Source organism: Lampris incognitus, chromosome 3 (assembly GCF_029633865.1).
Source record: "Lampris incognitus isolate fLamInc1 chromosome 3, fLamInc1.hap2, whole genome shotgun sequence".
NCBI classification, from domain to species: domain Eukaryota; kingdom Metazoa; phylum Chordata; class Actinopteri; order Lampriformes; family Lampridae; genus Lampris; species Lampris incognitus.
In genome coordinates, this window is record NC_079213.1 from 83,695,666 (window position 1) to 83,767,754 (window position 72,089).

The window sequence follows — 72,089 nt, forward strand, 5'->3', positions numbered from 1 at the left end:
ACTGTCCGGCAGTCATCAACAGCTCCCAGCTTGACACGGACAAAGACGGCAAGGGAGATGAGTGTGACGATGATGATGATGATGACGGTATCCCAGATCTGCTGCCCCCTGGTCCCGATAACTGCCGTCTGATCCCCAATCCTTTGCAGGAGGACTCTGATGGTAGGGACTACCATTACACTACTCCATATTATAACATTTGGATGTACAATTTGGATACTTGCTTGTATCCAATTGACCTTTCACAAAGTACCGCCCCAGAACGGTGCTTGTCCAATCTTACCTTAGCAACGGTCCGTCAAGCTTTCAAACACACAACAAAATGCTGAAACGGCGTGCCTATGGGATCTGCAAATCGGATACTACTAGATATCTGAAAAGTTTGGAGGGGGTGTAATTTTCTTTCCCTTCCCGAAACCCAGAAGGCAAGAAGCGCAATGTCGGCAATAGATTTCGCAGTATAGCAGACCCATGGCCAGCTTAATCCATCCAAAATCAACAAAAATACCTGTCTGCTCCAAGCTAAGCTTGCTACTAGCTATTATTGATAGCTAATACAGCTAACATATTATTACTGTTACCCACACAATGCACTGATTTCTTCCTTCATGTTTTGGTGTTTTCCGGCTACTTCCTGGATAGTTCTGAAATGCTTGACAGGCATAGCAACAGTAACTAAGGGGGGCGGGACTTTGCAAAAGATCAATTTGGAACCAAGATGCGTGTAAATGGTATACACATGGTCATATACCATTACATATAAATGTAATGGTATATGGCCTACGGTCAGATTTTTTCAGTATGGAGCGTCAGACATGCACTTACACTTTCATCTATTTGTGCTGTCCAAGCTGAATTGACTGGTTAAAATTGTAGCTTCCTCCATTAATCTTGGATCTCTCTTGACTCATGTACACCATGGTACTATCATCTAATTGCATTATTATAAATTCAGATAATGAGTTAGAAATCTCTCTCGGTTTGCCTTCTCGCAGGTGATGGTGTGGGGAATGTATGTGAGAAGGACTTTGACAACGACACCGTTATAGACACCATTGATGTGTGTCCAGAAAACGCCGAGGTCACCCTCACCGATTTCAGGGAATACCAGACTGTTGTTTTAGACCCTGAGGGAGATGCACAGATCGACCCCAACTGGGTGGTGTTGAACCAGGTATGTATGAAGTGACTCATCATTAACTTTGTGATATATCTGTTTTTCAGTTCTTGTTTCAAACTTGTTTGTTCAAAGATCGTTCTGAGTAAATGTGACTTCCTTCATTTGGACTAATGTCCAAGTGAGAGTGAGTGTTTTGACTTTTCCCTGACAACAAACGTATTCTTCCTCAGGGCAGAGAGATCGTCCAAACCATGAACAGTGACCCTGGGCTTGCTGTTGGTAAGAATATAGCATTTGGCCTTAGTGCTGGCCGACATGGAAAATATTATGATAATCATGGGGATTTTACAGCATATTAATATATATCGCAATATCTACTTGGATATTAAAAAAATACTATGTTTACTAACCCAACTCAGGCTCATCACATTGGACTGTTTGGTAATGTAAAGTATAATATCAAACCAATACTAGTTTTCAAAAAATATTCAAAATGTTTCAGACCTTGTTTTTTCAGTTTTCAGCAACAGATTCTTATCATTAATTAAGGCAACAAAATTGTGTATCACAATATGAAAATATCCATTGATATTATATTATTGCCTGCTTGGTCAACACCTTTTTTATGTTCTTTTTTTTTTTTTTAAAGCAGCTCACAAGGCACACACACATTTAGCATGGTTGTCCCTAATGGGAATCAAACCTTGTCCTTTGGGGTACAGAACACCATGAAGACTGAGCAGATAGCAGATTACATCTTTAAATTCATCCACTCAAACATCCTACAATCAGTTCTGTTTCTGGGATGGTGATGATGACACTGCAACACATTTCACAGTGATTTTCATAATGACACTGTGGGTACAAACTCATGTCATGCATAAGGTCTGGTATCCTGACTTTAGCCTCTGATTTTGGTATACTAAACCTGCCTTGTAAATACATTTTGACAAGTTAAGGTGCCATCAATATATTAATGCTCAAAGTTTCTTCTAAATTCCAGCTGGGGGAAAGAGTAGTGAGACATTTTCTTTTTAATTACCGCGTTAACAGTATGCAATATTTTCTACCTCGAGGTTACACTGCTTTCAGCGGCGTGGATTTTGAAGGGACGTTTCATGTGAACACGGTAACAGACGACGACTATGCAGGTTTTATCTTTGGGTACCAGGACAGCTCCAGTTTCTATGTGGTGATGTGGAAACAGGTTGAACAGATCTACTGGCAGGCCAACCCCTTTCGAGCAGTGGCAGAACCAGGCATTCAGCTGAAGGTACGTCTGAAATCCAGCTGATGATTTCCCTCAAGCCAGCAGTTTCTACGCCTGCCAGCACCATATTTGCTGCCAAGTAACTGTGCAGGCTTTCAAGCCAACCCTCACCATCAGATTTTAGCCAGTAGCTCTCTCTTCTCAGGTTAAAGGTGTGCTAAAAACTCTACATATAGGATTGGCATCCTTACAAAAAACAATTTCAAAAGATACACAAACCTGCATAAAGCATCTGACTGACTTACCACCAACACAGGACCAAACATGCTGAAATACGTTATGTCATGTCTGAACGCAGACGACTTGTGCTTGTCTTGCTACCTTGTGCATTTGACTAGGCCGTCAAGTCCAACACAGGACCAGGGGAGAACCTGCGTAACTCTCTGTGGCACACCGGCGACACCAGCGACCAGGTGAAGCTTCTGTGGAAGGACGCTCGAAATGTCGGCTGGAAGGACAAGACCTCGTACCGCTGGTTCCTTCAGCACCGGCCTGCAGATGGATACATCAGGTGCTAATATAGGGATAAACCTGCCGTAAAGTCACTCTCTTTGTATGGCAGAGAACATCACATTGAGCTGACATTGGGCTGCTTGATATTTCCCTCCTCATCCAGCAGACTATATATACACACTACATGGAAGATGTCCTGAGACTTTTTTTTTTAAACTGTTGTGGAGCTCCAATACCAAGCAGCACTTATTTTAAGAGAGTAGAGGAACAGTGAGGTTAAATACAGTTCATCATTTGGAGGACTTAACTTCAAGTGTCTGTCAGTTAGCAGGCACACTATTGAAGTGTCTGAGCAAGGCAATTTAGCTTGACCAACTTTAGGGTTGTGGTAGGGGCTGCCCTTCAAGCTAATAGCGAATACTGCCAAAGGGGGCACTATTAGTATAGTTAAGCTTTCTACTAACTCTGTTATGTGTGCCTCAAAATACACCGTAGGACTGTTTTAGAATAAAAGAGCACATATTAGAACCAACAGCTGTGATCTCAGTACGTTCTTAGGCCTTGCTGTTATCTGATAAGGGATTTCTATGGTCTAGCTATATTATGTCTCATGTTGGCCCAGGTCAGATGTCACACAGTGCCGAGTTGGAGTCCGGCTCAGGACTTTGGCTGCGTGTCATCCTGTTCTTTCTCCGCCCTTAACAGCTTGTCTTCCTCTATCCTGCCATCATCAAGAAACAAGCTGTGCCCAGAAGAACAGTTAAAACCAATGTATTTTGTCATAGCATGTAAGCTATTTGTTATCTGGTGGCGTGCAGGGTCCGTTTCTATGAGGGTCCCCAGATGGTGGCGGACACGGGCACCATCATTGACACGACAATGAGAGGCGGCCGACTGGGCGTCTTCTGCTTCTCACAAGAGAACATCATTTGGGCCAACTTACGCTACCGCTGCAATGGTGAGCTCAAATGGCCGGGGGCAGATGTGGTTCAGTGATTATTGGTGCTGGGCCTCCAGAACACACAGTCCCCAGGATTAACAACTGAGATAAAATTAAAGAGTGACGAAACCCCAGACATTTTAGTGAGCTAGCTGACATCCACAAGTTTAAAAATCATGTAAAGGTTAAAAACATGGCAGGCTGGTCTTGGTACGCAGATGCAGCTAATGGCTTTGTTGGATGTAGGTGTACCAACAAATCTATCAGCATTGACAGAGCCAGCACTAACAATTGTCAATAGTATGGTCAATAGTGGTTCTTGTATCCCTACATCATCCCTACATCCAACAGAGCCATTATTGTTATTATTGTTGTTATTATTTGCAGCTGTATTTATCCTGCTATGCTAACATCACAGAGTACCAACACCAGCCTGCCAGCAGTAGAAGACCAGTATAAACAGATACAATATAAATGACTAAGACCCAGAGCCAGCAATGTTTTTGTTTGATGGTAAGGGTGACTATTTCATATCAAATGGGTCTCTGGGATTTAGTGGTCCAACATCAAATCAATTACTAGGTGACAAAAAAAACAAAAAAAACAATCAGATGTCACGATTACCCTATTTCTTTTACAAGTAACCCGTCCAACTATAGATAGCCTGATGAAAAACATACGTCTGTTAAAAAAGAGGTGTGATTTAAGACCTTTAAATATTTTGCTGCTCCTTCTGTATCTTCCTATCTAAATGTGACCATTTTACATGGATTGAGATTTCCCAAACAAAAGATGTTTTCTGCTTCAAACTCACTTGTTGGAGGGCTTAGAGCTGAAAAGATGACTTAACCCCTTAAACTCTTCCTCTCTTCAGACACTCTTCCTGAGGATTTTGATACATACAGAGCCCAGCGGGTCCAGCTGGTGGCCTGATGGAGCAACTGCAGAGATCGAGCCCCGACTTCTGGGGCAGAAGTCCAACACACAACTAGATCTCTGAAAGTTCAACTATACACAGCCTCTTCTTGAAAGAAGCCCCCCCCCCCCATCATCGATAACATTACTTCAAATTGTCAAACGTAGGTGTCTCCATGAAATCTGACAAGAAACTTTACAAATGACATTCTGCAGGTGAGCGGTTGCGCCCCCACTTGGGCTGTAAATGTTCATCTTGTTTGATTTCATCACCTGTTTGGGGGGTTGTTGCCACAAAGCCAATTAGATTGACAGCTGTGTATTTACTGTAATTTTAAATTTATGCTTTCTGAGTTAAGAAATAAAGACCTTGTTGTCACCTATGAATAAATATGGTATTTGGTTTATAGTTGTGCTTCTTGATAGACTTTTTAGTAATCATGTCCTGACCCCTGGGCTATTCTAGTTTTGCACAGCTATTCATTTATAGTTGCGGCATATTTGTAATAATAAAACCTTTACAATTAAAACATCCAATGCAGGTGAAAATAGTCAACTTGTTGACTATTTACCCACCTATTAGTATTGACTAGATATTAACTTGCAGAAAACTGATACTATTTGGTCATCAGATTTGTTTCTGTTACATTTAACGTCTGTTGGTGTCAATCGAATCTCTGATCCCAAAATTATCACATAACGAAATGAATCCCCAGTCACAGGCATGCACATATCCAAAATAATCTTTTAAAAACGCATATGGAAATACAGCTTACAAAATAGAAACAATAAACAAAGACAATGTACAACAGGATTATTACATCATGCATGTCCACATTCAACACACCATATGTAAAATGACATTGGACATTTTTAATCAGTATATTCTGTGATCAAGACTATGTACAGAAAGAAATCGGTCTTCCACATTCGGTTTCAATGACATTTCCTTTGATCTGAAAAACAAACTGTTCACATAAGTAAGATTCCCACAGCAACAAATTCACACTACAGGTCTTTTACTAGGACTTACAGGACAACAGTGATATGCTATTCTCACTATAAGCTTAAAATTTAACTTAGTGTTTTTCCCAGGGCCTCTTACATAGTTCAGATGGATTGTTTAGAATAACTGACAATCTGTTATTAAAGGGACATTATATTAAGATGTGAAGCCCTTGCAGAGCAAGCAGCATTAAGTAAAGACTCGGCAGTGTTTTTCAATTTTCTTCAGGGTCAAGTCATTTTTTTCCACTCTTGAAAGAACATTTAATTTTTAACATTTTATGGGTTGTGTTTTCAAAGTACCAATTTTGATGACACTTGTCTACACGTTGTAAACACAGACGTGTGAAGACCCACTAGTCTAACTGTATCCCTTTTGACATGCACCCATAAGAACTGTGCCCCCCCCCTTTTCTCCCCAATTGCACTTGACCAATTATCCCACTCTTCCGAGTCGTCCTGGTCGCTGCTCCACCCCCTCTGCAGATCCGGGAAGGGCTGCAGACTACCATATGCCTCCTCCAATACATGTGGAGTCGCCAGCCGCTTCTTTTCACCGGATAGTGAGGAGTTTTGCCAGGGGGATGTAGCGCGTGGGAGGATCACGCTATTCCCCCCCCAAACAGGTGCCTTGACCGACCAGAGGAGGCCCTAGTGCAACGACCAGGACACATACCCACATCCGGCTTCCCACCCGCAGACATAGCCAATTGTGTCTATAGGGACGCCCAACCAAACTAGAGGTAACACGGGGATTTGAACCGCTGATCCCTGTGTTGGTAGGCAATGGAATAGACCGCTACGCCACCCGGACGCCCTCTCATAAGAACTGTGTTGAATGACATGAGTCACCCCTGCAGTCTGAGGACCTACAGAATATATCTATATTGTGAGGTGACCTGTCCCTTTTGTTTTTCCTGGACAGATGTCAGGCTTCCATTTGAGTGTGATAACCCTAAGGATCGGGTCTCATCTAATCAGTGCTGGTCCTGGTACTATACAATACTCTGGTAATGGCAGTCCATTATATATAGTGAAGGTTAAGTTGAACGCTCACTGCTTCCTTCAAAACCAGCACATGTTGACTTTGTAGTCCTAACTTTTTACAGAGCTCGTGTTGTTTCACTGCTACACATCACAACCACAGGAGTCTGAGCTCAATTTCAATTCTTTTTCCATCATGGGAAAATAACAAAATAAAAACATTTTGGGTGCTATTCTTTTCCAATATCAAGAGGGAGCAAGTTGCACTGGAATAAGCCCTTTCTAGTTCTGCATCCTCCAAATTTTTTCAGATAAAAGACAAAAAAAAAAAGTTTGTTAAGGAAAATGGAGAATACGTTTTTTTTTCTTTTCCCTTTGACATGGAAATATCTCCAGGGTATACATCTGGTGTTAAACAGTCAGCATTACCATCAGGCAGAGCAGTGTTCCAAAAATGGGAATTCACAAATAAAGTGCGAAGCAACTAGCAGACTAAACATTGCACAATTTTTTAAATAAATACAATGTAAACAAAAATTACAAGTGAACCAATCTAATAAGTGACATAAACAGGTAAAAAAAAGAAAGAAAAGAAATGATAAGTGATTACTTCGAATACACTCCACTTGAGCATAGCGAGATAAAAGTCCTATACATGTCCAGGGATCAGAAACTGCCTCCGCATGCAGTCGACTGTAAGCTGTAGAAGATACGGTCACATGCCAACCTCCAAATCAAAGCTAAAGAGAATCATCTATGTTCTCTCAAAAGTGTGTGTGTGCGTGTGTGTGTGTGGGGGGTTCCCAAAGTTCAAAAGGTCAGGATGTTTGGCGCAAACAGGCCTACACTAGAATATCGCCACGCAAAATACATTCTTTTATCAAACATGAAATAGCATTATGGATATGGAGGTAACAGCGTCACGTAACATGAAACTCAGTTAAATGTTGCACAGGAGGAAACCCGCACATGCATCCCTTTGGACTTGGTGACGGCTAGCAGTATCTTACACAAACCCGACCAGTGTAGCTGTAAGAAGGCCTTCGTTCAAAGGTTTGGGTTGCCAGTTAAGTCATGCACTTTGTTTCAGCTACAGCATTATGTACAAGGTAAACCTGCAAGGTTATTCTTCAACCAAACAAAAGACGTGAACAGGAAAGAAAACCAGAATGTTGGTTGGTGCAGAAAGGTGCACCAAAGAATGGCATCGCCTGTTTGGCTCAAACCAAACACTATTTTAGAATAAAAACGTTTGAATATATTATATATTTATATATTAGAATCTTTAACTTTCAGAAACTTTATGGTCTCATTTGCATAGGAATCACAAATCTATTGAAGGCAAACAAAACATTTGATGGACATGTACAGTAGACAAACACGTAAACTTGCAGAACTTCTGAGGTTCATAATAAGTCAAATGTGATTCCTTTGATTGGGATGGAGGGAATTTCTCACTAGAGGGTTTCGGTAAGTAAAATGAGCAGTACTGTCTTTTCTGTACATTAACACAAAATATTACCAAAAGTGATCCCAGAGATCTGGGAAAGCTTCCCAGGGAAACACTGACAAAAAGGCAAAGGCAGATTATTATGTACCAAAACTCAGTGACCAGGAGTCCTGTAAGTTTGTATGTGGCTAGTCGGGATTTCTCTGAAGCAACATTTTGGCAAAACTTTTGCACACTAATTTATATTAAGGGACTGATTTGTGTATGTGGTGCTGGATGGGTTCAACGACGTTCATTTCTTTCAGATAAGAGGTTTGTAAACGCTAATCGCTTTTAAAAAGGTGATGTAAACAGTTTAAGAATCTACTACATCCCTGACAGTGAAACAGCCAATTCTGACGGTTTACACTGTAGAACTGAAAGGGCAGCAACTTATAGCATATAGTCAGAAAAAGTTTGTAGTTCATGAATAAGTGATAAGCAGGGCTGGGTACTGATAGGCATTTCTCACCAGATATTAAAACAGTACTATTCCCTGATACCCTCCATTGTTTAATGAAAGCCAATTTCATGTTTAATAACTTTTTTTTTCATTTTGAAATATTTTTTACATCTGCTTCCTAAAATAGATCAAATTTAATGGTGGCAGAATTTCCTCAATACAAATATCCAGAGTATAGGAGATGAACCTTCTGAGTCCTTTTTGATATTTTTTCAGTCCCTTTGAAAAAAAGAAATCCCACAATATCAATACCAAACTAAGTACAGTACCCAAACTTGGTTTTCTTGTTTTCTTTTTCATACCCAGCGCCTGAGGCTAAGGTCAAGGAATTCTTTCCAAATGCGTCCATGTTAGAGCTTCCCTGTCAAGGAGCGGAAAGCCTCCCCATATTTGCGCTCTCCTTTTCAAATACGTGAACTTAACATTTGCAGTTATTTCTCCCCCCTTAAAAAACGTCAAAAAATTGTCTAGAAACTGTACCGGTACAAAATACAGTACATTGATTTGTCAAACCTTACTCTACATAACCACAAACAATTACTGACCAAGAGTTAAGTTCCTTTCAAATACAAGAAAATGTTATGAGAAGTCAGGAATATACACTGTCACATTAGGACACTAAAGCAGAACAGTAGAATACTCTTGTAAGGCAAAATCAGGTGATTTCACAGTGACATCTTCATTTTAGTGTTCTCTGGTTTAAAAACGCCCATCTTCCCTGAAAAGAAGATCAGTATGGATTATAAAGGCATTTACCTGCCAGAAAGAGAATCTGGATATTTTGCTCACTTAATTATCCAAGCTGGGTTTGTCCAATAAGCCAACTAAATAAATGTACCTAACCAAATTTTTCGACAAAGTGAATTGAAGTGACGAAAAAAAAAAAATCAAACTTAGTATCTTCTGGACTGCTGCTATAAGCTGATATCCATCCGTTTTATCAGACCATTTTTGCTGTCATCTGAATGGCACATCGAACACCTAAGAGCAACTATGGGGAGGTTTTGCACTCCTTCATTAACCAAGTAGTGTAATAAATATATAAATATGCCAGTAGTTAATAAATAGACACAAATTACATCAGTGTAATTTACACACTATGACTACAGCAGAGCATTTTGGCATCCAACTTAAATTATGAAATGGAATATAAAATCTTTAACCAAATAAATAAATAAATAAAACATATGTATAAATTAATGCAACAAAAACATACAGTGCGTGATGAAAATATAAACATTTGGTTGTTAAAAATAAAGCTTTGAGTGAGAGCTGTTACAGCACGATAGGAAAACCAATTCCTTTGACTGCCGGTTAGAAGGAACTCAGCTGTGCGATTTATTTTTTTCTTGAATCACAGCCTTCATAATGGGGACAATTTAGCCCACTGGAGTAGCAGCATCCTGCTACTGGCAAATATAAAAAAGGAAACTTTAAATGTGGATATGGAAATGAGGGAAAGAAAGTCAAATGCATGTTGTTGGAATATATGTGGCATGAAACATTACACTGAACACAGCAGGCGAGCAAAAGCGCTGAGCAACCAATCCCATTCACACCAACAGCGAGGCCAGGTCTCTTTTTTTCTCCTGTCATCTTCTGGTGGTGCATCATCTCAGTGGACTTGAGGGAGTCGAGGGCGAGATCAGAGGTCAGCCATGCAACTGGGGAGAGGTTTCAACCCACCCCTCCTCTCCCTCCATTCATAAGTGTCTTTTCTTTTCTATTTTTACTTACAGGTTTTCTCAGCCATGGCTGGGATTTACACATTACAGCCTGTCCATTCTGAAGGTGTCTTCTGTGGCAGGGTCAGCGAGCACTATGTCAGGGTCATTGAGCATGTGAAGTCCGTCCAGGGTGAGGGGGTCGATCTTTAACTCGTCCAGTGGGAACTGAGAGTCTGCATCGAAGCTGACGTCACCGACACCCGCGAGCGAGTTGGTTAGCTCTTTAGAGAGGCTGGGTGGAGATTCACCTGTGACTGAACAAGTGAGTGAGAGCATGAGAAGAGTTTAGATGTTGACTTTGGGGGATAAATGTTCAATCAAGTTCTTTATACAGCTCAAAACAACAATGTTAAATCTAGAGCTCCAGTTCCTACTGAACTATCTCAATATTCCTGCCACATTTTACCATTTTTATTACATCTGCTTTGTAATACTTGTGTGCCACCTAAATTAAACCCTGGTGAGCTAAATACAACACTTGTTTAAAAAAAGACAAATTCTGACCTGCGACCAAAGAATACTACATGGAAATTAAATTCAAGTCTACTCAGCGATCCCTATTTTAAGGAACAAATTAAAAAAGAAATTAATCTTTATTCAGAATTCAATGGATAGGTTTCACCTCCCATTCTATGGGATACTCTGAAGGCTGTCTTAAGAGGGAAAATCTTAGCAATATATTCATATAAGAAAAAAATAAGGAATAAAACATTCGAGGAATTACAAAACAAGCTGAAGGAACTAGAAAAAAACAAAAACAAAGTGAGTTTGGCACAGGATACATCAGAGGAAATTAGAAAAACTAGGAATGAAATTAATAGTTTGGCTACACAAGAAATCAGAAAAAAATCTAATGTTTTTGAAACAGACATTATGAAAGTGGATCTAAATCTCCCGTTATACTCTCCATGCTGAACTGGGCTTTAAAAAAGGCACAAATGCCACCCAACTGGGAGAAGGTAATAATCTCAGCTATACCGAAAGAAGGACAAAACGGAATGTGGGTCATTTAGACCAATATCAGTTCTTAATATAGATTATCGATTGTTTATCTCCATCATGGCCAAATGATTACAAGAGTTCCTACCCACACTGATACATAATGATCAGACAGGTTCTATACAACGCCAAACACAAGACATATACGAAGAACACTACACATTATGGATCACATAGGAAAAAAAATTAAATTAAAGCAATAGTGATAAGTGTAGTCAAAGGCGTTTGACTCGGTTCACTGGAATTTTCTTTACAGAGTTCGACACTGATTTGGTCTACATGACAATTATTAAAACTATACAGGCACTATATGACAACCCCACTGCTAGGATTAGAATTAATGGATATTTATTAAATAATTTTACCCTAGAGGGGCTCGAAACAGGGTTGATTTGGTCTACATGACAATTATTAAAACTATACAGGCACTATATGACAACCCCACTGCTAGGATTAGAATTAATGGATATTTATTAAATAATTTTACCCTAGAGGGGCTCGAAACAGGGTTGCACATGGTCACCACTACTCTTCGCATTATATTTGGAACCATTAGCTCAATACATCAGACAAAATGAAAATATCTGGGGAATTACCATTGAAGGGACAGAGCATAAATTGGCCTGTTATGCGGATGACATTTTGATCCATCTAGGACAACCAACATACTCCTGACCTAAATTGATACAATCCTTTGAACAATATGGTCAATTATCAGGATACAAGATCAACATAGATAAAACCCAATTACTTTCATATAACTATAGCCCACCAGAAGAAATTACCAGTGCGTAAAGACGCACAATAATCATTCAACAACACTAGCTTTCTCCTAAATAGGAACTGTATGTCGTGTACACAAATTAACCAAAATGTGAGAACGAACTGTATTGTACACGAATTAACCAAAACATAAGGTATTTTAATAGGTGATGGAACATTTGTCTCCTCAGTCTCATTCTCCTACTGGCAACTCCTAACCACTTAGGACACCTCTCGAGGTCTCCTAAATATCTGGGGGAGTAGGAGTGTTTCTTAGCCTTCAGAAAGTTGATAAATAGCTTTTATTCAAACCTGGACTTTCTGAGAGTTCATTCATCTTTCTAGACGTTTTGAGTGGTCGGAATGCCCTATAGTGGACAGAATGTACTTAATAACCACATTCTGATACTGTAGACATTGACATAAGCCTGTAATAGGCTAAATTAGAGCTTCAAAAAATTCGAATATATTCGAATATTAAAAATTTGAATATGATTATATAGGAAGATTGACAGCTCTAACACACACACACACACACACACACACACACACACACACACACACACACACACACACACACACACACACACACACACACACACACACCTTTATATATATATGTATCTCCCTGTGATGGCCTGGCAGCCTGTCCAGGGTGTCTCCCTGCCTGCCGCCCAATGACTGCTGGGATGGGCTCCAGCATCCCCATGACCCTGAGAGCAGGATAAGCAGTTCGGATAATACACACACACACACACACACACACACACACACACACACACACACACACACACACACACACACACACACACACACACACACACACACACACACATATATATATAGTATATCTGTAGGCACAGGGCAAGCTTTTGGGATCAGAAGCGTTCTGGTTACCATTTCCGTTTTAATGCGAGTAGTATTGACCAATCACATTTGAGTAGGTGGCGATTTCTACAGTAACATGCTTTGGTTGCATGTTGGTAATAGTTCGTGTGGCGAGTGAAAGAGGTGGAACACATTGGCCGAAATGTTGTCTGGACCTAAAACACCTACATAAGTTACTGATGTTTGTGCATTGTAGGGGGGAATGTTCAGCTTGTGTCGACTACTTGGGAAACAATCTGGTCATAGATGTCTCTCAACCCCAACCTCATGTCTCAAGTTGCTAATCCAACTGTAAACAGTAACAGGTACACAGAAGAGGAAGTCCTCATAGGAAACAGAAGCAAGCAGCAAGCAGTTACACCGGAAACCCCGGAAATATTGATCGTTGTCCCAGAGGACATCGTCCTCAGACAATATAGCCTCTGGGTTCGAAGACTACACACACACAAATGCATAACACTTCAGCCCTCTATCAAACTGTATTAATTTCCATAAGACATCTTTACATTTTCATTCAATGTTATATAAGATGGTAAATGCTTGGGATGTTACATTGTTTCTGCACTGTGCACTCAGATTCAGAAGTTGTTGGAGTAACACAAGTCAACGGTCTCATTCCTACTCTATACTAGGGATGATTCCGACATGAATTGGGATTACCTGTTCTACACTGATTTGTCATTTGATGGTTAGGCCACATTCATGCCTGTGTTCCAATTGTTCTACTAACAATGAATGCATTTATAGCTCATCATTGATGTTAAGTAAAGAGTACCTGTTTAGCATGTTTATTGCTGTACTTTACGAGTTTGGTATATAAATCTACTGAGTAAAAGAAGTACATCTCCAAGATGTGGAATTAAAGCAAAAGTACAAATATGTATTAATAATTGGGACGAGGATGATACATTCCATTTGGTACATGTAGCTATAAATTACTCATGCAGTATAGATCCATTAACATACCACACCCCTAATCTTTTACAGAGTCCGTTTTAGCATGTGTTAGCACGCATTTACATTATTACATATTAACACTAAATGGGCTTGCCCCATCATACCTGTCTGATCTCCTGAAACTGCACATTCCATCTCGAGCTCTTCACTCTCAATATACAGGGCTCCTGTGTGTACTCAAATTTAAGAAGATGTCTGCTGGCGGCAGGGCCTTTTCCTATCAGGCCCTGTTCTCGTGGAATAACCTGCCTGCTGCCATTAGACAATCAGAGTCTGTTGAGTCCTTTAAATCCAAACGTAAAAGTCATCTTTTTGCCTTAGCCTACAATTATTTGCTTTTAAATTGAGTGTTTAACAACCTGTACTGCATGATGGGTCAGTTTCTGTCTCAATGAATTTACCAAGCACTGTTCTGCCGATGAGATTATAGCGTATGCAAACTCTTCTCTTCTCTCTCTTTCTCTGTTCTTTCTCTCTCTCTGAATGGTCTTCTCCTTTTTCTTCTTGTGTGTGAATGGTGTGATGTGAGTCTCCCTTGTGTGCACGTGCAATCTGTCCTCCTCCCAGGTCTCCAAGGTGGTGGTGGTCACCACCTGGACACTGCTTAGTATACCCCGTCATCACATTTTCTTTTTATAGCTTATAAATCCATATAATTTTTTTATCCTGTTTCAATGCTATAACTTTCTCCCACTCAGATGTGTGACTAATGTGTGTGTTTTTTTTTATTGTCTACATAGTGATGCCAGTCGCGTGGCTCAGGTCCTGGGCTGTTCCGGTTGTGTCTAGACACTGCTTGGCATCCTTCTCATCATATTCTTCATATATTTTATAATTCCATTATAATTCTGTTATCCTCTTTCAGTGTTGTATTTTGTAAATTGTGTAAACACAATATTCATTGCACATTGTCTGTCTTGGGAGAGAGATCCCTCTGTTGCTCTCCTGGAGGTCTTCCTATTTTTTCTCCTGGTTAAACGTTTTTTTGGGGGGGGTTTTAGGAGTTGTTCCTTATCTGATGTGAGGGTCTAAGGACAGGATTGTTGTGTTGCTGTAAAGCCCACTGAGGCAAATTTGTAATTTGTGATATTGGACTATACAAATAAAACTGACTTGACTAAGAGACAATACTACAAGGGATTAGAAAGACATTTTTCTGTGTTAGGGAGACGTAAACCAAAAGCAAGTCTTAAAACCAGACTGTCCGGATGAATATAGCGCCCCTGCATCTCCATGGCCAGGTTGGTATATGCACATGTACACATGCCAACTTTACTCTCCTTTAAGGACACGCCCGTTTCTGATCAGTGTTATTGATTTTCACCAGTTCCCCTCACTCCAGAGGGCCCCTTTGCTAGCACCTCCCAAGTTGCTTGCTTTGGGGTTATCTACAAGGCAAGACCACACCACCTTTGAGACCTGTGCAGGAAACCATTTTCTGTCAATGTAATAACTTAATGTAACCATTTTTCTTTACTTAGTGAAATTTAAAACCGATTTAACATATCTCATTTGTATCGGCTCTTTAAATGTGGATAATGCTCATCTATGTACAATGTCACCCATGTCATCCTGCAGCCCTCCTCCCAGTGACCTCTGCAGTCTACAGCCTTTGTTCGTCCCTCAGCCCCCCCCTCCACACACACACACACACAGCCTCTGCTGGGTATCCCCTCAGTTCACTTGAAGAAAAAGCCTGCTGTTCCACCACTCCTCAGTTATGAGCAGGATGTGAGCCGATGGAACTGCTCTCACCAGCAGAGAATCTGGATGAAAACAGATGGGAGCCTGGGGACTTGTGGCTGGGCCACGAGACATCCAACGAATATGATCTCCTTGTGGCATTACCCACCTCAGCCCGAACTTATTGGTGCTGTCTATGAGCTTCCATCACCAAAATACTTTCAGCTTTATCCAGTCTCCATTTGGAAACGAGAGCACACTATTATGGAAAGATTACTGAACAACCACTCCCTGCCATGTCTGTACAGCTGTCCAAATCTCCACATTGTCTGATCAGGAGTTGGATGACCCCATGTCATTATTGGTACAAGCGGCCAATACTACATACTGGTCTCTTGGCTCTGCTGTAAAGTCTGTAAAAAAGTAACGGTTTGCAGGCAAACCCCCATGGATGGACATGCTGCCAAGTCGGTTCCGCAACATTTTGCCAGCTTTTCTGACGCACAAGAAGGCCATATGTAAGACCTTGATGGATGAGTTGCGGCAAACAGCAAAGTCTCCCAATAATATCACCAATAAGTTAAATTAAGTTCTCCACCTTGAGTATGAGCATGCACACCCGGCTTAGCTGTCCACTGCTAAGAATGTGCTGGATGACTCGATGAAGCAGCAATAATTGCCAACGCTGTCTTCGGGAGGGGGGCGGAGTCGGCTTGTGTTCGTCACATGAATGCGTCTCTGGGTGTGTCGGAAAAAGCAGTGGTTCAGCCTGGAGTCGCCTTGTCACAAAAGTGGCGAAGCGTCTCCTTCGAGACTGCCGGCCGGAGAGATGCGATTGGCGAACGCACGTATTACGAGGCTGGAGTTTGAACTAAAACTAGGGATCGATTGGCCACTAAATTGGGAGAAAAAAGGGAAAAAATCAGAAATAAACTAGAAAAAAGAATGTGCTGGATGGAGACAGTAGACTTCGTGGTCAACGTAACATCACAGGGGCAGTGAGAGCAATAATACTCCTGCTCCATTTGGTGGGTATGGTGAGGTGGATGGCTGGCATGGGCAAACAGTCACAGCCTACTACCTGGTTGACTGCCTCATTCAGGAGTACCATAGGCAGGAGAGCACACTCGATCTGCTCCTCCAAGGCACTTTTGGGCAGGCCTTAAGGGCTAACCATACCTGCAAGGTGGCCTGGAAGGTGGTGCTTGCATCAAGCCCTATGTCATGCCCTTATGAATGAAAACTGAATGATCTTGTCCTGAGTAATGCTGCAGTTTGAATTTGACAAATCCCTGGAGCCCATGTACGATGGGCTGTCCCGTCATTACATTTCTGCAGGACATAACCGTGTGGCAGCTGACGCCGGTCACACCCTCTATTGTCACCTTGCTGATAAAATCTGAAAGGGGCGAGTTCGGCCGTGATGCTTCCTGGTACTTAAACACACAAGTTGTGCTGTAGCATATCAGCCCTTGTTGTGTCAGCCTTCACTGGGTAAAGACCTGTGAGTCTACCTGTTCACCAAGCAAGGGCATCAATTGGTTAGTCTTTTTCTACTATCTAGCCACACAGCCTGCCTCACTCACCATGTGCTACAAAAGACATCCCCGTCGTCAAAGGCTTTCAAAAAAAAAAAGAAAAATTGCATGCGTCGCAGATGATGCAACCCTGAGAACCTCCATTTCACTCAGAAAAGACTACTTGCTCCTCCTTTACTCTTGGGCTATGGAATTGCCAATTAGCTGTAAACAAAACAGAATTTATCCAACCACTTGCTAATGGCAGACATTCAGGTGCTAGCCCTGACCGAAACCTCGATCTGTCCAGAAAACACTGCCACACCAGCCGCCCTCTGTTGACTCACACACACCCCATTCTGTTGGGTGCGGAGGCGGTACGGGAGTCCTCATTTCTAAAGACTGGAAATTCAGTTAGCTTTCTCTGCTAAGCAACAACTCCTCCTTTGAATACCATGCAATCAGGGTTACTGCTCCTATTAAGTTGTTTGCGGTTGTCATGTACCGCCCAACAGGGCGTCAACTGGGGAAGTTTGTAGTCAAAGTAGACATGTTACTTTCCGGCACTCGTGATGATGACACACCACTGGTTGTCATGGGAGACATGGAAATCCATACTGACAAAACCCAGGCAGCTGACTTCTTGTCACTTCTGTCCTCATTTGACCTCAAACAGGTCTCCACCCCTCCCACAAACAAAGCAGGCAATACTCGATCTGATTTTGACTCGGAACTGCTCCACAGCAAATGTGACTGCCCCCCCCACCCACCTGTCTGACCATTTCTTTATTCATCACCTTACTGGAACATCCTCATGTTCCTCCACAATTGGCCTTCTTCCGCCGCAATATCCAGTCCCTCACACCGGTTCAACTTTCCAATGAGTTCTTGGTTACCATGCCTCCTCATAATGACTTCTCTTCACTTCCTCTCAATGAGGCTACAGACAAACACTGTTCCTCACTAGCCTCCTCTCCTAACCAACTCTGCCCTCTAACATCCAAACCTGCTCGCAACACCCCCTCTAGTCCATAGCTCATTGAAGTCATCAGAAAGTAAAGGGTGGAACTCACAGCGGCAGAGAGAAAATGGCGTAAATCCAGACAGCCCCCTACCTCAGTGACTATCATAGTCTGCTAGCATCATTCACCTCCTGTTTAAGAACTGCTAAGACGAGGGTCTGCGGTAGTGTAACGGTCTAAGTATCGGCTTTGTGTCGATGCAGTTGCCCACTGGGGACCGGGGTTCGCGCCTTGGTCTTGTCAGATCCGACTATGGCCGGATTCGATGAGGCAGCAATAACTGGCAACGCTGTCTTCGGGAGCGGGGGCCGAGTCGGCTTGTGTTCATCACATGAATGTGTCTCTGTGTGTGTTGGAAAAGCAGTGGTTCGGCCTGGATTCGCCTTGTCGCGGAAGTGGCGAGGTGTCCCCTTCGAGACTGCCAGTGGAAGAGATGCAGTTGGCAAACGCATACAGTATGAGGGTGGCTGTTTGAACTAGAATAGGGATCGACTGGCTACTAAATTGGGAGAAAAAGGGAAAAATCAGAAATACATTTTAAAAAAAAACTGCTAAGACCACTTACTATCAGAACAAGATCTGTGGCACCACAGACACTCTGAAAATGTTCTCTGCTTTTAAATCACGCCTCAATCCGCCTCCTTGTCCACTCTCCACTCTGCTCACTAAAGACATGTTTGCCTTTTTTTCCACTTGAAAGGTCTCTACCATCAATAACCAGTCCTCTGAGCCTGACCATCTCAGTGTGCAGCTGCCAGCTAATAAGGCTGCGCTCTCCTCATTCTCCCCTCTGACCAAGGAGGAAGTCTCCAAACTTCTGCTGGACTCTCGACCCAGTACCTATCCACTGGACCTGATACCACCCAACCTTCTACAAACCATTTCCCCCACACTAAACGCCGCAGACCACACACATCATCAATTCCTCACTTACAACTGGTGTGTTCCCCACTGCATTTAAGCAAGCTCGGGTCATCCCGCTGCTAAAAAAACCTACACTCAACCCAGCCCCAAGTTGAAAACTACAGACTGGTTTTACTCTTGCCCTTTCCCATCAAAAATACTTGAGCGCACAATCTTTAACCAAGTCTCTGAATTCCTTCTGAGAATAACGTGTACAACCCCAATCAGTCTGGCTTTAAGTGGCGGCACTCTACTGAGGTAGCACTTTGCACACTGTCAGTAATGGAATCACTGCGTTCAACTAAAGCAGCTGGTCAGTCCTCAGCTCTATTGCTGCTAGGTCTGTCAGCTGCCTCTGACATGGTTAACTGAGCTTGGTATCTCAGGAACTGCCCTCTATTGGTTTATGCCCTACCTCTCAGGGAGATACATTTCAGAGTATCATGGAGGAGAGAAGTGTCCAAACAGCAAGGCTTATCCACAGGGGTTCCTCAAGGGTCAGTGCTCGGTTCCTTTCTCCTCTCAATATACACCACCTCACTTGGTGCAATCATCTGCTCCCATGGTTTCTCATACGATTGCTATGCTGATGATTTACAGCTCTTCCGGTTGTTCTCGCTGGAAGACTGCACAGTCTCGATTCAGATCTCATCATGCCTTGCCGATATATCGGCATGAATGAAAGAATGCCACCTTCAACTTAACCTCTCTTAAGACTGAGCTCCTTGTCATCCCAGCCAGTCCCTCTTTACAACAACAGATCAGTATCTAGCTCGAATCAACCCAACTCATGCCCACAAAGTCTGCCCAAAACTTGGGTGTCATGATTGACGACCAACTAAACTTTTAGGTTCATGTGGCCTCAATTGCTCGGTCGTGTCAATTTTCCCCAATACAACATTAGGAAGATCAGACCCTACCCGTCTATGCAGCACAACTCCTGGTACAGGCTCTCGTAATATCACGCATTAACTACTACAACTTTTTACTGGCAGGCCACCCTGCATGTATGTTCAAACCTCTGCAGATGATCTAGAATGCAGCAGCACGTCTGGTCTTTAACCAGCCCAAAAGAGCACACGTCACCCCGCTGTTCATATTCCTCCACTGGCTCCCTGTTGCTGCCTGTATCAAATTCAAAACCTGCTTTTGAATTTGATTCAAAAATTTTAAACTCACTTAAAAAACAGCAACTAAAACAGCTCCCACATACAAGAATGCCCTCATTCAGGTCTACGCTCCCTCCCGCTTACTATGTTCTGCCAATTAAAGGCGCCTGGTACTACCACAACAGGGTCCTATGTCGCTAGCCAGACTCTTCTCTGCTGCAGTTCCGCAGTGGTGGAATGAGTTACTAAACCCTGATTAATTGGCAGAGTCCCTCTCAATCTATAAGAAAAGACTAAAGACCCAGGTCTTTCGTGAAAACCTTTGCACTTGGACTGGGGGAAAAAAAAGAAACTGCTTCTATGCACTGCCTCTGTGCACTGCCTGTTAGCACCTACATCCTATCAGACTCAAACTTGGCTTCATGATACTTACTCGTGTTGTTCTCTCCTGCTTAGATCCTTGCTTGTGTTGTATCAGCTCTCAGATGTATGTCACTTTGGATAAAAGCATCAGCTAAATGAAACTGTAATTGTTATTGTAATATGGAGCCCAGCTGCTGCCCTGTAATGCTGGACTGGGACAAGCACAAGTCTGAGAAGGTTCCTGTTGCAGGGAAGGGAGAGCATTACTCATCAGAGCTGTCTGTTCTCAGTGAGAGATTCATTGATGACCCACCTTAGGAAGCAAGGGAGGAACACCTTGCTCGAGTAAGCTCGACTGTTATACTTAAACATCTTCACTCAAACAAAAAAATGCAACTATGTAATCACTGATTGTAACCCAAATGAATTATCCTATGCTCCCCGATATCTTTGGTGTGACGTCTCTTGGCTCACAAACAATGATCCAAGCTGTAGGTAATTCAGCTCACTTCTTCATCCCTTAATTATTCCTTATTTGTATGGATACTGTATATATTTCATAGAGATCGCAGTGAAAAGTATTTGCCGTTTTCTCTCTTTTCCTTTACTTTAGATGTTGTAAGGACATCGTCACTGCCCTTTACTGCCTCTCCATGAGCTGCTCGCAGTTTCCATCAAGGCAGGTGGTCTACTCTTTGTCCAGGCCCATTCTTGGTGGACACAGACTGCAAGGGATGCTACTGATGGCCTTCTGGCAAAGCACCATGGGTAGAAAGCATACTCTGTATCCACCTGGGTGGGTGGATGCCTTGTACAGGCTGCCTGAAGGGATCCCAATAGCCTCTTACACCCTATCACAAAACAGCAGATCTCATGCTACATGAAGCACCAGGCTAAGATGACAAACACACAAATCCATCCCTGAACACCAGTCTAGAGAAACTCCTGGAGACCCAACTGCTGTGGCATCATCTCACAGAAGGCAATGAAAATGTAAGCGTTCCAGTGGTAACCCTCCCACCTGCTCCAGTGAACCCACCCACCAGTAAGCCCTAGGAGACCCTCTAAATAAGGCTGAGATTGAACAAATGGTGAAGGAGTTGGGGAGAAGTAGCAGCAACCTCTGAAAAAGAGGACAAGGAACTGTCTTACTTGTGGCCAGCCAAAATCACGTTACCTTGGTGATGGTTCCTCCATTCATTTCTTCCATCAGACTGGAGAGGTGAAGTACTTCTACTGCTCTACGAAGGTATGTATACCAGACTTGTGCAGCAGAAGGCCTCACCAATCCTCAAATGCCGTTTGCTGACACACCTTTTTTTTTAATCGAGAGCTAGAGGCCACAAAGCAGTGTTCTGCAGTCAAGACAGATAATGGAGGAGCAGGGAAAGAGAAAGGACATGGAACAGCATCCCACTGGTCGCCTGTGCAGGTTCTGCGACAAGCCACTCAAACAAGGCCCAGAGAGTCCACATATACATACTGGTTCCCTGGCATGGCAGGGAAATATGTCTATTGTCCTGCGAGAGTGTTTTTCCTATATCAGGCAGAGAGGATGACTCACAAGATGCCTTGGGTAGAGTTCTGTCAGTCATCCTTTTATGAAACTGAAAATAAGAGATGGGCAGCAGAAAAGGGAAAATGATTGTCCTCATGTGTTGGCCACAATTTCCTGGTTTTGAATGTATACATTGTAATTACTGTATCATAAAAATATAACCCTGTGTTCAATTTGTTATGGACGTATGTTACATGATGAAACCTCTGGTTTTTCTTGCCTTGTTTGTCTGTTTTTTGTTTTTTTTTTAATTCGGAACGCGATATTGGTCCATGTATGATTGTAAAATGTAAAAATTACTGATTAACTTGGTTATGTATGCATCTGTATTTAACAACTGATTATTAAGACGATGGAAAGCACTACTTTTTATATCTTTTGAAACTGTAAATACTTTGAATCTCATCTGTAAGACATTTTGTAAATAACATTTCTTAAGCATGTTCTTATATCATTGTTCTTACATTTTAATAGTTTATTACTTATTTATTCATACTGCATTTTGGCAAGACAGTTTCTTTTCTTTTGGATGTTTATTAATATCAAAAACATAATTTTACTGAAAATGTCTTGAAAAGCCTTGACTGTTAAACACAAACAAAAAAAGTTGTATAACACATTGCACCATTTATTAGTAAAATAAGTATCGTTTAGAAAACAAGTTTCATATTAGAAAACACAAGTAAAGTGCTTATTGATCCATAATCCTACTACAAATGAGTGAGTGGGTCAAAACGTAATCTTAATTTTCACCTCAACCAGGATTCGAACCAATGGTTTAGTGGGGAATAATATTTATAAAATCTTGGGACACACCCCCAAGGGTGTAGGTTTTTTCTCTCTAGATTGGGTAGTCACAGCTGGCTCACCCACGGCTGGCCCCCGTGGGTGAGCCACTTGGGCACCCCTGCAAATTGTGTTTGAATAAAACACCCAGCCCCTAGCTGAATGCTCAGTGAAAGTCCCTTTGGATAATTGTGTCAACTATGAAGCAGGAACAAAATTATAACTCACATTTATTATTTCCTATTTTCCTGCAGGGACAGTAAAAATATTCTGGTCTTAACTGATGTTAATCACTTTGGGTGACTGTCAGAGCAATCTGTTACAGGAGTTTTTGTGATTTATGTTTCTATTGTGTTTATGGAATTGCTTAAACCAGAACAACAAGGGTGTTTGAATCAAAAGTTGACAAAACGGAATGAGTGTCTGGTACCTGTGAGGATGATGTTTGGGATGTTGCCATGGTTACTGTAGCCTAGCTGCTGAGAGTCTTGCAGGCTGCTTCCTGTAAGGCCCATCATGGCTGCTTGTGTGTAGTTGAGGGTAGAACACTGGCTGTACAGGCTGGTGGAACTGATGGGACTCTCAATCATGTTGAACTGCTCCAGCTGGACAACAAAGGCATCTGGTAAGGGGCTATTTGAAGAAAAGTATTTGTCTTGTTAGTGTTGATGATTGTGTGGCTTGTTTCACCTGGTGAGAGAGTGCGTTGGTTTGTCTTGATGCCAACTGCTGATCGTAGAAGGAGTCACCAAATATACTGCCCACCACAGGAATATGCTGGAGGAAATGTATTATAGCCATAAATGTTTCAAAATTAACAAACTGACACATTTATTTATAAAAAGGCAAAACATTAGCTAGAAGGTGGGTTATCTGAGCCATCAAACAGACACCTTTGTGATGCCATGACAGAAAGCACAAGCTAAAGGCAAAGTCAAAGAGCGGTCAGACAAGGCACTGAGCAATGCAAATGGTTTACATGAGGACAGATAAATAACTTGCTAAAAATATGCTTTGCAATGAGGAAAGTATCACTGAATATGAAGCTCTGAAAGTGTAATAGCACAGCCTTTAAAAATGTGGAGTCCCCGTTTCACCAACCACTTCCAGTGTTAGAGTAGGCTTTTTTTTAACCATTTGTTGCTCAACGAGGTGAACCAGTGTTTGTTTGCTCACAATCAAGTCCAGGTTCTTCCCTATAGTTCAGGCCAATGCCAGACAGAGCACTGTCTTTTAACGGGTACAGAGGATGATAGTGGATACAAACTCAAAAGATGCTTTAGATGTTGCTGCTCAAAGCTGTGGACCCACTATGGCCTCACCACTGACAAGTAGCGAAACGTGAACATGATTAAACTATAGTCCGTAACATTTAGAAACAAAACTGTTGGTGATTAAATATTATACACGGACTAATTTCAGTTAAATGAGCTGGCAGGTCAGACATGTTCCAGGCATGCTGATATTTCTAATGAAGCACAGCTAGTCATACCTAATTGGTTACTACAGCTAATTCCATTGTAGTTCATATGACACAATGAAGAACAAGTCCCATGCTATTATTGCTACATTTACATAAATTACTGCAATATTTACTCTTGCCATCAGAGAAAGATGAAACATTTGCTTTTGGACAGGTAATCAAATTACATCAGCATTTAGTGTTAAATCACATCATATGTTAAAATCACGGTAATTCTAACATAAAATAACAACCTATGCAAATGGTTGAAAAAAAGAGCCCAAACAATCAACATATTCATGTTCAATGTCAGTTTTTAAGCAGAATTGATGATTTCATGGGTGCCACCACTGAAACCATTTTAACCACTCAGAGAAATCCCCTGGATGCTGTGTAAATTCTCCAATGTCACGTAGGCTTTGTACACTGCAAGACTTAAAACATTTGAATCGCAGGTCATTACATCCACCATTTTTTACACCATTTCCTGTGCACAGTTAGTCCAATTCGTACTCACTTTCTGCCATCTTGTCTGCAGGTGTTGATTTTGGCTTGCAAGTTTTGCTCCTTCTGTATTAAGAATGACACTGGCTGAGTTTCTCAGCATTGAGCCATGTGATGGCACGCATCACTCTTCTAGCAGGTCAAATATGCCTGAAATCATACATGCCTGAAACTTTTCTTCCGGGCCCTCAATATCACAAGCAACCAAATCTTTACATAGATTTATGTTACATTCTCTGTCCCTTGAAGTATTCAGAAAGACTTAAAAATAATGTGAGGCGAAAGATGTTGCGCTTAACTGAACCCCAGCACATTATCATGCATATGGTGAAGAGAGACAGGGGTGAAGAAGAAATGGGTTATGTAGCTGGTGAAACACGGAATGATTAACTGCAGAAGAAATGAGAGGCGGCCCGACTCATCTACAGTTTGCATTCCCAATGCACAAAGCCCTTCCCCAGAAAAGCAACTCGCTCGGCAGGTGGGCCCTTACTTGAGGTGAGCCACCGGGGGAGAAGCCTTGATTGGAGACTGGGGAGGTTGGAGACTGATTGGCTGGTGAGCCAGCCTGATTGCGGTACTGTTGGAGGGAAAAGTGTTAGCTTACAGCTAGCTGGACAGTCAGACACACATCTCATTTTGAGGAAACTGAGACTGAAATAGCTGAGAGGAAACGGAGGCTGGATCATATACAGTATTAAAGACCAGCTGTCATACAAAATGATGGCTGAGGCTAGAAGTCTGTTTTCAACTGAAGCAAAGCTGACAGGTAAAAATGACTACGTAAATGGCTTATAGTGTCTTGGATCTACTTAAATGATTAGATAGCACAAGTTGCTGGTGAATTTGGAATCTATCATCTGATGGACAAAAGAACAAAAGAATAGTTTTCTGCCAAAATTTCATCATTTTTTTTTAAAATAAATGTATTTCTGATTTCTCCCAATTTAGTGGCCAATCGATCCCTATTCTAGTTCAAACACCTACCCTCATACTGCATGCGTTCGCCAACTGCATCTCTCCGGCCGGCAGTCTCAAAGGAGACGTCTCCCCACTTTTATGACAAGGCGAATCCAAGCCGAACCACTTCTTTTCCGACACACACAGAGACGCATTCATGTGACGAACACAAGCCGACTCCGCCCCCCTCCCGAAGACAGCGTTGCCAATTATTGCTGCTTCGTCGAGTCCGGCCATAGTCAAGTCTGACGAGACCGGGGCGCGAACCCCAGTCCCCAGTGGGCAACTGCATCGACACAAAGCCGATGCTTAGATCGCTACACCACCGTGGACCTTGATTCCCAAATTTCATCATTAAATTACCCTTAAGAGGGTCACATTAGCCTTATCAATAAGCACCTTGGAACCAAATCTCTTTTTTTCCTCCCCCTTTTTCTCCTCAATTGGATTTTGGCTAACTACCCCACTATTCCGAGCCGTCTCGGTCACTGCTCCACCCCCTCTGCCGAGCCAGGCAGAGCTGCAGACTACCACATGCCTCCCCTGATACATGTGGACTTACCAGCCGCTTCTTTTCACGTGACAGTGAGGAGTTTCACCCGGGGGACGAAGCAAGTGTGAGGATCATGCTATTCCCCACAGTTCCCCCTCCCCCCTCAAACAGGTGCCCCAACCTGAGGAGTGGCTAGTGCAGCGACCAGGACACATACCCACATCCGGCTTCCCACCCACAGACAGCCAATTGTCTGTAGGGACGCCCAACCAAGCAACCCCCACGTTGGTAGGCGACGAAATAGACTAGAAACTAAACTTCTTAACCTGGATCAGAGCTATTACGCTGCTAAGTAAAACAAGTGGCATGTTTAGAAACTAGCTTTGAAAAATCAGACATAATAATCAAATCCCTTATTTTGGTGGTGACTCAAATTATAGCAAGGAATAACTGTTATGAATGACAAATTTTCAGTCACTGTTGATAGCAGTGATACTCAACCATGTGCCCTCAAGAGCCATTTCGGGGTGGGTTTTCATTCCAACCCAACACTAAACCAGCTGATTTATACACCTTCAACCAGGCAGAAAAGGACTAATCAGATGATGCAGTGTTTGGTTGGAAAGTAAACAATGTATAGACATAACTCTCCAGGCATGAATGAATACCAATAATTCAGAGCAGAGATATTATTAGTAATCAAGACACCTAATTGCACCAAATCTTAGATCTATGTCAAAACTGTTTTAAGCCCAGTAACACAAAAAAAGATATGTGAAGACAGCCAATTTATTACATAATCAGTAGAGGCAATTCAAACAGTGCACAGAGAGAAAAATATATATAAAATCTAAATGCGCAGAAATCAATAAATTATTTTCACCTAGTTTATTTCTCCCCATCAAAGGTTGACTAGACTGGTCAATAAGAGCCTTACCGAGTTGATACCGACACCGGTGGTGTTCTGGCTTTGGCTGTCCGGGGAGGGCTGGGTGGCTGTGACTGTGCCAGTAGTGGCCGAAGTGGGCAAGGTAATAAGCCTGATGCCCTGAGGCAGGGTCTGCTGCTGCTTCTGCAGGTCACTGAGCAGTTGGGCCTGAGCTTGAGCTGTCAGCTGGCTGAACAGGGGGTACTGGGAGAGTTGTTGCTCCAGACTCAGGGACTCCATTGGCAACGTCTGAGAAAGTTAGTCATGGATGAGTGTCATTTACTGTCTGCTTTTGAACCTGTTTTCTAGGCTTGATTTGAAGGTTTGGTAGTGTTTTGCATAATAATTTCCGACAAAGTCAAGAAAATGTATTCTGCAAAGCAGTATCGGTCTGAAGCTGAACATTTTGTGTGTGTGACAAAGTGGGTGAGAACACACCATTTGTCTTATCATCTCAATCATTACCAGGTGTTGGCTTTCCCTGCCACAGTGGTGTAGCCTGAACTCAGGTGCTACTGATTGACTACAGGAGTATTTAAACAGTTGATTTGAAGTTGTCAGTTTGGGTAGGACATCAGGTTGTAGATGTATACATATGATGTTAACTTAGGCTCAATATTTATGAATTGAGTTTTGTTCACATGATGTTAATTTAAGCTCCAGTATCCCCACTACCCTGAGAGCAGGACAAGTGGTTTGGATAATGGATGGATGGATATTATGAGTCGAGTTTTGTTCAGATGACGCTGCGTTTTGTTGAGTTAAGCTGAGTTAACAGTTCATTTGTTTCTTTTGCTTTGTATATATTCTTTTGTTTCACATGTAGCTACACCCTGTAAATAAATTACTTTTGTTAAATAGAAACAATTTTGAGTCTGCCTCCTACATTTTAGCCACACTGGTCAGGCTTTCCCACTGTTTGTGTCTGTGTGTGTGTGTGTGTGTGTGTGTGTCTCCACGGCTTATGTCACAAACTACTGGACCTATCAGCCTAAAATATTTTGAGCACAGTTACGACTGTTTGATGAAGAACCTCTCGTGGATGTAGTGATTAAAAATCTTCGAAAAATGTTTGTTCTCGCTATTGCCACTCCCTGTCCTCATTCCTCGTCTAGCACGCTCGACCAACTCTGCTTTCCGTCGCTACCCATTCAGAGTCAACCATGCGTGACTCACATCTACAGTTGAGTTAGATAAGGCAGCAACAGCGCTAAAACCAAAACGTTATGTATTTGGCATGGGCATGAGTTTTGAAAGTAAATGAGAAGTCAATCGTATTTCGTAAGCCAGCAAATCACTCACTGCTGATTTCAGCACAGGAGAACTGGAGGAACAGTTCTTATTCCCTCGCGCCACGCGGAAGTGTCATTGTCTTAAATGTTAAAACTCTGCTATAAAAATACAATTTCAAGAGTAGGGTTAATGAGTCACAACTGGAAACCATCTCAGTAGCTACAATAAAAAATTTCCCATGGCTGAGCTACATTTTCTTACCATTGTTGTATGAATGAAAATCACCTGCAGAGCAGCCATTTGCCTTGATTTATTTTATATCATGAAAACCGTGACGGTCAAACACATTTTAAGTTTTTTTAAATAAGGGCTTTGGTAGCCTGAGCTCTGTCATTTCATGTTAAGACTTGGTTGCTTTCATGCGAGGGTCCGCCTAGAATGCAGAGCATCCACAGGCTGACAGGCAAAACATTTTTATAGGGTAGATTTTTTTTTAGGTTGATCGCTGCATATTAACAACTTTTTTTCTATATTTCCAGTTCAATCGAGAAAACACTGGTTTTTATGTTTGTTTGTACATGTATTTCTCTTCTCCCAGTAGGCAATAAAGAGGTGGTTTATCACCAAGTTTGAACACCGGAGAGGGGGAGCTACATCTGGCTGACGGAGAACTGCACTCTGAGTGCACTCCTCTAGTTTTAAATATAAATAAAACCGAGGATATTACTTTTGATCCCAAAGAAGTTATACATAACCAGCCAATTACACAAATTCAGTATTAAAGTATCTTAGTGTCTATATTTGATTTTTTTTGGACTCTCCCCCCCTTTTTTTCTCCCCAATTGTAGCTGGACAATTACCCAATTCTTCCGAGCCGTCCCGATCTCTGCTCCACCCCCTCTGCCAATCCGGGGAGGGCTGCAGACTACCACATTCCTCCTCCGATACATGTGGAGTCACCAGCCGTTTCTTTTCACATGACAGTGAGGAGTTTCGCCAAGGGGACGTAACACAATAGGCAGATCACGCTATTCCCCCCCAGTTCCCCCTCCCCCCCTAACAGGCGCCTTGACCGACCAGAGGAGGTGCTAGGGCAGCGCCCAGGACACACCCACATCCGGCTTCCCACCCGCAGACACGGGCAATTGTATATGTAGTGACACCCGACCAAGCCGGAGGTAACACAGGGATTCGAACCACCGATCCCATGTTGGTAGGCAACGGAATAGACCGCCACGCCACCCGGACGCCTCACATTGATAGCACTTTAACCTGGAATATTCATGTTGACTGGCTATGTTCTTGACTCCTCCAGAGAATGTATATTTTAATGGAGTTTGCATCTGTATGGAGTTGACAAAAAAATTATGTTTTTGTTTTATCAAGCTGCTTTAGAAAGTTTAATCAGGTATGGAATAACTGCACAGTTTGGGAACCTTCCTGTGCCATCAAAATCAAAGTTAGCGCATTTAGTTCAGACTGCGACAAAAATCATCAGTTAGAAAGATCATTATACTCTTCAGTCTTTCTTTGACCAATGCGTACCTAAACAGGTGGAGAATCAACTGATCCATCCCATAGTCTGTACTCTCAATATGGGCCGTTACCATCAGGCAGACAATACAGAGCTCAGTGACACAAATTGTATTGATTTAAGAACTCCTTTGTCTGTATCAGCAGGAATTTTAAATAGTATCCTAAAATAAGCAGGTTACACAGGATGTACTGCAGGACAAAACCACAAACTGACTGATGCCTCAGATTGTGTATCACCCCTATATGTGTACTCTTTATGTCTTGGGGACAATAAAGCATCCATCTAATCTGAGACAAAAACTATGAAACAGTGCTGTTCTACTCCCTCAACAGTGACCACTAAGGTGCCTTTGAGCAAGGCTCTTAACTAAATCTCAAATGCTGCTATGAGTGTGTCTCACCTGTGTGATATTAACGGGTGAAGACAAGGTAGGGGAAAGCTGCTGGGGGGTCTGCTGAAGATGGAGCTCCGCACTGAGGGTGAGTGGTGCCACAGCTGCCTGCTTGCACTGGGCTGTTGCTGTCATGGCAGTCTGAGAGGAGGTGGGGATGCCTGGTAAGGCAGAAAAAAGGAATAAGGACCATTTTTACAGCACTTTTTTGCTGTATCTTACATAAAAATGGATGAAACATTCAACAAAAAGTTAAAACAAAAAGGTATAATTTTCTCTGCCTACTGAATTAACATTCATTGAGACAGACTTAATAAACTGAGAACAAGTTTAGCATCGAGGCAAACTCACAATATTAATCAATAAATACAGCAACACCAAGGTAGACATTGGTTCATTGAGGTTCATTACAGTTTGATCATAAATGAATATTCAAATTTTGCTAAAATAACATGTTATCTTTATGGATGACCTATTCTCAAATAGGACACAGAACTTGGCTTGATTACAAAATAAAGTTTTAAGAAGCCATATGTAATATTTTGGCTTTGCTAAAGCATAATGACTAATAAATATCAGCCGTGGCTGCAGAAAGGTAGTGACTGAAACAAAGTAAACAAGTTAGAGCCTCCCTACTCCCCAGATTTCTTCATTCAAAAAACAAAACAAAACAAAACACAGAAGCTGGGTTGGGTGGGTTTTGTTGTTGCTTGACTCCCAAATCCCCCACAGACATGTCTCACACTCGGCCCTTAGCAAATTACACAACAATCATAGGAAACAATACTTATCTACTGATAGTGTTTGAAAATGGCAAATATTCGCAGAGGTGCTGTGGATTCAGTACCTTTCTATTTGAATTCTCTCATCATGTCTATTTTGATTTGTATTTGCTATTCTCATTAATGAACATTAAAGGCAGGATTCAGCCATCAGATAGAAATCACATGCAGCACCTTTAAATATGAATGCAGGGCTCTGGAGTCGCATATGCGACCAAAAATCTGTCATGCGCGACTAAACATTTTCATTGGTTGCATCAGTGGGCCTGAAATTGAGCAGCTGTGTGTGTGTGTGGTTTTTTTTTCTTGCCCACATTCTGCGAAGACAACCTACTGCATTCTACTCTGCCTCTGATTGGCTTTGGCTCTGACCCTGATATTCTTACCCTGACCATCTCACTCCTCATGCCTAAACCTAACCAATCTAACCAACAACAGCACCAAGTACAAGCCAATCAGAGGTAGAGAAGGACGAGTCTTTGTGTAATGGGAAAAAGTGTTTCAGCGCCAGGCAGTGGCCAACTGAAGCAGTGAAGAGTCAGAAATTATAATAAAATTTAACACTGGCTATAATTTAGCCAAAGAGCTACATTTTACTAAATTTGTGTCACAGATCACGTTGATGAAAAAGAATGAGTTAAAATGTAAACCCAACCTAGAGCAACGACACTGCCTGTTCCCAGTTCATTGTGGTTATTGCCGACAATAATAAAAAAAAAAAAAAAAAAAAGATTTCTGTTCAAATTGAGGCTCAGACAAATGCAATGCTTAAAATTTATTAATTATTGTGGCGCCAGAAGGCATGGTGAAAATCTTTTGGGTGTACCTAAATTATGTGTTGATGCACCCAAATGAAAAAGTTAGGTGCACCAGTGCAATCAATGTAAAAAGTTAGTCTGGAGTCCTGGAATGACACAGAGTCCCCCATTTATGATAGACTTCACATAGTAGTAAGGTTTTTTTTTCCCTACTGAGGTATTACGCACACACCAAAATCGAAAGGACAAACTGACCAAAAAATAAAAGCACACTTAGAAATATGGGTTTAAAGTTGAAAGGAAGTTAGCGATGCACGCTTTATTAGTTTCCCCCTATCAACACACCTTCTCCAGTACCAGAACTAGATGTGTGCAGTGTCTGTTTATTTTTTTTTTATTTATTTATTTTTTATATTATAGTGGTTGTTACCGTGGCTGGAGGCGCTGATGCCCAGATGAGTGAGGTTAGTGGTCAGGCTGCCTGCGCTATTGGATGAGCTGAGGGCAGGGAAGGCCACGGTATCCTCTGGGTCCAGAGGAGTGGAGAGTGGAGGAGGGAACTGAATGTTGGTCAGGTCAGGCAGAGAGCCACCGGTGTTGTGTGTGGCTGGGAGCACAGACGGGTTCACTTCCTGGTCTGGTGATGGAAATATGCTAGAGGACATAAATTAAATCAAAAGTCAGAAAAGAAAAACATTTTAATATCATTTTATATTTTTAAATGACTTTTTTTGTTGTTGTGTTTAGCAATGCTTCACTCTCATTAACCCTCAAACAGATGTAGAACAGTATCAGCACCCTTTGACTCCTACTGGAGTGCTTAACATACATTAGGTTCAAATCTTATTTATCACAACGTAAATCTACTCATATGATATGTCTTGACTGCATGCTCAATAATCCAGGTAAGAAAATCAAAGAATATTGAATCACTCAACTAAGTGACACCTTCAGTCTGAAGATGCCACTTAGTTGAGTTATGAAATGCATCTGTCAATAAAAGTTGTATCCAGATGAACTGATTCAACCTTCTTTGATACTCATACGATAGAACACTCATATACAAGAAAATGGACTTGGGGTGATTATCACACTGTAAACAACAAGGGACATTACAAAACATCCTAAAATTAGAAAGCGTCTATGAGGACTTCTAGAAGATAAATGATAATTTCAGAGTATCTGTGTATTTAGGAATATGGTATAGGCAAGGGAGTAAAAGAACATAGGCAATTAAGACTATTAACAGCATCTATAACAGCACATAGTATGTACCTGTGCGAGACTGAACCCTACTGTGTCAAAACAGTGACCTCATACGGAAGTGGAAAAAAACATTGAAGTTGTTACTCAGGGGGGCATTGTGTGGATGTTTTTTTAGTATCTCACTGCTAAGAAAAGACCTAAAAAACAAAAATATACACAATTGACTCACTTGATTCCTGGGACATCGCATACATTGGGCTTTGATGAATCATCCTAGGGAGAAAACACAGTTCTAAATGACCATTCCCAGGTAGTTAATACCAGTGTGAGCCCTTCCCTTCCCACAAGTACCTCCTTGTCATCCCACATCTGTTTCTGTGAATCCTTGTCTGTGTTGGACTCAGACTCCTCTGTCCCAGGCACTGTTAGCAGCAACACTAATCAGTGAAACAACAAGAGACATATTCCTGCTATGACAAAGAATATGACAATTCATGATCAAAATAGTAGGAAAATTAGTCATCAATAGCCCAGCCAGCCAAGCAAAAATAGCTCTGTGCACCAGATTCAGGTAAATCTAAAAATAGCAAAGTCAGCACCAAAAGCTGGAATGAAGTTGCTTATTCTTGGTTTGATGACAACAGCAGCCTGAGACAATCACAGGAATAATCCAAAGCCAATCAGTGAAATGTTAATAATTGTTTTCAAGCTGTTTTGAGCCAAGTCCATTCAGAGATGAGTAGTCACTGGTATAAGTCAGTTACCTCAAGTTATGTCAGGGCATTAATGCCCACCAATTCAATTACTGCTACCCAATATGACAAAGCACTTTACGATCAAATATTTCACCAAGAGGCTCAATCTACATTTCCAAAGCAAGAGTACAACTTTGTTTGCATCACTAACCAATTTTGGCATCTCAGAGCTTATCATTCACATGACTACCTTGTGAGTGAATACAGGCTGGCCTGCATTTATGTAACTGGAGCTTCCATTACCTCGTTTGGGCTGCAGCTCCTGTGATCCCCCTGTGAACACCTCCTGAGGCTTAGGATTCATGGTGCTCTGGTGTAAGGCCGAATCTGAATTTGTCCTGCATGTGTTGGAAAGAAAAATCAGACACATGCACATTGTTGTAGCCTTTGCATCACCTTCATCTGTACAAAAGTTGATGAGTTTTGCAGCTTGTAGGGGTATTGAATAGAGTGAGTGAGAGTCAAGAAAATTCTATTTCTGAAACTGAACAGCAGCCAATTGCAGCCTGATTTTTATTTTCTCATCTTGAGAGATAAGCTCACCTTCTCCAGCTGGTGTCTGGTGGGGGTGAGAGGTAGACCGAGCCATAGGGACAGCTGTCAATGTGATCCTTGGTTAAGGGCAATAGCCTAATGTAGCTATGGCAACACAAGATGGTGTACTACTTATATTTAATAATCCTTGGCAAATTAGACAAAACAGGGTCCAAGCAGCGGCTAATACTTTTGAGTTCATTGTTAAAATTCTTTTAAACTGGATTTTACTTATCGAAAAGTGGACAGAGTGACAGAAGTAAACATTTTTATTACAATTCAATAGACTTAGGCAAACCCAACAAATCTAGTATGTATTTAAAAGGAAGGATATCTGGCGCCCATGTTTGTCGACAGAAAGGGGTCGGCGGTGAGGGGATGTGATGCGGTTCCGGTCACGGTAAACACGGTCCACAAGGCCATGGTGTCTGGTAGTCCGACTGGTATCCAGTACAGAGTTCTGAGGTAAACACATAGCATCAAAGAGGCAAGTAAAAAACACTGAACAAATTAATGAATAAAAATGAATAAATAAAACATAAAATTGAATAAATAAATAAAAATAAATCGGTATAATTATTATAAAAAAAACACCCAAATGTCTGCATTAATGGTGCAGATGTGTCATTTTAAAATGAGTCAAGCTATGGACACCGATACTGATGCTTGAGTTGGCAAATGTACTTAAAGATGGAAAGCCATGACAAGCAATGATATACTTTAAATTCATGATCCAAATTTATATTTTGGGATAGAACTGGGTTGCTTATTACAGCCTATACTCCTGGGCATCCTTTTCCTTCTGAATCAAAACAAACCTTGGTTAGTCTGTGCAATTCTGACGAGCAGGTTACTTAATATAAGATAAGATACAGATTTAAAGATCTCTGTGGGGATTCTATTTCCCTTATCCTTATCCTAAACCTTGAAGAGAATCCTGACCATAATACATTGGTATAGTGTTACGTTTTAGGCCAACCATTAACTAATACTAGAGTCAACTAGCTCAAATATGTACACAATTCCCAACAGCTAACAAAGTTCCAAAGGTTGAGAATGAAACAAGGATTTACCAGCCGTGAGAAGCTAGGGGCTCACCTGAAAAGGCAGGTCAATGTTGCCATTTCCAATCTGATTGACATTGGGCAGTGACCCTCCATAGTACTGTCCACGATTCTGCCCTAGTTGCAAATACTGGGTCTTCTGTAACTGCAACTGTGCAAAGTAAAATTGCATGAAAGCATGAGTGAATGATCCGATACATGGAGGAAGGGATGGTATAAATTATTGAGGCCTGTTGATCCAGTGTTGCAATGCAAAATTAATGTGTTAAATTGACTAATGGTGGGATGGTGTGGCTGTTTCATGAACAATCAAGGGGGCAGATCAGGTCCGTGACAATCAACAAAAAGTCAGCAAATGCGTGATAGAGAGCTAGGACTAATTACTATAAGATTATAAATGTTCTCACTAGCACAACTGGACATTAGGTTCACATATGGTGTTCAATTTTTTTCTTTTTGATATGGGTAAATAAACAGCCTCTTCAAATTAAAATTTTGCTTAGTCTAATGAGAACTTTTTTTTTTGGATTAGTCGTGATTTAAAGTACCATATTTCCCGAACTATAAAAGAAGAAGAAAGAAGCAAGCCACTTTATTTTGTCATTGTAGGTTACAATGAAATTGTAGGTTACAATGACATTTGTTCTCTGCATTTAAGCCATCCTATTGTGTAGGAGCAGTGGGCAACTGCAGTGCCCATGGACCAACTCCAGTTTTTCTTTCCATTGCCTTGGTCAGGGGCACAGACAGGAGTATTAACCCTAACATGCATGTCTTTTTGATGGTGGGAGGAAACCGGAGCACCTGGAGGAAACCCACGCAGACACGGGGAGAACAGGCAAAATCCACACAGAAAGGACCTGGGACGGCCTGCGGTTCGAACCCAGGACCTTCTTGATGTGAGACAACAGTGCTAAACTACTGGGCTACTGTGCTGCCAAGTCACTGTTTTTTTTACTTGTCTGGCTGATCCTGCGACTTATATTCCAAAGCAACTTATACAGATGGATGGATGGACGAACTTCTATCCATCCATTTTCCGAACCGCTTATCCTGCTCTCAGGGTCGCGGGGATGCTGGAGCCTATCCAGCAGTCATTGGGCGGCAGGCGGGGAGACACCTGGACAGGCAGCCAGACTATCACACAGGGCCGACATATACACACACACACACACACACACACACACACACACACACACACACACACACACACACACACACACACACACACACATTTATACCTAGGGACAATTTAGTATGGCCGATTCACCTTACCTACATGTCTTTGGACTGTGGAAGGAAACCGGAGCCCCCGCAGGAAACCCACGGAGACACGGGGAGAACATGCAAACTCCACATAGGACGACCCAGGACGACCCCCAAGGTTGGACTACCCTGGGGCTCGAACCCCAGACCTTCTTACTGTGAGGCGACTGCGCTAACCACTGCACCACCGTGCTGCCTATGGATGGACTTACATGATGCAATTTTGTCAGACGAATATGCTGCATTTCAACTGAGACCACTAGATGGCACTGTTTAATGTCTTTATGCATACTCTATTCCATCCATCCCTCCATTATCCTGCTCTCAGGGTCGCGGGGATGCTGGAGCCTAACCCAGCAGTCATTGGGCGGCAGGCAGACCCTCAATAATCCAGGGGAGGAAATAACAAAGTTCTGATTCAACTTTCTGTGAGCACTGTTTAATGTTGTGACTCAATTGAAAATACTGTACCACCACAGAAATGCAACTTATATACCAAAGCAAAAAATTTTTCCCCCTCACAACCCATTATTTGCCGAGCACGACTTATACTCAGGTATAACTTGGAGTTCAGGAAATACAGAATGTAGAAATCTAATTGCAAAAAATTAATATTTTGAATTTGAATATAGGGCGAGGATATATTTGAACATACCATTTGAATATAATTTGAATATACTGGGAGGCACGGTGGCGCATTGGTTAGCACGGTCGCCTCACAGAAACAAGGTTGTGGGTTCAAGCCCCGGGGTAGTCCAACCTTGAGGGTCGTCCTGGGTCGTCCTTTGTGTGGAGTTTGCATGTTCACTCTGTGTCTGTGTGGGCTTCCTCCGGGTGCTCCGGTTTCCTCCCACAGTCCAAAGACATGTAGGTCAGGTGAATCGGCCATACTAAATCGCCCCTGGGGGGGGGGGGGGGGGGGGGGGGCTGTCCAGGTTATCTCCCCACCTGCCGCCCAATGACTGCTGGGATAGGCTCTAGCATCCCTGCGACCTTGACAGCAGGATAAGTGGGTTCAGATAATGGATGGATAGAATTTGAATATAAATGAATAATTAAGTGATTGTAGCTTTGAATAGTCAATTCCTTTATGGATATATTAGATATGAATTAGGACTGATTGAAAGAGTGTTCAAATACATTTTCGTTGATATTTCTTTGTTAAAAATAAACTATATATAATTATAATATAAATATAATTACGATAATACACTTTGCACTGTTCTGGGAGTATAAATGTTGGAACTGATTGTAATAAAGAGGTAAATTCATCATGTTGCCCCCTGCTATTTGTGTTCAAAGCTGGATATCAAATTGAATTAGGTGGTTTGCACATGTCAATGGATGCACAATGATGTGCATTTACACTCTCGTTTCTGTCAAAGTGTTCTCCATCTTAACATTAGAAATGATAAGGGATTACTAAACTGCAAATGTTTTAGTTTTCATCTAGATTTTTTTTCCCTAAAGAGTACAAGTCTCTCACACTTAGGGCTGCACGATATTAGGAAAACATGCAATATGCAATAACGTTGCTGAATATTGCGACGGCGATATGACTCACGATATATAAACAAATATTGAAGTATAGTTTTAATGTCTTTCTGCTTTTGGTTTGCTGCTAACACAGACCCCAGACAATGAACAGCCTATGCATACTGAATAAAAAAATGAAATGCATTATTTTCATTCCAGCAACATGGTTTTATTGGGGGGGGGGGAATGCACCTGGCTACAGCCGCTATATTGACAATGAACAAACACCACCAAATTCGTTGCATGGCAATATGTACGGTTTCTTCATCACTTTAACAGAACATCTAGGCCTATTTAAAGCAGCTACTAGGAGTTTATATTATAAACGATTACGTAACAGTCTCAATTTAAAACTGATGTCTTAACAGTTTTGCAGAGTGAGTAACTAATGTTAGAATTTTATTTTTTACATTATATTTTGTTGTTACTGAGGCGGAATCGGCCATGTGACACTACCGCCTTATTCCAGAAGCGGGCACCAATAGTCAACACACACTCCTAGTAGTATGCAGAGTGTGAATGCATGGCACGTGTATATACCATTTATCGCAGTTCAAGCAGTCTTTTGCGATACGTATATCGCGCATGTTGATATCGCGATGAAGGTAAATTTTCGATATATTGTGCAGCCCTACTCACACCAATGACATCCCCGCTGGACTCAGTGTTCATGGGGCTTTTAAAAATCAGATTGGGTAGGTCAAGATGACAAGAAAATCCAAAAACTGGCTTGTGAGACAATTTGTATATGATCAAAAAAAAAAAAAAAAACAAACAAAAAAAACGTCTAGCGAGGTGAAAACACCCAAGTCAGAGCATGTATGGGGAATTAACGTAATCCTAAAGGCAGCTGACCTGCTTGATCAGAGCAAGCAAGAAAGATGCTTTTTTGTGTTTGAGTGACTCAGCCAGGAGAGAATGGAAAGCTACTGAAAAGAGTGAGTGGTGTCGTTAGCTAAAAGTGAGGTCAAGTAACTAACAAGCCACCCTTAGTATGCTAATTTGTTCAGATATGCTTCATATGTAATTACACATTGAGTATGCAATTAATGGCGGCATGGCGGCGCAGTGGTTAGCGCAGTTGTCTCACAGCAAGAAGGTCCTGGATTCAAGCCCCGGGGTAGTCCAACCTTGGGGGGTCATCCCAGGTCGTCCTCTGTGTGGAGTTTGCATGTTCTTCCTGTGTCTGTGTGGGTTTCCTCCGGGTGCACCGGTTTCCTCCCACAGTCCAAAGACTTGTAGGTCAGGTGAACTGGCTGTATTAAACTGTCTCTAGGTGTGAATGTGTGTGTGTGTGTGTGTGTGTGTGTGTGTGTGTGTGGGCCCTGTGATGGCCTGTCCAGGTGTCTCCCTGCCTGCTGCCCAATTACTGCTGGGATAGGCTGCAGCATCTCTGTGACCCTGAGAGCAGGATACGGTTTGGATAATGGATGGATGGTATGTAATTAATGCACAACTACCTGTTTTTATAGTGTTGTTTACTCCCCATCCCTTAAGTTCAATGGAAGGGTAGTCTTAGCTAACAACTTAAACTTCTCAATCCTTTGCTCTCAATGGATATGGATGGAGATGCCCCACACAGTTATCTTCAAGCACCATTTAGCAGGTGTTATAGAGGAATAAATTAATAAAATAGAGATTGCTGCTTGGCACTCAGACATTACCGTCATACCACATTGCTGGATGTAACTCTGCTTTTTGTTAAGTCAGCCTGAATTTTCAAATTTGAATGTATAACACTTACATCCTTTCCTATCATAAGTGTGGGAACAGTCTGGTACGAAGCACCATGAAATGACTTACTTCTTCACTTTTGGAGCTAAAATTCAATCATCATGCCAAGTGCAAGGCTGTAGTTGTTTGGTGGTGTACTGTTATGTCTTTGCAAAACATATGGTTATTGTGATGTCATTCATAGCAGATGTTGAATTGTTGAAAAATTAGTCATGCATAAATGTTTCAAGATGTTAAGTTTTAAGCAATTTTAAAATGGGGAAAATGAATGGTGTGGAGTTAGAAAACAACGAGACAGGAGACGTGAGAGTAGACGTAGTCGAGGTAGTTTACTAGCTCCAACGTAGCATGTCATACATTTAGACAACGATACTGAACTCTCTACCGGAAGCGGAAGTGCATTATCTGACCCCTCGCCTCTTCCCTTAAAGGTACACCGTCCTCTTAGGTGAATGTCTCCCGTTATGTAGATGTGGGTCACCACAATGGTAACATTATTTTCTATGAACACACCAGTAGGTGATATTGACTGACACTTACTCTCCCTTTAGTTACTGCTGCTCCTTGAGAAGGCAAGGATGACAACCTCTGCTTCAACTTTTCTGCCACACTCCCTCATCCCCTTTAGGATAATTGTTTCGCAAATGGATGAACAGACTGCTTTCCTTTGGAGGGGTCCCTAATTTGATTGCAGTACTTAGATATTTTTTGATTTTCTTTCTTTCTTTCTTTTGATTTTGATATACTCTATTGATCCCTGTAGGGAAATTATGTCCTGCATTTAACCCATCTGAGCTGTGTAGCTAGGAGCAGTGGGCAGCCGCCGCGCAGCACCTGGGGATCAACTCCAGTTCCTCTTGTCATGCCTCGGTCAAGGGCACGGACAGCAGTACTAATCCTAACACGCTGCATGTCCTTTTTTGATGCTGGGAGAAACCGCAGCACCCGCAGAAAACCCACCACAAACACGGGGAGAACATGCAAACGTCACACAGAGGGTGACCCCCAAGGTTGGCACACAGAGGGCGACCCCCAAGGTTGGACAACCCCTGGGTTCGAACCCAGGACCTTCTTGCTGTGAGGTGACAGGTCTAACCACTGCGCCACCCCTTGAGATTCTGCTTGTCATATTTTTCAACCAACACAACACCCCAAGAGTGTTTTATACATTAAAAATTCTACCCATTGTTATCGCCAATATTCATCCTCGAAGTCATGGTGCATTCACATGCGTCTTGTAGTGAGGGGGTGAAGGGGTGGCTCAAGTGGCTGCACATAGGGTGATTTAATTCAGCATTTTTGCTGATTTACATGCACACATTCATAAACCACATTTTCTCCATTTCATCTTTCATCCATGTAATTAAAAAAAAACTACCAAACAAGAAATGGGCCATAAACTTCAACAAAGAATGTATTACTAGTTCATATATTATGCTCTGAACAAAGGTAGTGATTTGATGGGTGTTTGAATGATATGACAATGAAATTTGGTGGAGGCCAGTCAACTTGAGCTCTACTGACTAGCCTACTTCCAACTGACTTCAGCACAAACTGGCGATAATATCCATCAGGCAGGTGATAACACAAACCACAAGGTCAAAAAACTGTTCCAAGCAACCATGCGTTCCTTTCTATGTGATGTGATGAGCAGTACACACACACAAAAAGAGAAACTAACCACTATCACTCTTCTCAGAGCAGCCCAATAACTTGCCTCCTAGTGTCTGAGTCAGACACTGATAAGCACCAAGGCTTTCTTTACCCTAAACTTTATGAGTAGGTAATACAGCCTTATTATAAAGTCAAATATCACATGACAGCTGTCTAACAGAGAGATAAAAACTTGGGCAAGTAAAACAGTAGTAGAAGAATAATTTTGTGTTGGCCATATTCACACAACAGGCTGATGCTGAATGCAATCTAGCTTCCTGGCTGGCTTGAGACTAAACCCTGTAAATTCACAGCTGAGTTAGGTTATTGTTTATTATATTAGGCTATTTAAAACATGACAGTTCCACCAGTATTTAAAAACAACAAATACTACTAAAATTGGGGGAGAGTTGTCATGACAAACAATTATTGGTGAGTGCATGATCGTGCGGTTTTATGCCGATGTTAGTTGAAAATGGTGAAGCTGGCAGATATTGAGTTGAGAGGGTTGACTGATGTTGAATTAGCTCGCTAACGTTAGCTCTCCGGGGAACTCTGATGTTGTGCTCCATTTTAGTTTCTCACTACCAGCCGATGCATTAACCTAGCTTTGTCCGATAATTAGTGTGCACGATGAGAAGCGACAATAAAAACACACCGCTCAGACCAGCCACACACACGGACGGAGCACCGGTACCGATCTCCCACGGCTCAAAACATCAAGCTAGCGGACCGTAACTAGTTTCCGACAAGCTGATTAACATGAAACGAGTAGCTCACCTCTGTTCGACAGCGCAGCAAGAATAAAATGAACCGCCTGCAAGTTTTTCAGCAAGCTTCGAAAATAAACTGTCGTCCTGAAAGTGGTCCATCGTCGGAGCTAACGACGTTAACGTCAAGCTACCAGATTAGGATGAACGGTAGCAAGCTAGACGAGCGTGAGCAGGAACATTTAAAACAGGGATTTCAAAGTCTTACCCGTGCTGCTCGGGTTATGTTTAGGTCTTTCATCACTTCTTCAAAGGCAGCAGTCTCTTCAGCCTGTTTCTGATTATGCAAAGCAATTTTTTCGCTAAATTTGCGAGGATTGTTTGAGGACGCCATCTTTCCCCTCTTCTTCTCAATGGGACGTTACGCAGTATGGGTTTGTTGATGTCGTCATCACGTACGGTGGCACAGGTGTACACTAGCCATGGTTAGTGTAATAAATCATGTAAGATTAATAGGAAGAAAAAATATTTTTTGTTCCATCTCCACCTTCATCCAAGTTTCCTCACTATTCAGTTTTGACAAGTATGTTACTATCATATGTTACAAGCTTTGTGCTGAGGTTAGTGGTTGCTGTACTGAATGTGGATTGGAGATGAACGAATTTTATGCTGTTAACGTGTCAGCGTGCCTCTCTATCCATCGCTGGGGTTTGTTTGTGCGATCCAATCTTCAAAGCATGCTGACTAAACTTACACCAGGATTTTATGCACTTTTGCTCTGCAAAATCATGATTCAGTCACCCAGGATGTAGGTTAACGTTTGGACTAAAAGGTAGTGTATGATGTATATGAAAAAGCACATTTCATTAACCCTTAAAAAGGTCTCTAATGCAAGATTCAGGTTAAATCATAGGTTCTTCTATATCCCTGACGTATTTCTCTTATGTGTCAAATATCTCAGTAGTAGATTAAACTGAAAGGGAGATTTAACAGGCACCACCTTTTAGGACAGGAACGAATTAAGTAAAATATAAAACAACTGGTATTGCCCTTTAGGGGTCCCCTTTTCAAAACGCCATTGAGTAGTTAGGCAATAGCTTTTAATTTGTTCTGATTATACCTTATTCACACAGTAATGAGAAAACAGCTCCTGATGAAATGGCTTTAATCAAGGATACATGTAAAAGCTACACACAAATCTATATTCTCCTTTGATTACAGCAGATTTGTCAATAATGCACTTCAATATTATGTGCTTTTTACCAAGACAAATGTGCTATTTACCAGGACAAATAAAACAAGACAAAGACACACTAAGGCAGACAAGTGACACTTTAGAAATGGTAAGAGTCCTAAGCTTGTCTCCATCCTACAAGCACACCATCATTTAGCTTTTAGCAGCAGAATGTGACATACTATGTCTTGTGAGCCCTACCAAGAAGGGTAGCAATGCAATCGAAATTGAGAACAAACTTTGCCATCCTAAGGCTAATTGTGAATGAACTATTTTTACCAAATGGAATTATCGATTTGAGAGTTTGCCAGAAACAGAGTTTGCTTGAATGTCTTTCAGGAATGTGTCCCATATAAGCTCACACGTTACAGTGTTAGTCAAATTTTTATTGAAATTTATTGAAAAGTCAGACGAGAATACAACACATAACACTTATGACACTGTTATCTCAAAGGACGCACCTGCTAAAGATCTACAAAGCTGGCCAGAGTTGAAAATTGTACCATTTAAAAAAAAAAAAGGTGCTTCATGTTGACTGAGCGATTTATTAGTATTTCAGTCAGAATTTTTTTTGAGAGCACATTAGAGCTGTGCCTTCCAAGTATTGTGTAATCAACTTACTCTTCCTTGACATACATTTGTGCTGTTCATTACCATGAAACCCAACTTTTAATTGTGATTAGTGGTCAAGTACAGTTAATGAAGGAAGATCTTGAGTTTGTGTCTTCCTTGTTCTTCGAACAGTTTTAAACTATAACATCAAAAGGCTTGATGACAAGGATAACAGGGAAAAAACCTCCCCATCAAATGGTCAAACATAAAATTTGTAACACCTTTTCACAGTAAAAGTACTGCTCAACTCAAGGGATGTGAAAAAAATTACAATGTTAAATAATTCCATCACTTGAAATAGCTCCATTCAAAGTAATAGTGTCAAAATTAAACAAGAGTACTTTTTGAACATTACGTAGTTGAAGTCTCTGGTTGAAACATCTAAATATTTATGGCACTGGATAATCAAGTAATTTAGAGAAATCAAATGGTAAACTCAATGTAATGTTTTTGTAATGTTTCTCCCTAAATGGATACAGTGATTTGGAACAACTTTTCACTTTACTTGCACATGGTAGAAATGTTCAGATTATGTTTCACCATGAAGACCATACTCTGTCATTCGTAGTACTCATCCAAATGGAAACCACCATCTTTTGTCAAGAAACTGGTAAAATATTGGCAATTTGTCCAAACCATAAATTTGTCTTCAGATTAAAATTAATTCACATTAATCATCACTTTCAAACTCAAAGTAGCACAGGTTTTCAACAAATTTTGAAAATGGCTCAAACATTATGCTGCTATAGCACTCATAATATATACCTCAACCATAGGAAGGACAGGGAAATAATCTTACGTAAAGTAACCTTGATCTCTTGCTTGTAGGTACATAAAAACCAAGACTACAGTAGCTTATGTAATGTTCACCACTTGTAGTCGCTCAGTAGTTAGCCACAAGAACACACAGAACCTAATCATCACAGTCGCCGAGTCAAATGTTAGCGCTGTGTAGTAGCTTGTGGAAGTATAATTGGTGTACATGCAATACCAGCAAAGGACTCAGGGAAGTGCAAATCCCTCTCCCACTCATCTGTCTCAGTGTTGTACACCTGCACAATGCTTGTAACATTGTTCAGGCGCCAGTTGTAGCCCCCAACAATGTAGATCTTTTTGTCCAATAAGCAGCAACCAGCCTCAGACTGCCCTGCTCTCATAGGACTAACACTGGTCCACTGATCATTCTCGGGAACATAATACTCCGCTGCCAACATGTCAAAGCAGCGGTCAACATGGTCCATGCGACCGCCTAGTGCATAAATCCGTTTGTTGGTAGTGATCATGGCATGGAGCACTCTGGGTTCATTCATGGGAGCTCTGAAGTCCCACTGGTCTGACACAGGGTCATAGCAGTGAAGAGTTTTCTTGTCATCCAGTGAGACACCATAACCCCCTGAGATGTAAAGTTTGCCTCCACAGGGAGTCCCAGCATGACCCCAGATTCTACGTTTCAATGATTCCACATAAGTCCACTCGTTCTTCTTTGGGCAGTAGCACTCCACAGATGATAGGCTGCCTGATCGGTTGCGCCCTCCGGTGGCATACAGCTGTCCATTGATAACATTGAGCTGAAACTGGATACGGCCCTCCTGCATGGGTTGGATGCGAAGCCACTGGCTCAGGTGCGGGTCATAGCGAAAACAGCTGTCCACTGCACCCTCACCACTTCGGTACTGTAAGTGCTGTCCGCCAACAACATAGACAAAGTTATCAAGCACAGCGACACAAGCATGGCTGCAACCCATCTCCATCTCAGTCAGCTCCTTGAACTGGCGAGAGGCAATGTCAGGGAGATAGTATACTTTAGTGCTCACTGTGCGGTCGTTGTCAGTGTAGGGCGTCCCGCCAAAGGTGATGAGCGACGTGACATCTGAGCGGATGACCGTCCGAGAGGATTGCATCTCATGCTGTCGGAATGGGAGGATCTGGTAATTAAAGGCTTCCAGGAGATACTGCCGACACAGAACATCTTCCACCATGATGTCAACTACCTGAACACTGTCCACCAGTTCTGATGAGCGCATGAGTGGAAATCGCACATAGCACAGCACTCTGTTGGCTTCAGCCCGGCGGGACTCATCATGCTGTAGCCACTTGATTGTGGCGTGAAAGAGATCGATCTCACTGCAGTTTCTGAGTTTGTTGCTCTGCAGAAAGAAGACCAGACGCTCCATGGAGATGTGCAAAAAGTCTTCCTCATCAGCGATTTGGAGAAAGTGACGGAAGGTAAAGGCATCCACTGACTTCTTGAGGGAAGAAAGGTTAAAAGTGGTGGCCATCTGACCAATGTTCAGGCAGGTCTCCACACTCATTGCTGACTTGAGGAACTCCTCACAGAGCTCTACAACAGGGACCATCTGCAGAAAGACCGCTGCCCCAAGGACATCCTGAATGCAGTCCAGGTCTAAAGTGACTTCTGCGCTGTAAGCAAAGTCAATGATGTGTTTCAGCCCTCGGGCTGATAAGCCCTTCAACTCAATGATATCCTGGTTTGACTCCCTCATGCCTCCAGTAAACATTGCTCTGCAGCACAAAAGGGAAAGGCCGGTAAATTAAATAAGCTTATTAGTTAAACTTCACCTTTGCATTCCATTTTAGTATCAAATCAGTGGAGACAATGAATCAGATGATACGAAAAGAAACAAAAAAATAAGGGAAAGAGTAATCTGGTGCACATTTCCACCACACCTCCAAACTAAATGGCTCATTATGATGTCACTATAGATATGTGGGATCACTTTGTTGTTGCACTCAAAAGTGAATCAATAGTTTAGAATGAGAGTGCCAATTAAGTAGCTAAACTCTGAAATGCAAAAGCAGCAGTGAGAAGTCTAAGGACAGACCAACCTGAAATAGTCACTGCAAGAGGCTAGCACTGCTCTGTGGACCTGGAAGCGCTCCTCATTGATGGCCAGCACTACATCCAGCAAATGGCCCTGGTCTCGCAGGAGCGACAAGCCCTGGAGAAGTGTGACACTGTGGCTTGGAGCTGAGAATGTACAACGCAGGGTGCTATTCTTGTTAGCCATACTGGAAGAGAAAGGGCTTCGTTACTTTCGGCAAATCCTGCGTTCTTGTACTTTTCCTGTATTATCTTGCACTTAGCATGGCTGGGCTCGTGCATGTAACTAAGGAGTATTACTTATAACAAATGTAACGTTGAAAATGGTTGAAATGCCCCATAAGTTATGTGTAACTGACAAAAATCATCGTTCTATACTTAGATGTCTGTTTCTTGTGTTTCAAACGAACTATTCAAGATCACAAAGTTACTAACTTTATTTTTCCAACCATTTCCAGACTTTCAAGAGCTGCACAAGAACATAGTGATTTATCTCATATGCATCTCCTGCTACCTTTGAATAAGATGAAAGAAACACTGCGAACAGTTAAAGAGAAAGGGTCATATGTGTTATTACCGGCCAAAACTATCCTTGTAAATGTGGCAGAAATGTTTGGATGGTACGTCATCAGCAGAATTTTCAGATAAATATCATTTTAATAATCATACAACAATAAAATTCAAAAGAATATGCAACTCGAGTGTTAGACTTTAAGGAATTAAAACAATATACCGCTATAATTATCAGGCAGCTATATAATTATGATATATAATCATATAATAATATAATTATGACACATGAAGTAAATCAAAACGTGGACAACTACGGCTGTACCTTATTTGTAATATCGTACAATGAATCTTACAATGGCTTGCTTTGACCGAACAAACTTAAAAAAAAGAAAAAAGGTCGCGCGCCACCAATACACCCACAAAGCATTTGGTAAGTTGGAGAAAGTTGCTACGCTACTCGTTATTGTCATTTGTCAACATCAGGTTGGTGACGGGTTTGCGTGGGCGCCATGTCTGTTTAAGTTATTATTAAAAAGGCATAAAATAGTTTATAAGGATTTAAAATATTTTTAGTGTTATTACTGTTTGTTCAAAATGTACCAATAATGACACGCGTCGCTTTCAAGAGATCCTCTATCAAAAACGAACGTCATTCGTTCACGTTCTCACGCTGCGGCCGTTCAAACAGTAAACCTGCAGTTTGGTCGGCAGCTCCTAACGACAAGCAAACTGGACCACCGACACACCCAGTTACTTTGATAACTCGATACGAGAGCAGGAGGCCACATGTCCTCGGTATTTCCTGCCATTCAAGACGGTGTGGGCGGATCCTCCTCTAGGCCGCTGCGTGAGGCGTGCGCCGCTTGAGACCCGGAGGAGGAGCGGTTCCTCCCGTTGCGAAACGGATAGCTGGCCTGGCCTCCACACACACACAGTCCAGACTGACGGCCTCATCCTCACCTGTTCTGCGGATGACTCGAGGTGAAGTCCCCACCATCCGACTCCGCCATCTTCTAGCGCAGTGCAATATGCATAGGGCATTTTCAAGCGCATTACGGGAAGGTCAAAGGCGTAATTAACCCATTCATGTTTTAAGAAACGCATGAATGCCAGGCTTTTAGATAGCTTTCGAACGGAAGCCGCCGCCAATTTGTGGTCGTGTTATGAACGCAGTGGTGACCTGCTGCTCCGAGCCGGCTGTGCTGCACACCTATGTGCTGCCTACGTACGTGATAAAGCGGTGTGTCGTTTCTGCCCACTAGGCTGCGCCATTGACTTTGAGACTGAGCAATGCACGCACATGTATTTTTTTTTCAATATAGACCAGTGGTTCTCAATTAGGTCTTCAGGTACCACCAATTAGGTCTTCAGGTGCTGTTTTTTCCCCCTTCTATTGAACCAGATAGTTAATTACATTCACCTGTAGTTCCAGCCATGTTTCTCTAAAAGTCGGATTTTGGTGATTTTTTATTACTATTAGGTGCACATTTTATGAAAATGTCCGGGGGAAAAAAACATGTCCACTAAACTGTTCAGTCACTTATAGCAGCAGGGACTCAGCAAAACGGCACTTCAGATTCACCAGAGCCTCCACAATCTTCCTTCAGTTTGAAAACAAGCATTTATGCTCACCACTGACTCTTTAGTTGTGCTGTAATGCACCATCACTTCACCTACATATCAGAGTATGGTGACAAGACCGTCCCCTGCAAAGCTATGCATCCTTTGTGGAAAAATAATGTGTACCCTTCATTCATCAAACAGTAGTGTCAGGCAATATGGAGAATATCCTTATCATAATAATCATTAGGAATTGTGACGAAAGTTGGATTCTTAAATTTGGCATTTTTTACAGTATTATATATTCATATTGTTAACCCAGCCACTGAGGTAGCTCAAGCCTGTGCATTCTTAGTGCCGGTCCCAAGTTCGGATAAATGGGGAGGGTTGTGTCAGGAAGGGTATCCAGTGTAAAACCTATGCCAAATCAAATATGCGGATCATAAATCAGATTTCCACACCGGATCGGTCGAGACCTGGGTTACCAACGACCACCAGCGGTACTGTTGGCCAGCAGAGTGCCGGTAGAAACTATGCTACTGTTGGGCGCAGAAGAAGGAGAGCGGGTAGGTATGTCCAGAGGCAGTGGGAGAGGAGGAAGATTAGAAGTGTTGAAGTGAGAGTCAGATCTTTGAATATTGGTGCTATGACTGGTAAAGGGAGAGAGCTGGCTGATACGATGGCAAGAAGGATACTGTATGTGCAAGATACCAGGCGAAAGGGGCGTAAGGCCAGGAGCATCGGAGGTGGGTTCAAACTCTTCTACCATGGTACGGATGGGGGGGGGGGGGAAATGGGGTAGGGTTAATTCTGAGGGAAGAGTATGTCAAGAGTGTGTTGGAGGTGAAGAGAGTGTCAGACAGAGTGATGAGTATGAAGCTGGAAATCAAAGGGGTGATGATGAATGTTATCAATGCATATGCCCCGCAAGTTGGGTGTGACATGGAAGAGAAAGAAGAATTCTGGAGTGAGTTGGATGAAGTGGTGGAGAGAGAGTGGTGATTGGAGCGGACTTCAATGGGCATGTTGGTGAAGGGAACAGAGGTGATGAAGCATCAGAATCAGAATCAGAATACTTTATTTATCTCCGAGGGGAAATTGGGAGGAGAAATGACGAAATGATGGGCAGGTATGGTGTCAAGGAGAGAAATGTGGAAGGACAGACGGTACTGGATTTTGCGAAAAGGATGGAAATGGCTGTGGTGAATACATATTACAAGAAGAGGGAGGAACACAGGGTGACATAAGAGTGGAGGAAAGTGCACACATGTGGACTATATCTTATGCAGGAGGCACAATCTGAAAGGGATTGGAGACTGCAAGGTGGTGACAGGGGAGAACAAAGCTAGGTAGCATCGGATGGTGAACAGAGTGGAAGCAGAGTGGAAGTTGAAGAAGGAAGACTGTTGTGTGGAGTTCAGGGAGGTGTTAAAACAGGCATTGGGGTGGTAGTGAAGAATTGCCGGATGGCTGAGCAAGCACTGCAGAAATAGTGAGGGAGACAGCTAGGAAGGTACTTGGTGTGTCATCTGAACAGAGGAAGGAAGACAAGGAACCTTGGTGGTGGAATGAGGAAGTACAGGAAAGTATGAGGAGGAAGATGTTGGCAAAGAAGAAGTGGGATAGTCAGAGAGATGAAAGTAGACAAGAGTATAAGCAGATGCAGCGTAAAGTGAAGAGAGAGGTGGCGAAGGCAAAGGAAAAGGTGTATGGTGAGTTGTATGACAGGTTAGACACTAAGGAAGGAGAAAAAAACGTGTACCGATTGGCTAGACAGAGGGACCGAGCTGGGAAGGATGCACAGCAGGTTAGAACGATCAAGGAAATGTGCTGACAAGCGAAGAGAGTGTGTTCAGAAGGTGGAAGGAGTACTATGAGGGGCTGATAAATAAAGAAAATGAGAGAGAGAGAGAAAGAGAAAGAGAAAGAGAAGGTTGGATGATGTAGGAACAGTGAAACAGGAAGTGCAGTGGATTAGCAAGGAGGAAGTGAGGGCAGTTATGAAGGGGATGAAGAGTGGAAAGGTGGTTGGTCCAGATGACATACTGTGGAGGCATGGAGGTGTTTAGTAGGATTGGAGTGAAGTTGTTTTTTTTTAAGATTATTTTTTTGAGATTTTCTGTCTTTATTTGTCAGCGATAGTAGAGAGAGACAGGAAAGGCAGGGGAGAGAGAGAGGATGACATAAAGCAAAGGGTCCGGACTGGATTCGAACCCAGACCGCTGCAGTAAGGACACAACTTCATATGTGGTACACGCTCTACCAGGTGAGCCCTCTTGGCAATGGAGTTTTTAACTAGATTGTTTAACACAATCTTGGAAAGTGACAGGATGCCTGAGGAGTGGAGAAGAAGCATACTGGTACCGATTTTCAAGAATAAGGGTAATGTGCAGAGGTGTAGCAACTAGATGTATAAAATTGATCAGCCACAGCATGAAGATATGGGAAAGAGTAGTGGAAGCTACGATAAGAGGAGAGGTGATGATTAGCGAGCCACAATATGGTTTCATGACATGAAAGAGCACTACAGATGTGATGTTTGCTTTGAGAATGTTGATTGAGAAGTATAGAGAAGGCCAGAAGGAATCACATTTTTTTTTGTAGATTTAGAGAATGCATATGATAGGGTGCGGAGAGAGGGGGTGGGATATTGTATGAGGAAGTCAGGAGTGGCAGAGAAGTATGTAGGAGTGGTGCAGGATATGTATGAGGGAAGTGTGACAGTGGTGAGGTGTGTGGTTGGAATGACAGATGGGTTCAAGGTGGAGGTGGGATTACATCAAGGATCAGCTTTGAGCCCTTTCTTGTTTCCAATGGTGATGGATAGGTTGACGAACGAGATCAGGCAGGAAGGAGTCTTAGTGGACTATGATATTCATGGATGACATTGTGATCTGTAGCAAGAGTTGGGTGCAGGTTGAGGAGAGCCTGGAGAGGTGGAGGTATGCACTGGACAGAAGAGAAATAAAAGTCAGTAGGAGCAAGACGGAATACATGAACATCAGCATGAACGAGAGGGAGAAAAGTGGAATGGCAAGGATGCAAAGAGTAGAGGTGACCAAGGCGTATGAGTTTAAATACTTGGGGTCAACAGTTCAAAGTAACAGGCAGTGCAGGAGAGAGGTGAAGAAGAGAGTGCAGGCAGGGTGGAGTGGGTGGAGAAGAGTGTCGGGAGTGATTTGTGACAGAAGTGTACCGGCAAGAGTTAAAGGGAAGGTTTACAAGATGGCTGTGAGACCAGCTATGTTGTATGGCTTGGAGATGGTGGCACTGACGAAAAGACAGGAGGCGGAGCTGGAGGTGGCAGAGTTGAAGATGCTAAGATTTTCGTTGGGAGTGACAAAGAAGGACAGGATTAGGAATGAGTATATTAGCGGGACCGCTACCGGTACTGATAACCAGCAGGGTGTCGGTGGAAACTATGCTACTGTTGGGCGAAGGAGAAGGAGAGGAGGAAAGCATGTCCAGAGGCAGCTAGAGAGGAGGAAGGGTAGGCATGTGGAGGTGAGAGTTGGAACTTTGAATGTTGGCACTATGACTGGTAAAGGGAGAGAGCTGGCTGACATGATGGAAAGAAGAAAGGTAGGCATACTGTGTGTGCAAGAGACCAGGTGGAAGGGGAGTAAGGCCAGGAGTATCGGAGGTGGCTTCAAACTCTTCTACCATGGTGTGAATGGGAGGAGTAAAGGGGTAGGGGTAATTCTGAAGGAAGAGTATGTCAAGAGCGTGCTGGAGGTGAAGAGAGTGTCAGACAGAGTGATGAGTATGAAGCTGGAAATTGAAGGTTTATTGCTGAATGTTATCAGCGCATATGCCCCGCAAGTTGGGTGTGAGATGGATGAAAAAGAAGAATTCTGGAATGAGTTGGACGACATGGTGGAGAGGGTACCCAAGGAGGAGAGAGTGGTGATTGGAGCCGACTTCAATGGACATGTTGGTGAAGGGAACAGAGGTGATGAGGAGGTGATGGGAAGGTATGGAGTCAAGAAGAGAAATGTGGAAGGACAGATGGTGGTGGATTTTGCGAAAAGGATGGAAATGGCTGTGGTGAATACATATTTCAAGAAGAGGGAGGAACACAGGGTGACGTACAAGAGTGGAGGAAAGTGCACACAGGTGGACTATATCTTATGTAGAAGGCGCCATCTAAAAGGGATTGGAGACTGCAAGGTGGTGACAGGGGAGAACGTAGCTAGGCAGCATCGGATGGTGGTCTGTAGGATGACTTTAGAGACCAAGAAGAGAAAGCGAGTGAAGACACAGCCGAAGATCAAATGGTGGAAGTTGAAGAAGGAAGACTGTTGTGTGGAGTTCAGGCAGGAGTTAAGACAGGCACTGGGTGGTAGTGAAGAGTTGCCAGATGGCTGGAAAACCACTGCAGAAATAGTGAGGGAGACAGCTAGGAAGGTACTTGGTGTGTCATCAGGACAGAGGAAGGAAGACAAGGAGACTTGGTGGTGGAATGAGGAAGTACAGCAAATTATACAGAGGAAAAGGTTGGCAAAGAAGAAGTGGGATAGTAAGAGAGATGAAGAAAGTAGACAGGAGTACAAGGAGATGCAGCGTAAAGCAAAGAGAGAGGTGGCAAAGGCAAAGGAAAAGGCGTATGGTGAGTTGTATGACAGATTAGACACTAAGGAAGGAGAAAAGGACTTGTACCGATTGGCTAGACAGAGGGACCAAGCTGCAAAGGATGTGCAGCAAGTTAGGGCGATCAAGGATAGAGATGGAAATGTGCTGACAAGCGAGGAGAGTGTGCTAAGAAGCTGGAAGGAATACTTTGAGGGGCTGATGAATGAAGAAAATGAGAGAGAGAGAAGGTTGGATGATGTAGGGATAGTGAATCAGGAAGTTCAGCGGATTAGCAAGGAGGAAGTGAGGGCTGCTATGAAGAGGATGAAGAGTGGAAAGGCAGTTGGTCCTGATGACATACCTGTGGAGGCATGGAGATGTTTAGGAGAGATGGCAGTGGAGTTTTTAACTAGATTGTTTAACACAATCCTGGAAAGTGAGAGGATGCCAGAGGAGTGGAGAAGAAGCATACTGGTACCGATTTTCAAGAACAAGGGAGATGTGCAGAACTGTAACAACTACAGAGGTATAAAGTTGATCAGCCACAGCATGAAGATTTGGGAAAGAGTAATAGAAGCTAGGTTAAGAGAAGAGGTGACGATCAGCGAGCAGCAGTATGGTTTCATGCCACGAAAGAGCACCACAGATGCGATGTTTGCTTTGAGAATGTTGATTGAGAAGTATAGAGAAGGCCAGAAAGAGTTGCATTGTGTCTTTGTAGATTTAGAGAAAGCTTATGACAGAGTGCCGAGAGAGGAGGTGTGGTATTGTATGAGGAAGTCAGGAGTTGCAGAGAAGTATGTAGGAGTGGTGCAGGATACGTATGAGGGAAGTGTGACAATGGTGAGGTGTGCGGTTGGAATGACAGATGGGTTCAAGGTGGAGGTGGGATTACATCAAGGATCGGCTCTTAGCCCTTTCTTGTTTGCAATGGTGATGGACAGGTTGACGGACAAGATCAGGCAGGAGTCTCCATGGACGATGATGTTCGCGGATGACATTGTGATCTGTAGCGAGAGTAGGGTACAGGTTGAGGAGAGCCTGGAGAGGTGGAGGTATGCACTGGAGAGAAGAGGAATGAAAGTCAGTAGGAGCAAGACGGAATACCTATGCGTGAATGAGAGAGAGGACAGTGGAATGGTCATGATGCAAGGAGTGGAGGTGACAAAGACATCTGAGTTTAAATACTTGGGGTCAACTGTCCAAAGTAACGGGGAGTGCAGTAGAGAGGTGAAAAAGAGAGTGCAGGCAGGTTGGAGTGGGTGGAGAAGAGTGTCAGGAGTGATTTGCGACAGAAGGGTATCAGCAAGAGTTAAAGGGAAAGTTTACAAGATGGTTGTGAGACCAGCTATGTTATATGGTTTGGAGACAGTGGCACTGACGAAAAGACAGGAGGCGGAGCTGGAGGTGGCAGAGTTGAAGATGCTAAGATTTTCACTGGGAGTAACGAAGAAGGACAGGATTAGGAACGATTATATTAGAGGGACCGCTCAGGTTGGACGGTTTGGAGACAAAGCAAGAGAGGCAAGATTGAGATGGCTTGGACATGTGTGGAGGAGAGATGCTGAGTATATTGGGAGAAGGATGCTGAATATGGAGCTGCCAGGGAAGAGGAGAAGAGGAAGGCCAAAGAGGAGGTTTATGGATGTAGTGAGGGAAGACATGCAGGTGGCTGGTGTGACAGAGGAAGACGCAGAAGACAGGAAGAAATGGAAAGGGATGATCCGCTGTGGCGACCCCTAACGGGAGCAGCCGAAAGTAGTAGATATTAGCGGGACCGCTCAGGTTGGACAGTTTGGAGACAAAGCAAGAGAGGCAAGACTGAGATGGTTTGGACATGTGCTTAGGAGAGATGCTGGGTATATTGGAAGAAGGATGCTGAATATGGAGCTGCCAGGGAAAAGGAGTAGAAATAGAGGAAGGCCAAAGAGGAGGTTTATGGATGTGTTGAGGGAGGACATGCAGGTGGCTGGAGTAACAGAGAAAGATGCAGAGGACAGGAAGAGATGGAATATCGTTATGGTATTATTAATATATAGATTTCTTCTTTTTTCTGCTCCTCCTCCGGCTTGTTCCCTGTTTCTCAGGGGTCGCCACAGTGGATTTTATTGTTTCCCTCAGTACCCTGTGAGGGCACAGCATCGACGGCAGTCATTGTTAACCTGGGCCTTGACTGATTTGGTATGGTCTTGTCAATCAGCATACTGATTTGACAAAAGTTGACATTGGATGCCCTTCCTGACACAACTGCTAACCCTATGGTCGGGGTGTGTGTATATATATATATATATATATATATATATATATATATATATATATATATATATATATATATATATATATATATATATATATATAGTTAAGGTCAAAATTATTAGCCCCCAAGGAACTATGGAACATTTCCCTAAAATTCTGCCCAATGTTTGCATCATTCATAAAACTTTACATAGTAAAACATTCATCATTGTTAAGGCCCCTATTTGGTACATCTTCAGGTTTGCTTTATACCAAATGTAGTGAAAAGTGAGGTGGTCAAAATTATTAGCCCCCATGTGATTTTTATGCTTTCAAACCACACCTGAGCAATCAATCAGCATTGAACTTTACTTAAGGAACTCCAATGAACAGGGCTAGTGGCACTTAAACACTTGATTGAGAGGGACTACTCTTACAATTCTTGATAAGAAGTAATTTAATTATGCCAAAAAGTAAAGAAATCAGTCTGGAATGCAGAAAGAAGATAGTGGATGCTCATCTTAAGGGGGAAGGCTATACTGCCATTTCCAAGCGTTTCACAGTGTCTAGAACAGCTGTACGTTGCATCATTGCAAAGCTCAAGGAGGCAAATTCTGTTAGAAACAAACCTGGGCGTGGTCGAAAGTGCAAGATTTCAAAAGCTTTGGAGAGGAAAATAGTCAGACATGTCAACAACAATCCTCAAATCTCTGCCGAGATGAGTGTTGCTGAATTGGCCTCTTCTGGACTTGATGTTTCAAGGAAGACTGTTGTGAGGGCTCTTCATCGTGGTGGGCTTCAAGGTCATCATCCAAGAAAAACGCCATTGCTCACACAGCGGCACATCAAAGCCAGACTGAAGTTTGCCGGTGAGCATTTGAAACATGGGCATGAGTTCTGGAAGGCTGTCCTTTGGTCTGATGAGACTTAACTTGAGCTATTTGGGCACATGGATGTTGCTTTTGTTAGGCGAAGGAAGGGAGAGGCCTTCAACCCTAAAAACATAGTTGCCACAGTTAAACATGGTGGTGGGAGCATAATGCTGTGGGGCTGTTTTGCTGCTTCAGGCACAGGCAACCTTGTTCAGGTGCATGGGATCGTGTAGAAAAAAGATTATATTGACATTTTGAAGGATAACGTAAAGAAATCTGCTGCCAGTCTAGCTATAGGTCGCTGCTGGGTCTTCCAGCAAGACAATGACCCGAAGCATAAATCCAAGTTGGTCAGAGACTTTTTGAAAGACACCAAAATCAAGGCCCTGGAGTGGCCCTCTCAGAGCCCAGATCTCAATCCTATTGAGAATCTGTGGTGGGAGCTCAAGGTTAATGTCCATGCTGGAAAACCACACAATTTGGATGAGCTGGAACAATTTGCCATGGAAGAATGGGCTAAGATCCCTCGAGAGACATGTGCCAACCTAGTTCGGAACTACCATAAGAGATTGTTGTCAGTTGTGAGTCAGGAAGGTTACACTATTGACTATTAATTGTCGGAGGGCTAATAATTTTGGCCTTGTCATTTTTCTTGTTTCAATTCAGCACATCAGTAAAATATCTTAATCAAGCTTAGTAGATATTTTGTCTTTGTTCTTTTGGAAGCAATTAAACTATAAACACTTTTGGTTATGGTAATTTCCATGGAAAAGTTAAGGGTTTTGTTTGATTTCATAAAGGGTTGAGAAAAAAGGAATTTAATCCATTTTGGAATAAGGCTGTAACATAACATAACAAAATGTGGGGAAAGTGAAGGGGTGTGAATACTTTCTGGATCCATCCATTATCTGAACGGCTTATCCTGCTATCGGAGTCGCGGGGACGCTGGAGCCTATCCCAGCAGTCATTGAGGCGGGGAGACACCCTGCACAGGCCGCCAGGCCATCTCACACACACACACACACACACACACCTAGGGAGAATTTACATGTCTTTGGACTGTGGGAGGAACCCACGCAGACACGGGGAGAGCATGCAAACTCCACACAGAGGACGACCCGGGCCGACCCCCAAGGTTGGACTACCCTGGGGATAGAACCCTGGACTTTCTTGCTGTGAGGTGACCGTGCTAACCACTGCGCCACCATGCCGCCCTACATCAGAATATCATAAAAATATTTAAGAATCCAACTGGTCCAAAGTGTCGGCAAATTGAATTTTTTGGTGATGTAAAGTAACTAGTGTTCAAATAAGCTAATACTTGTTCAAATATCTCAGACCTCATTTTGTGAGAAATCTTAATAATAATAGATTCTCGGTATCATTAATTTACACAAAGAAAAATGTGCTTAATGATATGACAGTATCCAAATTTCATCTAAATAAAAGACCACTGAACTACAATAAACAATAATATTGTTGACAATAATATCATACAGTACTCTTGACACAAGCTTTAGTCTGCATTCTAGTTGATACACAAACTGTAAAAAACAAACTGCGACTGTTGCTCATATACGAACTCAATACTATGACCACATGTAACCTTTATCAGATGACAATCTGGCGGGGAGCAATAATGGACAAGCTGTGAAATTAAAGTGATGCTTTTGTTGTTATCCCTGTGCTCGGCCCCAAACCAGCTAACAGTTGAAAAAAGGGGGGGTTTTGGGGGGAACTTGCAATGCAAGGTGGTTGAAAAAGCTTCAAATTTGTCATCACTTCCAGCAAATGAACAAATAACAGTTGCAATGTTCTGTTTTGTTCTGAGTAAGCAGGACTTTTTATTGTGCATGTCTGCCTCTTTCTTTGAGACAATTTTTTTTGTGTGTGACCTAAGAGTGTGACCACTTCCTGTCACATGTTCGTGTATTAGATTGACATTTGTTTCACTGTTTTACAGGGCTATCATATCTACTAGCATACTTCTCTCTTCTACATGCTTGACATTTTTTGTTCATTCATCAATAATACATAAGGCTTTAAAGTGTGACCAACAAATAATCTTCATTTCCCAGTTGCCTTAAACGCATATAACTGCAATTTCAATGTTAAGTCTTTAACTGAAAGTTAAGACTGTCATTTGTGTGTTGAGTTACAAATCCCTTAGGTCCTTCAATCCCAATGAAAGCCCACACAGTGGAAATTCAAAAATATATGGGCATCGATAAAAAATGAACTGTTAGAAACTTCACTTTCTGCACACGTGGCACTGTAATGAGAGATGTTAGAAAACAGTCTGTAGCATTTAACCACAGCCATCCTCTGCTGTTACGTCAGTTTCCTGTTCACTGTGATAAACCCAGAGGTCCCAGGCTTTGTTGTGGCCAATGTTCTAGCTGTTGTCTGTCTTGATCACAAAGACCAACCCGTTTCTATACATCTGCGAAGCATCCTCCACATCTCCTTGTCTTAGATCCATCATGTCTAAATCTGTGGATTGTCTTAGTGTTTGACTCTTATAGCAAGGAGTCAGAGGCTTGTCACAGGTTCCCTCTGAGATGCAGGATTCCTCCACCATCCTCTCCACCTCGGGGTCTTCCTCACTGCTGTTGTCTGTCTCAAACTCCTCCCCAAGCATAGACTTCCTTTCAAGCTCCTCAGCTGGGTGGACATGCTTGTCCTCTACCTGTGACTGTTGAAGAGTCAGCTCGTGCACTTCTTCTTTCGTCTCCGGCATCTGTTGAAGTCATGTGGGCAGAAAATGCACATTGCATTAGATATACTTCAGATTAGATTAAATTTATACTTGATGGTTTTTAGATTACATAAAAATTGGATTGCATTAGATTAAACTTTACATTGCATTAGATAATATCTAATTACATTAAAGTTTAGATTTGAATACACCTAACTGAATGAAATAATGTTAAAAGTTCAGGGTTATAGTAATGAATGATATAATGATAATTATGCATAATACAGTATTCTGAATGATGAAGAGTTGGGGTCAGTTCACTTTCAGTTTCAGCTGGAGTGAGAACTGAAACTAAGATTCAAATCATAACGATAGCCACTACTGCTCACTATTACTTACTGCGTACTAAATGAAATGTAAGGACTTATGGTTAGGAGCAGTTTTCTGATCATGAAGAAAAGACACTTCAGCATTCTTGAAAATGATGCATTAGTTTTAACACAATATAGCCTGTGTAGTTTCACACCAAACACACTCACATCAACATCACACGCTACATGTAATGTGTACTGCCATCGCATATGTTGTTTTTATATCTCCATGTGTTTGGAAATAACATCGAAGGGACTGCAGATTGCTGTATTTTACGATTGCCTGTGTTACTCCATAAGCCTTGATTAGAAATACAAACCCCAATTCCCATGAAGTTGGGATGTTGTGCAAAACGTAAATAAAAACAGAATACAATGATTTGCAAATCCTTTTCCACCTATATTCAATTGAATACACTACAATGACAAGATATTTAATGTTCAAACTGATAAACTTTATTGCTTTTTTTGTTGCAAATATTCACTCATTTTGAATTTGATGCCTGCAACACGTTCCAAAAAAGCTGGGACAGGGGCATGTTTACCACTGTGTTGCATCACCTTTCCTTTAACAACACTCAATAAGCGTTTGGGAACTGAGGACACTAATTGTTGAAGCTTTGTATGTGGAATTCTTTCCCATTCTCTTGATGTACGACTTCAGTTGCTCAACAGTCCGGGGTCTCTGTTGTCATATTTTGCACTTCATAATGCGCCACACATTTTCAATGGGAGACAGGTCTGGACTGCAGGCAGGCCAGTCCAGTACCCGCACTCTTTTACTACGAAGCCACGCTGTTGTAACACGTGCAGTATGTGGCTTGGCATTGTCTTGCTGAAATAAGCAGGGACGTCCCTGAAAAAGACGTCGCTTGGGTGGCAGCAAATGTTGCTCCAAAACCTGTATGTACCTTTCAGCATTAATGATGCCTTCACAGATGTGCAAGTTACCCATGCCATGGGCACTAACACCCCCCCATACCATCACAGATGCTGGCTTTTGGACTTTGTGCTGATAACAATCTGGATGGTCCTTTTCCTCTTTAGCCCGGAGGACACTACGTCCATGATTTCCAAAAACAATTTGAAATGTGGACTCGTCAGACCACAGCACACTTTTCCACTTTGCGTCAGTCCATCTCAGATGAGCTCGGGCCCAGAGAAGCCGGCAGCATTTCTGGGTGTTGTTGATATATGGCTTTCGCTTTGCATGGTAGAGTTTTAACTTGCACTTGTAGATGTAGCGACAAACTGTGTTAACTGACAATGGTTTTCCCAAGTGTTCCTGAGCCCATGTGGTAATAAATATCCTTTACCGAATAATGTCGGTTTTTAATGCAGTGCCGCCTGAGGGATCGAAGGTCACAGGCATTCAATGTTGGTTTTCGACCTTGCCACTTACGTGCAGAGATTTCTCTGGATTCTCTGAATCTTTTGATGATATTATGGACTGTAGATGATGAAATCCCTAAATTCTTTGCAATTGTACATTGAGAAACGTTGCTCTTAAACTGTTGGGACTACTTGCTCACACAGTTATTCACAAAGTGGTGAACCTCACCCCATCCTTGCTTGTGAATGACTGAGCCTTTTGGGGATGCTCCTTTTATACCCAATCATGACACTCACCTGTTTCCAATTAACCTGTTCACCTGTGGAATGTTCCAAACAGGTGTTTTTTGAGCATTCCTCAACTTTCCCAGTCTTCTGTTGCCCCTGTCCCAGCTTCTTTGGAACGTGTTACAGGCATCAAATTCAAAATGAGTGAATATTTGCAAAAAACAATAAAGTTTATCAGTTTGAACATTAAATATTTTGTCTTTGTAGTGTTGTAGGGGTGCAGGAATGAGGAGACGGAGAGATTGAGTTGAGTTAATTCCGTTTACTCGCCACACAAAACAACACCGATACAGCACAATCTCTCATGGCAACAAGCTAACAGCTAGGCAGTAGAAAACATGGTTTCACTTCCTGGGAAACTCTAAGCAGTGCCTACGTCAGCACTCTGAATGTCTGCCTTAAAGAAGCAGCAGCCCCTGGTGAATCTATCCTCAATTGTGTATCACAACACAGGCCCCCCCAAGAATTCACCATCACGAAAAAATGCAAAACAGTAATGTAACACAACAGTACTCAGTGAATCACAAACAGCCAACAGGCGAACAGTCCCCAGTGAAACAGTCAACGTCTCGGGGGGCGGACCAGGCGGCCAAAACGGCTGCGCTGAATGGGTATGGGGGTGGGGGCAGGGGCAAGGGACAGAGCCGGAGCCTGGGCAGGGGCCGAGGGCCAGAGAAGGGGGGCGTCCACGTCACGAGGGCAGGGCCAGTTCGACCGGCCCACCCAGGTCCAAATGGGCAGGCTTGAGACGGTCCACCGAGACCCGCTCTGGCTTGCCCCCCGAGTCCACCACAAAGTTCTTACGCCTCGCTTTCAGGACACGGAAGAGCCTGTTGTAGGGGGGCTACAGGGGGGTACAGTGGCTGTCGTGGCGGAGGAAGATGACAACCACAGCAGATTCTTGGGGACATAGGACTGAGGGAGGCAGTGGTGAGATGTAGGGATTGGAGCGAAAGCGTTGGCCCTGTCCCAGGGCACAGCCTGATGAAAAGCTGCTGACCAGGGAGCCACGGCGTCCAGGAGAAACTAACCTGGGACACGCAGCGGCTGGCTGTAAACCAGCTTGGTAGACGAGGACTGGAGGTCTTCCTTGGGGGCGGAGCGAAGGCCGAGCATGACCCATGGGAGGCAATTGACCCAGTTGCTGTCCGTGAGGCTGGCACGAAGAGCGGCCTTCATAGACCGATGAAACTGTTCACAAAGTCTGCTGCCCTGCGGGTTGTACGCCATGGTGCGGTGGAGCTTCACCCCCAGCCCCTCCACGACTGCAGTACAGAGCTCCGATGTGAACTGCGGGCCCCTGTCGGAGGTGAGGTCAGACGGCGTGCCAAAACGGGCCACCCAGGACCCAATGAACGCCTGGGCCACCTCAGTAGACGTGGTCGATGACAGGTGAACAGCTTCAAGCCACCTGGTGGTCCTGTCCACCATGGTGAGAAGGTGAGTGAACTGGTGGGAGGGGGGCAGGGGGCCCACCAGGTCCACATTCACATAGTCAAAACGCCTCTCAGGCACCACGAATGGCGCGAAGGGGGCTTTGGTATGACAGTGTACTTTGGAACGCTGAGTCAGCCCAGGCCTTGACATCCTTCATGAGGCCGGGCCAGATGAACTTGGCCCCCACCAGCTTAGTGGACGCCTTCACACCCGGGTGGGAAAGGCCATGGATAACGTCAAAAACACGGCGCCGCCAGCCAGTGGGCACCATGGGGCAGGGCTGGCCGGTGGAAACATCGCAGAGGAGCATGGTGTTGGCGCTGTCAAACACCACATCCTCCAACCGCAGCCCCGTAGCGACCATCCCATAGGCCTGAATGTCCGTGTCAGTGGCTTGGTCTGCAGCCATGGCAGCGTAATCGAGTCATAAGTGAACGGACCCTGCCACCGCCCGGGAGAGACAGTCAGCGACCAAGTTGTCCTTGCCAGCCATGTGCCGGATGTTCGTGGTAAACTGAGATGGCAGAGAGCTGACGCTGTTGGTGCCCGGACCACGACTCGGAGGTCTTGGCCATGGCAAATGTCAGCGGCTTGTGGTCAACGAAGGCAGTAAAACGGCGGCCTTCCAACAGGAACCTGAAGTGTTGGGTGGCGAGGAAGAGACCCAGGAGTTCCCGGTCGAAAGCGATGTACTTCCGCTCATTGTCTTTAAGCTGTTTGCTAAAGAAGGCAAGGGGCTGCCAGGCGCCGCTCACCCACTGCTTGCACACCGTCCCGACCGCATAGTCAGAGGCGTCGGTCGTGAGGACAATCGGGGCGGTGGGGGACGGGTGCGCCAGCAAAGCGGCATTGGCCAGCGCAGCCTTGGCGTCGTCGAAAGTTTCGTCCATCCCCAGGGACCAGTCTACCTCGCCCTTGGCTTCCTTGCCTCGCAGGACCTCGTACGAGGGCCGTATGCGGTGAGCTGCACGGGGAATGAAGCTGTTATTAAAGTTCACCATGCCCAGGAACTCCTGCAGGGACTTCACAGTGTGGGGGGCGTGGAAAACTGGCGACGGCGTCCACTCTGGCAGGAAGCGGAACCGCTCCCTGCGGGGAGACACGGTGGCCGAGGAAGTCGATGGACGACAGGCCAAACTGGCACTTGGCTGGGTTGACTATGAGTCCATGCGCACTGAGCCGCTCGAACAACTGCCGGAGCTGTGTCAGGTGCGCCGCTCGAACAACTGCCGGAGCTGTGTCAGGTGCTCCTCTGTGGATGCACTGACCACGAGAATGTCATCCAAGTAAACAAACAAAAACGGCATATCCCATAGCACAGAGTCCATAAGCCGATGGAACGTATGCGCTGCCCCCTTGAAACCGAAGGGTGTCCGCAGGAACTCGAAGAGTCCAAATGGCGTGATGACCGCTGTCTTTGGCATGTCTCGAGGGTAGACCGGTACCTGGTGGTAGCCCCGCACCAAATCTACTTTGGAAAAAATGGTGGCCTCCGCCAGGTGGGCGGAGAAGTCCTGTATGTGCGGGACGGGGTACCGGTTAGGGGTTGTGGCGTTGTTCAGGCGACGAAAATCGCCGCAGGGGCACCAACCGCCGTCAACCTTAGAAACCATGTGCAGGGGGGAGGCCCACGGGCTGTCTGAGCGGCACATGATGCTGAGGCGTTCCATGGTGGCAAACTTCTCCCTGGCGATCGCGAGCTTAGCAGAGTCGAGGCATCGCGTAGACCGGGGGGCCGTCGGTGGCAATATGGTGCTCCACGCTATGCTTGGCCACCGCTGATGAGAACGTAGGTGTGGTGAGGTCAGGGAACTCTGCGAGTAGTCGTTGATACGTATCTCCGGCGACGAGCATGTTTGACAGGCCGAGCGTCCCTGCACCTCCCAGTGTGCACGGGTATGTAGCGAAAGAGACAGCATCGATCAAGCGACAGTTCATAATATCCACCAGTAGTCTGAAGGCGCACAGGAAGTCCACGCCCAGGAGGGGAACCGACGCCATAACGAAGTCCCAGCCGAAACGCCACCCGCCGAAACACACCGCCACATGCCTGGTGCCGATGCAGGCAGGATGCTACGCCGCCCGCCAGATAAGGCGCCCTTGATAAACAACAGCTTGCTATTCTCTCCGGCGCTCATAGCTGCTATTGAGCGCCGGCCCTGGCGTTTCCATGGACGCTGAAGCTGCATGGCGGGCGACGCTGCTTAGCCCTGGCACTAAACCTGTTGTGGTAATAACACAGCCCGCTGTCACGCTGGCGGCGGGCAGCCACCGCCGCCGCGGTGCCCGCTGCGTCCTCCAGAGGCAGGGGCGAGGTCTGGGCGGGGAGCATCGCATGAACGAACTGCTGCCAGTTGGTGAAGAAAATCCTTTCCGCTTCCGCACCCAGAGCGCGGTAGTCTTTGGTGGAGGAGAGGGGGGAGCTGGCTAGTTCTGTGCGCACAGGCGCTGGGAGCTGCCGTGGAAAAATATGGGTGAAAATGAAGGAGGGATCCGCCGAGCCCAAAACGGCCAACATCTTCTCCAGCAGCTCAGAAGGTTTGCTATCGCCGAGTCCATTGAGTGACAACAGGCGATCCGCCTTCTCCATCTCCGACAGCTCGAAGAGCTGTAAAAGGAATGCCTTGAGTGCGCCGTATTTTCCCACAGCCGGGGGGGGGGCTTCCAGTAGCCCGAGTACCTCGTAACGTCCCGTGTTATTACTCCAAGCTCGAACTGAGCTTCAATGTGCTGAATCCATGGTCGGAGACTATGCTGCCAAAAGTCGGGCAACTTCACCGTTGCTGCTGAGATGCTAGCGCTAACATGAGCCATACCGTTAGCATCAACCGGAGCTGGAGCGGTGTCATCATCGCGTTGGGTCGACATGTTCGTTGTCAACGTGCGGGGTCACCAATGTGGGAGTGCAGGAATGAGGAGACCGAGAGATCGAGTTGAGTTAATTCCGTTTACTCGCCATACAAAACAACACCGATACAACACAATCTCTCGTGGCAACAAGCTAATGGCTAGGCAGTAGAAAACATGGTTCCACTTCCTGGGAAACTCTAAGCAGTGCCTACGTCAGCACTCTGAACGTCTTCCTTAAAGGAGCAACAGCCCCTGGTGAATCTATCCTCAACTGTGTATCACCACAGTGTATTCAATCGAATATAGGTCGAAAAGGATTTGCAAATCATTGTATTCTGTTTTTATTCACGTTTTACACAACGTCCCAACTTCATTGGAATTGGGGTTTGTATGTTGCTCAGTAGTAGCAATTTTCGTTATTTTCAACAATGAACAAACAGGCTATACTACAAAGGAGGACATAGATTCTGGTCTGTACTCTGAGCTGTGTGCTCTCGTGTTTTCTTATAACATTCTTAGTCAGCAGTAGTCAGAATTAAACTGTCAGGAAATGTCAGTGCAGAATTTATCACCTGTGCTGGAGACCCATGCTTAAACGAATTGCTCAAAAAAAAAAAAGAATCGACAAGCAGATGTCTTGCATCAGTTACAAGAATTCTGCTTGCTGGGTATTATGATAGATTTGTGATGACATGACTGACTGCAGTGTGCCATATTTTGATGTCAGCATTCCGCTTGTTTAATTGGGGCTTTCCTATTGCTCAACTCCTACTCGGCTATAAATGCAGCATAAAGGGTAGGTGTACTTTTAGTGAATTCAGACCTCATTAAAATTTATCATTTAAATCATGCCATTAGTTGTCATACAATAGATTTGTGCATATTCAAACATATTCTCGATACACACTAAATGAAGATACCACATGTGATTGTACTATAGGTTTCTGTTTTTTTTCCTATATCATAATCTTTGAAAGCTTAAATAATTTACCCATTAGACCGTGTTGAATCTGGTGAGAAGATTTAGCAAAGTGCTAAGTTCCTCAATACTGAGGCACTCAGTAAAGGTTTTGTCATTTAAGTTGTATGAGGTCAGGTTCAAAAGAAGCAACTTTCACCCTGCACAAGTAACCTTCACCTTGAAGGAAAACTTTGGTTATTTTGAACTTAATATTTTCCTATCATTAAGTTAAACAAAGTGATGGGTGGCCGAATCTTTTAAAGTGATTTAGTATTGAGCAAGCTGGGCAACGGCATGGGCGTAAGTTCATGAATACTGGGATGGCATCCAGTGCTTTACCTGTGCCCCGTCCATAGGGTTAGTGGTTGTGTCAGGAAGGGCATCTGATGTAAAATTCTGCCAAATCGTTATGCAAATTTACAAGACCAGGAATGACATGCCGGATTGCTCGAGGCCCGGGTTAACGACAACCACCATTGGTGCTGTGCCCTCACAGGGTGCTAATGGAAACTATGTGCCTGTTGGGGAACATAGGAAAAGACGGAAGAGAGGAGGGGTACAAGCAAGACAGAAAAGCGAGAAGAGAAAACTGAAGAAGAAAGACTTCAGAATGGCCACACTTAATGTTGGGACAATGACACGCAAAGGGAGAGAAATAGCAGACATGATGAACAGGAGAAGAATACAAGTGATGTGTGTTCAGGAGAAAAAGTGGAAAGGAACCAAGTCAAGAGAGATTGAAGGAGATTATAAGGTATACTACCAAGGGACAGACAGTAAAAGGAATGGTGTGGGCATAATCCTAGACAGAGAGCTACAACAGAAAGTCATAGAAGTAAAGATGGAATCGGATAGGCTGAGGTTGGATTTGTATGGACATCTGACAAATATAATAAGCTCGTATGCACCACAGGTGGGTTGTGATGAGGAAGAAAAGGTGAATTTCTGGAGACAACTGGACAATGTAATGGTGGGCGTACCAGGGCAGTATTCATTGGAGGAGACTTGAATGGACACTTGGGAAAAGGAAATGGTGGCGACAAGGATGTCATGGGAAAATTCGGGTTTGGAATGAGAAATGCAGGTGGGGAGTTGATAGTTGATTTTGTTACAAGGAATGATATGACTATTCGTTAATACATATTTCAAAAAGAGGGAAAATCAGACAGTAACCTACAAGAGTGGAGGCATAACTATGCAGATAGATAAAGCAGCACTTGAGGGAAGCTGTAAATTGCAAAGTAATACCAAGAGAGTGTGTAACAAAACAACATAGACCACTGATATGCCAAATAAAGACAAGACGCAAACTCAGAAAAATGCAAAGACCAGTAGCATGGAAGATTCAGTGGTGCAAGTTGAAAGACAAACCTTGTAGAGAAAGCTTTAGGATGAAGGCAAGAGAGCTGTTGGGAGATGGATTGCCACTAGATTGGGATAGAACAGCAGAAGGACTAGGGGAAGCAGGCAGGTGAGCGCTAGGGGAATCTAAAGGGGGTAAAAAGAAGGGACAGGAAAGTTGGTGGTGGAAGCAAGTAGTGCAGCACTGCATAAAAAGAAAAAGTTGGCCAAAATGAAGCTTGGTAAAAACGAGAATGAGCAAAACAAGAATGAATTCAAGAAAGCTAAGAAACTAAGAGAGTGGTAGTGATAGCAAGGGCAAGAGCATATGAGGACCTGTACAAAAGACCAGATACAAAGGAAGGAGAAAAGTATATATATAGAATAGCCAGAGAGACAGAGCAAGTAAGGACGTTGAACAAGTACAACTGGTCAAGGACACAGATGGAAGAGTACTGTCAAAAGATGAGGATATTTTACAGAGATGGAGGGATTATTTCAGTCACCAAATGAATGAAGAGAATAACAGAGAAAGAAGGATAGATGAACCACCAAGGAACGAAGAGGATGTGGGAGAGATTACAAGGGATGAGGTGATAAAAGCATTGCAACGAATGAAAAATGGAATAACTGTGGGACCACACAATATACCAGAAGTCTGGAAATGCTTAGGCGATAATGGCATAGAGTTCCTGATTAGGCTCTTCAACAACATAATACAGACTGGGAAAATGCTAGATGAATGGAGAAAGAGCATAGTGGTACGAATTTGCAAGAAAAAAGGTGATGCTCAAAGTTGCAACAACTACAGAGGGATAAAATTGATGGGACATACAATGAAGTTATGGAAGAGAGTGATTGAAGTGAGACTTAGGGAAAGAACAATTTAGATTCATGCCTGGAAGAAGTACCACAGATGCAATATTTGCACTCAGGACCTTAACTGAAAAATACATCGAAGGACAGAAAGAACTGCACTGCATATTTATTGATTTGGAGAAGGCATATGACAGAGTACCAAGAGAGGAGTTATGGTATTGCCTGAGGGCGAAGGGAGTGGCAGAAACTTACATCAGCATAATTCAGGGCATGTACAGGGACTGTAAGACCGTAGTTCAATGTGAAGTGGGAGCAACAAGTGAGTTTGAGGTAAAGGTAGGACTGCATCAAGGATCGGCATTGAGCCATTTCCTGTTTGTGATGGACAGCCTCACAGAACATCTTAAGAAAGACCCACCATGGAGCATATGACATTTGGAGATGACATCAAGGACAAGGAAAGGTTGGAGAGAGATCCTGAAGATTGGAAAGAAGTGCTAGAGATTAGAGGACTAAAGATCAGCAGAACAAGGACTGAGTACCTGTGGAAATAAGCAAGTAGACCGTCCAGGATTGACCTTAGGAGGAGGAGATGTCACAGAAGTTAATGAATTCAAGTACTTGGGATCGACAATACAGACAGAAGGTTTTTGTAAGAAGGAAGTCAAGAAAAGGACACAATCTGGGTGGAATTCATGGAGAAAGGTAGCTAGAGTACTTTGTGACAAAAGAATGCCATTGAGGGTAAAGGGCAAAGTATACAAATCAATGGCTAGGCCTGCCATGTTCTATGGTATGGAAGCAGTGACAACAACAGAGAGACTAGAATCTATGTTACAGGTAGCAGAGATGAACATGCTGCGTTGGTCCTTGGGCGTGACAAGAAAAGACCGGGAGAGAAATGAAGAAGTGAGAGCTACGTTCAAGGTTAGAGGGATGGATGAGAAGTTGAGAGAGACAAGATTGAGATGGTTTGAACATGTACAGAGAGGAGGCATAGACTATATAGGAAAGAAGGTATTGGACCTGGAAATACCTGGTAAAAGAAAAGGAAGACTGAGGAATAGATGGAGAGACCAGATAGAGGAGGACATGAGGACAGTTGGACTGCAGGAGAGATATGCGTCAGACAAAGCTAGGGAGAGCAAAAATTTGCTGGAACAAGCCGAAAGAAGAGTGAGCACGCTAAAGTAAGCCAGCTGCTGCACACCAAGCTGCAATGTAATCTTTAAGGGTAATAGTGCTCCCGAAATAATATCAACTAAAAGAGCTCTTTTTCTGGGCTCTGACAAACTCAGCACGTTTTGAGAGGAGTGTAAAGAGCTTTACCCACAATATCAGTCATGGATTTGTATCAATCTATTTCTAACCCAGAGCAAAAGTCTTTCTCTAATCCTGTGAGGAGTGAGTTGTTGTAGAAAGACAATGGTGGAAGCATGAGAGAATTGGAAAGAATTGCCAAAAAATGAAAATTCACAAAAGGTCTATCACTGTACTGACTGACTGTACTGATATTGTGCTTTCATAATGGAAGGTATTTTCAGAGACATCTCGCAGAATCTGCTAGGGCCAAAAAAAACCCTCTTTTAGTGGACATTATTTGGTGAACACTATTGTCCTGAAGGATTATATAATGCAGGTTTGTGTGCAGTAGTTGGCTGATGCTAGCTTGCTCAATACTGAATCAATTTTGGGGCGTTCGGGTAGCGTAGCAGTCTATTCTGTTGTCTACCAACACAGGGATCCCAGTTTGAATCCCCATGTTACCCCTGGCTCGGTCAGGTGTCCCTGCAGACACAATTGGCCACGTCTGTGGGTGGGAAGCTGGATGGGGGTATGTGTCCTGGTCACTACACTAGCGCCTCCTCTGGTCAGTCTGTTCGGGGGGGGCTGGGGGGAATAGCATGATCCTCCCACGCACTACACCACCCTGGCAAAACTCCTCACTGTCAGGTGAAAAGAAGTGGCTGGCGACTCCACGTGTATTGGAGGAGGCATGTGGTAGTCTGCAGCCCTCCCCGGATTGGCAGAGGGGGTGGAGAAGTGAACAGGACAGCTTGAAACGTGGGGTAATTGGCCAAGTACAATTTGGGGGGGAAAATACTGAATCAATCTAAAGATTGGGCTACCCATCACTCATTTGACTCTTAACGACAAGAAAACAATGCTTAGGTTAAAAACTACTATAGTTTTGTGTTTGTCAGGGCATAGGAATGACCAGAACCTCCTTATAAAACAGTTGCAAATCACAGGCAAAGTGTTACACCTATATACCTTAATAGCTGAATAAGTGTTGGTTCATTCTGCAACCCCGTTTACATTTAGCATAAAAATGCATCTTAAGTAAATCTGATGCACAATCTGATATTGCTGTGTTGGCATTGTTCCCACAACAACATAATTAATGTTGCTCCAAGACCATCATTGCAATGGACCAATCACGTTGTAGTCGTTCCTTTGTGACATGGGGAAAAAGTCCAGAAAAATATCAAAGCTAACCTAACATAACCTCAACCTGAACCTTAACCTAACACTTTTATGTTGTACATGCTCTGCCCTCTGATGGGCTTTGCTATTGGTTTACCCTTCGAGGTCCCACTTCAGCACTTGAAACAGATCTTTTCCGTCACTGCCCATGAAGTAGTAGAAGCCACACTGCACTCCACTTCCCTTTTTCACTCAGCCAGCTTGAGTATGGATCTGTAAATTTTTTCTTACCTGTCACCCACTGGTGTCGCAGTATCTCTGAGATGTCTCCTCTTGACAGCCACCAGGCCTTCTTCTTTTGCCTTGGTTGGCCTCATCAGAAGGAAGCCAAGACCTGCCCTGCCTGTCTTGCTCTCCCCCAAATGTAGCATGAGAACAGGCAGAAGTACGGCGCCTCTTTCCATTTCTCCTGTGCTGTCCAGGTGCTGGTGAGCGAGAGGGCGGCGGGCCACTCTAAACCTTGGGACGAATATGACGAGGTGGATGACTGTCATATCTTCAAGGAAGAAGACACAGCCTCTCTCTTCCTTGACAGAGTTACCAGTTGTTCACTGTTACCTTCTCAATGACCTGCCCAGCCTGTTTTCCTTGACCACCAAGAGGATGGGTATGCCGCTTCTACAGACTCCTCCCTCCGCTGCCTCCT

At 43.3% G+C, this 72,089-nt stretch overlaps 4 protein-coding genes across 4 annotated transcripts in view; 1 reads left to right on the plus strand and 3 right to left on the minus strand.

Annotated features, from left to right (window-relative positions):
* Positions 1 to 5,075, plus strand: part of comp (cartilage oligomeric matrix protein) — a 20,636-nt gene extending 15,561 nt beyond the window's left edge. Inside the window, exons 13-19 of the mRNA XM_056277576.1 lie at positions 1 to 162; positions 996 to 1,174; positions 1,351 to 1,399; positions 2,197 to 2,393; positions 2,729 to 2,901; positions 3,662 to 3,801; positions 4,658 to 5,075. The exon at positions 1 to 162 is cut by the window's left edge and continues 32 nt beyond it. Coding sequence (XP_056133551.1) covers positions 1 to 162; positions 996 to 1,174; positions 1,351 to 1,399; positions 2,197 to 2,393; positions 2,729 to 2,901; positions 3,662 to 3,801; positions 4,658 to 4,716 — 959 coding nt within the window. The 3' untranslated portion in view covers positions 4,717 to 5,075. The remainder of the gene's footprint in view (positions 163 to 995; positions 1,175 to 1,350; positions 1,400 to 2,196; positions 2,394 to 2,728; positions 2,902 to 3,661; positions 3,802 to 4,657) is intronic.
* A 5,013-nt stretch (positions 5,076 to 10,088) lies between these two features.
* crtc1b (CREB regulated transcription coactivator 1b) lies at positions 10,089 to 42,821 on the minus strand. Its single transcript, XM_056277440.1, has 14 exons — positions 42,688 to 42,821; positions 35,555 to 35,671; positions 34,791 to 34,916; positions 34,466 to 34,527; positions 34,166 to 34,260; positions 33,519 to 33,604; positions 33,397 to 33,440; positions 32,392 to 32,615; positions 30,431 to 30,582; positions 27,270 to 27,509; positions 25,373 to 25,459; positions 23,604 to 23,690; positions 23,344 to 23,518; positions 10,089 to 10,620 (listed from the first exon to the last, which is right to left on the minus strand). The coding sequence occupies exons 1-14, from the start codon at positions 42,811 to 42,813 to the stop codon at positions 10,409 to 10,411; spliced, it is 1,833 nt and encodes a 610-aa protein (XP_056133415.1). The 5' UTR covers positions 42,814 to 42,821; the 3' UTR covers positions 10,089 to 10,408.
* A 1,710-nt stretch (positions 42,822 to 44,531) lies between these two features.
* On the minus strand, positions 44,532 to 46,788 carry klhl26 (kelch-like family member 26). Its single transcript, XM_056276524.1, has one exon. The coding sequence runs from the start codon at positions 46,782 to 46,784 to the stop codon at positions 45,207 to 45,209; it is 1,578 nt and encodes a 525-aa protein (XP_056132499.1). The 5' UTR covers positions 46,785 to 46,788; the 3' UTR covers positions 44,532 to 45,206.
* Positions 46,789 to 58,230: 11,442 nt separating this feature from the next.
* The window catches only part of LOC130109573 (leukemia inhibitory factor receptor-like), a 35,554-nt gene continuing 21,695 nt past the window's right edge, over positions 58,231 to 72,089 (minus strand). The window contains exon 6 of the mRNA XM_056276525.1: positions 58,231 to 59,599. Within this exon, the coding sequence (XP_056132500.1) occupies positions 59,255 to 59,599 (345 nt within the window). The 3' untranslated portion in view covers positions 58,231 to 59,254. The remainder of the gene's footprint in view (positions 59,600 to 72,089) is intronic.

Excerpts from the sequence above, each read along its gene's own strand:
- crtc1b (XM_056277440.1), bottom strand. The coding sequence starts at position 42,813 with ATGGCGTCCTCAAACAATCCTCGCAAATTTAGCGAAAAAATTGCTTTG. Across the intron at positions 32,616-33,396 it reads TGCGATGTCCCAGGAATCAA|CATATTTCCATCACCAGACC; the intron begins GTGAGTCAATTG and ends TATGTCCTCTAG. Across the intron at positions 30,583-32,391 it reads CATCAGCGCCTCCAGCCACG|GCATCCCCACCTCCTCTCAG; the intron begins GTAACAACCACT and ends CTGCCTTACCAG.
- klhl26 (XM_056276524.1), bottom strand. The coding sequence starts at position 46,784 with ATGTTTACTGGAGGCATGAGGGAGTCAAACCAGGATATCATTGAGTTG.